The sequence below is a fragment of the Cyprinus carpio genome, unplaced genomic scaffold (assembly GCF_018340385.1).
Source record: "Cyprinus carpio isolate SPL01 unplaced genomic scaffold, ASM1834038v1 S000006585, whole genome shotgun sequence".
Taxonomy (NCBI): Eukaryota; Metazoa; Chordata; class Actinopteri; order Cypriniformes; family Cyprinidae; genus Cyprinus; species Cyprinus carpio.
In genome coordinates, this window is record NW_024879238.1 from 49,214 (window position 1) to 121,302 (window position 72,089).

Consider the following 72,089-nt stretch of genomic DNA (forward strand, 5'->3'; position numbering starts at 1 on the left):
ACTGATTTTATTTTATGTATTTTTATATCAAATTAAAAAAACAATTCAGTGTGGTAAAAAAAATTTCAAGGTGTCTATAACTTTTAATATTTTTGAGCATTATCAGATCGGGTTGATAAAAAGTAAAGCCCAAAGGGTCTTCTTTCCAAAGACACCAAAATGATGTGTGTAATCCGCCTATCTTTCACACTGAAGTAAGGAACTGTTACAATTTTAAATTAGGTAGGGCACTTTCAACTGTGAGTCCCATAATGGGGGGTGCTGGCTAACAGGTTAATAGGGAGCCAGTGCAGTGTTGACAGACCCGGGCTAATATGGCCATACTTCCTAGTTCTAGTAAGAACACTAGCTGCTGCATTTTGGGCCAGCTGGAGTTTGTTTATTTAGTGTGCAGAACAACCACCCAATAAAACATTACAATAATCTAACCTTGAGGTCATGAACGCGTGAATTAGTGTTTCTGCATTTGACATTGCGAGCATAGGTCACAATTTAGATATAATTTTGTGATGGAAAAAATGCAGTTTTATAAAATGCTAGAAATGTGGCTTTAAAATGAAAGATTGCTTTCAAATAGCACACCTAGATTCTTAACTGATGATGAAAAATTGACAGAGCAGCCATCAAGTGTTAGACTGTGTTCTAGGTTAATAAATGCAGAGGTTTTAGGTCTGATTATTAACACAATTTAGCGGTAAGAAATTACTCGTCATTATGTTGACTATGCATTCTGTTAGTTTTTCAAATTGGAATGTTTCGCCGGGCCGCAAAGAAATATAGAGCTGAGTGTTATCAGCGTAACAGTGAAAGCTAACACCGTGTTTCCTGATGATATCTCCCAAGGCTAACAATTAAAGTGTGTTACACCCTTGGTGGGGAATAACAAGTAAGGAGGGGAGGCAACAGGGGTAATGCTTCAAAGTCAATTTTATTTTAAGTTCTCAACTACAAAACAAACAAAAACAATTAATACAGCGGCCGTGACACCCTCCCCCTAAAGACAGGGAACTAAAAGTTTCTGTTAAGGTACCAACAAATCATAACATTAAAGGTCTTTAAAGAACTTGTATGCATACGTTATCTTAAATCTTTATACAAGTAGGTTGACATGACAAAGGAATGAAAAATACATACCCATGGACCTACAGTCCCAAACAAACCTTAATATGATGTTTTCTAGATAGGAGCTCTGGACAATGCATCAACTAATGAGTTTTCAGAGCTTTTAATGTGCTGTATTTCTAAGTGGTAAGAGAGAGCAACAACGTGAGTGGGTTGTGGTCACTTTATCACAGGTGAGCTATCTGCTCCCATGTACACTTTGAAATGCTGGAGAGCCCAAATCAAGGCAAGCACCACTTTCTCGATTACAGAATAGTTTCTTTGATAACTGTTAAACTTACGCGAGAAAAAAACTAAAGGGATGCTCTATTCCAGCATTATCCTCTTGGATCAACACGGCGCCTGCCCCCACTTTGCTGGCATCAAATTTCAAACACTTTCCCTAACCGGGGCGCTATCAGGACAGGTGCCGAAGTTAGCAGTGCTTTAACTGCATCGAATGCCTTCTGGCAAGATTCAGACCAAACAAACAGTGCTTTAGACTTAGGTAGATCCGTAACAGGGGCAATGACGGTGGAGAAATTTTTGCAGAAATAGCTGCAAAAACCCACTAGACCCAAAAACCGCATTAACTCCCTATTAGTGACAGGCACGGGATACTTGTCTATCGCCAGTGGTGTTAAGTAACGAATTACAAATACTCTCGTTACTGTAATTGAGTAGTTTTTCTTAGGAATTTTACTTTATTAAGTAGTTTAAAAACGGTGTACTTTTACTTGTAGTTGAGTACATTTTAAGTGCTGTATCAATACTTTTACTGTGCTATTTTCCCTCAACCTGCAGTCGCTATATTATATGTTTATTTTTCCTGTCAATGATGATTGGCTAAGGAGAATAATCAGTCCAGTGATTCCCGTCCAATCAAATCGCACATAGAAAACTTGCATCAGACAGACTTCAAAACACCTGGCGCCAATTTAATTTAATCATGGAGGAGGAGGAGGAAGGAAGTGTGGTGGATGCTTCAACATGCATTTTTTTTTTTTTTTAAATGATGCTAGCAAAAGTTTATCAGTGGTGTAAGATGTGAGTTACTTAATTTTGAAGTGTATTCTTTTTACAGAGAAAACATCCATCAAAAATAAAGCAATACAATGAATGCATCTTGAAAAGAAAGAACTCAGAAGAACAGAATGATTCAGCTGTGAAACAGATGAAAATTAAAGACTATTCCGTATCGTGTAGGCAGGTTACTCAGTCCACAATTGACAGGCTTGTAGTTGAATTTGTCTGCGAAAGCCTTCAGCCCTTTACCGTAGTTGAACTTCCAACATTTAAAAAATCTAATCCATACAATGCAACCTAGCTGTACAGTAATGTCCAGACCAACTGTGAAGCTGAGAATTGAGGAAGCAGCCGCAAAGGTTAAGAAGAACATCATTGCTGAGATGGCAAAAGTTAGCTATATAGGTACCACTACTGATTATTGGACAGCACGACAACGGAGTTACATCGGTGTAACCGCACACTGGATTGATGAATGTACACTGAAAAGAAGGTCTGCTTCCATTGCCTTTAGACATCTGAAAGGATCACATACATTTGATGTGCTCGCAGGAACCCTGGATGACATCCACTCGGAATATAGCATCTCAGAAAAAATTGTCAGAAAAACAACTGATAGTGGATCAAATTTTGTCAAAGCATTTAAGGTGTGTGGTGAACAGAAACAGCAAGAGTTGATTGGTGCTGACTCTGCTGAGGCTGTGACCCTTTAGAGTGCGGAAAATGCAGAAGGAGTTGAGGTTCAGGACACCTGTTCCATTTTAAACACTAACACTGGGTTGGAGTATCATCTACCTAAGCCTCAGCGTTGCACGTGTCATCTTCTTAATTTGGTGGCTACTGTGGATGCTTCAAAGGCAGAGGACCGCAGTGAGGTATATAAGAAGCTTTCCCGTTCAACGTTTGCGAAATGCCAGGCATTATACCATAAAACCAGCCGGTCTGCCATCAATGCTGAGATCGTCCAAGAAGAATGTAAGCTGCAGTTCATTCAGCCCAACCAAACAAGATGGAACTCAATGTACAGTGCTGCAGAGAGGGTAATGCGGATCCTAAAGGAGCAGGGGAAGCATCCCTTCGGAATGTATGTGCAGCATTCAAAATGAAAATGTAAGTCTGTTTGCTCAATCTCAGTGTGTTCTAATTGGAAAACTTAAGGTGTTTGTTTAGATTTGACATTGCTGGTGGTGGTGGTTGTAGTCTTTTAATTTTTAAATAGGCTAAATCCTGCTGAAGTTTCTTACCTCTCTGAATACTGCATTGTGATGAAGCCTATTTCCATGGCCTTGAACATCCTTCAGTCCGAAACAAACACTCAGATGGGGTGGCTGCTTCCCACCATCCACCTTCTTGATTCCAAGCTCAAAAAGATGGTTTCAATCAAGGTATGTCTTCCCCTTATTCATGCTCTGCAGAAGCATAAAATGTCATGGACTGACAAGGCCCACATCATAAAAGCAGGTAAGATATTTCTATTTTGTTCATGAATAAAGATTATCTGATGAAATTGATATTTTATGCCGGTTTTGTTCAAGATTAAAAAATGAAATAACAAAATTCTGCATGTTCTCAATGTCACTTCCAGTGGCCTGCAGCTCCAGTAGCTCAAACCAGCGCAGGCCCGCCTCCGCTTGCAGCTCAAGCCCACAGTTCTTCCTATAATCCTTCCTTTTCGTCATATCCTCCAACTAACTTTCCTTTTCAAGCCACAGCGGGTCATCTAAGCGTGAGGCTGCCGCCGACATTCACAGCCCCGGATTATACCCTTCCCAGCTCTCTCATACAAACTAAATCACCATATTCCCTCTTCACAGCAACTCCGATGCCCGTTCCGTCCAACGCAGTCACAATGGAACCACCACCAGTATCCCAAAGTATCCACGCACAGATCCTCTCAGGTGTGGATGTAGACCTTTCCTCTCTTCTCACTCTACTCCCAGCAGTGGAACCAGACCGCCGAATAGATTGCGGTGATTTCTCAGTTACCCTGAAAAACACAAACACTCACTTATCTCATGTTCTTTCATTTTCTGAATTTGCTATTGCTTTTTCCTGTTTCACTGAAATCATCTGTTCAGCTTTCCCCCACAGGTTAACCTTTCCTCTCTTCCCTACGCAGTAACAAACACCGCTAAATCCACCAGCTACGTGCCTCAGGCAGCAACCACCAACGCAAACCAGGACTCCCCTTTCGACAAAAGCAGACAGCCCTGTAATCATTTTAACAATGGTAAATGTAACAGAGCGCACTGCCGGTTTATGCATATCTGTAGCTTCTGTAAACTATGTCCAGTTTACAAATCTGTGAATAAAAAATTAAAAAATTATTTGGCGACTCCTGTAAATATTTCGCACATGCACTTCGAACTAGATCATCACCCGGACACTGAATTTACTCATTATCTGCTGTCAGGCCTGAAAAATGGCTTTAAACCCAACTTAGAATGCCCACTCTCCCAAAGCATCACATGTAATAATCTTCAATCTGCCCTCATAGAACCTGGAGTTGTAAACAAACTGATCAAAAAAGAAGTTGAGTCAGGCTTCATGATCGGCCCGTTTGACAATCCTCCATTTGATCTGTTTCGTATTAGCCCCATTGGAGTGGCTACAAGAAAATTCTCGGGTAAAAAAACGCCTAATAATCGACCTGTCAGCCCCGCACAGTTCCTCGTTCCCAAGCATAAACAGCTTGATCCCTCTCGATGAATTTTCGCTTAAATACCACGACATAGATCAGGCTATCGACATAATCAAAATCGTAGGTCGGGGTGCTTGGCTTGCAAAAATTGACATTTACATCTGCTTTCAAAGTAATGCCCATTCATCCAGATTCATGGCACCTATTTGGAGTTCGCTGGCTCGGGAAATATTATTTCGCAGTACATTTAACTTTCGGATGCAAAAGCAGCCCTACAATTTTCGACATGCTATCAGAAGCCGTCTGCTGGATTTTGGCGAACAACTATGCCATTCCCCACCTCATTCACCTGCTAGACGATTTTTTTATAATCTCGCCTCCCAATGCCATCCCGGCCGCGCACATCCTCACAGTCCAAAACGTTTTTTCTCAGCTAGGAATTACTATTGCAAAAAACCACTGGCCCTGCAACATCCATTGAGTTCCTAGGAATTAATTTGGATTCAGACAAATTCCAAGCGTCCCTACCCAAAGAGAAAATTGACCGAATAATTCTCGTCTCTTCTACTTTCCTTGAAAAATCAAATTTTTCAAAACGTGAACTTCTAGCCCTGCTCGGACATTTAAACTTCGCAATGTGCATCATTCCGCAGGGCCGCCCCTTCATAACGCAACTCCTGTCACTCGCCTCCTCCGTTCACTCGCTAGAGGGCCTCATTTCCATAACTCAAGCATGTCACGACAAACTCAGGCTATGATTAACATTTCTAAACCAGTGGAACAGCCTATCCTTTTTCTATAACAACTTGGTTTCATCCCCGACCGATATCCAACTGTACACAGACGCCGCCCCCTCAATCGGTTTCGGGGGATTTTTTTTCAAGGTCGTTGGTTCACGGCTCCGTGGCCACTGCAGCTCCAGGACATATCTCAATCTTCATCATAATTGCTAAATACATCCCTGGGTCAGAAAACCAAATCGGTGACTCCCTGTCTCGTTTTCTGTTTCAGAAATTCAGGACGCTGGCTCCAGAGGTGGATCAATTCCCAACTCCAGTACCTCGCTATTCAGAACTAATATTCACGTAACCCACCCGTTAAAACCCCTGCTTGACGTATCGCTCGACACTATCCTCCAAGCAGTTTCTCCCAGAACCCTCCAATCCTACGTGACTGCTTGGAGATGTTTTAAAACAACCCATGTCTCTTATAACATGCCTTTCCCTGATTTTTCTCTTCTTTCAGTCACCTCTTTTATTTCCTACCTTAATAGCATTAAGGGCCTTCAAGTCGGGTCCATCAAAGGTTACTTGAGCGGCATCCAGTTTTTCCATAAATTGATGTACGGCGCTCCTTCCCCTGAGATAAACAACTCACAAACCTCCCTCCTGATCAAAGGGATTCAAAGATCCCAGCCCGCCCGTCCCGACGCTAGACAACCCATTACGCTAGACATTCTCACCAAATGTATTCACGCCCTCCGCACAGGCTACCAGCCCATCAGTACCGCTCGCACACACTTTTTTGGTTTTCTCAGATGCTCGGAACTCGCCATCACTTCCAAATTCAACCCAAAAATCCACCCCACCATCTCAGACTTATCAATACTAGATGGTGAATCAATTTCATATTTTATTAAACAAAGACCGACCAAACCAAAAAAGGTCATTTCATCTACATTTTTAATCTCTCATCGCCAATCCAACCATACCAGTCAATTCTGGCATATTCGCAATGAAGAAGCTCTCAGGCTAAATCTCCTCTGGAACCCCTATTCATAGACGAATCCAAAAAACCTGACACGTTTTTGGTTCCAGAAACACCTCAAAGCTGTTCTCCAACAGTCAGGCATTCCAGTAAAGAATTTTTCAAGTCACTCATTCCATATTGGGGCAGCAACTTCAGCAGCCCAATAAGGCCTCTCCCAACAGCAGATCCAAGCCGTTGGGAGATGGTCCTCAGATGCTTTCCATAGCTATATCAGGACCAACCGATTCCACAGTAAAAAAGCTCCCCAAACCCCTTATTGAATGAGAAGGAAAGAAAAAAAAAACAGCATTTGGTCTCGCAGCAAGAACTTTCCCAGTAGAGCTCTTACGTTTTCTCTTTCGTCCAGTGAGCATCTGGTCTCAAAGCAGACGCAGTGTGAGAAAATCTCCCGGTCAAGCTCTCATTTTCCTCTTTCCTGTTTTCTCTTTTTGTCCAGCGAGCATTTGGTCTTACAGCGGACGCAGCGAGAACTTTCCCGGTAGAGCACTTATGTTTTCTCTTTCGTCCAGCGAGCTTTCACAGCGGAAGCAGTGTAAGAAAATCTCCTGGTCAAGCTTCATTTTTCTTCTTTTCTCTTTCGTCCAGCGAGCATTAGCTCTCAAGCAGACGCAGCAAGAACTTTCCCGGTAGAGCACTTACTTTTTCTCTTTCGTCCAGCGAGCATTGGGTTTCACAGCGGACGCAGTGTAAGAAAATCTCCTGGTCAAGCTCTCATTTTCCTCTTTCTGTCCATCGAGCATTGGTCTCACAGTGTTCATCGAGCATTGTGAGTGGTCTCACAAACTCGCCTGATCGGTTGCTCCAAATTACAACTGCTCCCCGTTGCAGGCCAGCAAGGCCCGTTGGTTCAGTGAGCCGCCATCACAGGCCCCCTGGCCAAACATCCAGACCCTTTCTCGAGATGCCAGCCTGCCAAACGCAGCACTCATTTGGGGGGTCTTTAGTTCAGCAGCTGTCCTCTGCTCTTTAGCTTTTTGTTTAAATGCGCATTAAACTTTACCCCCTCAATTGTATGTAAGTGTTAATAAAACCTCATTTCACAAGTTCACAAAGTTCAGGAGGAGCACGTGCAGATAATTAACAAAGGTGGAGAGCACTCAGCAATCAATGGTAAGATATATATAGCAATCCCACCTCAATTCATTTGACAGTCTCGCAGCATACCCCACCACCCCGTCTCCACACTTCTAGTCCTAAACCACTTACATAGGGGGAAGTTCTCTGGGTTCGGGCCGAACTCCAAGCTCGGAGCTCTCCCTCCGGACAGCACGCCAAATACTCATTAAACTTTACCCCCTCAATTGTATGTAAGTGTGAACTCGTGAAACTATTTTGGAAAAGACAAGGGTATTGAGGGGTTATAGGGTAGTAAATGCAACAGTGCTTATGTAGCAAGTAAACAGCTTTATTTAATTTCTAAAATAACCATGACAACCCCAATAATCCATTACACACTTTGTCTATCAGCGTTATCCGCAATTATTATTATTAATGTTTCGTGTCCTTTGGTGAAAAAGCTAAGCCTCAAACTGAACACACTGTTGCCTGCCTCTGCAGCATGCGAGTGCCTTTTTAGTTGTGCTGGGCAGCTGTTTACACCTAAATAAGCAAGGCTGGACAGTACAAATATTGAGAATCAGCTCATTGTAAAACTGAACAACAAATTCAAAATGTAGGATTGTTGTTGGCCCCTACATTAAAATCTCTGCAAGCCTTCATTCATGTTAAGAGACTTGTCGGTTAATGCATGTTAACTTTATCTTTTTAAGTTAAATTGTTAATGTACAATGCTTTGCAACTTTTTTTTTATTATTAACCTGCAAGAAGACCTCTACAGAGGTCATAAACGTTACCTGATTATTGGCTGCTTTTTCAAATATTACATGCCTGGATTTTTAGTCCTAGCAGTCAAAAATAAAACTCTTTGAGTAATTGTTTTTATTTTTTACTGAGAAACGTCTATAAAAGAGAACGACACTGATATAAAGCTACATTTTTAATTTGCAGGGTATAAGGTGGAATAACAGTCATAACATAATACTCAATACTCTTGAGTACTTTTAAAGGGGCTACTTTTTACTCATACTTTGAGTGGTATTTAGGACAGGTACTATTACTCTACTCACATTACTTTTTTTGGTAAGTAATAGTACTTTTACTTGAGTATGATTTTTCAGTACTCTTCCCACCACTGTCTATTGCACTTTACTTGTCCAACCACTTTGCCCAGGTAAGTAACAGTCGCCCCCGCAAATTCGCACTTAGCCAGATTTATTGTGAGATTAACCTGCACGAGGCAAACGAGGAGGAGCCGCAAACGTTCGAGATGTTCTTGCCAAGTTTCAATTACACTCACCTAAAGGATTATTAGGAACACCTGTTCAATTTCTCATTAATGCAATTATCTAATCAACCAATCACATGGCAGTTGTTGGTGCCAGACGGGCCGGTCTGAGTATTTCACAATCTGCTCAGTTAATGGGATTTTTACGCAAAGGGAAAAACATCCAGTATGCGGCAGTCCTGTGGGCGAAAATGCCTTGTTGATGCTAGAGGTCAGAGGAGAATGGGTCGACTGATTCAAGCTGATAGAAGAGCAACTTTGACTGAAATAACCACTCGTTACAACCGAGGTATGCAGCAAAGCATTTGTGAAGCCACAACATGCACAACCTTGAGGCGGATGGGCTACAACAGCAGAAGAGCCCACCGGGTACCACTCATCTCCACTACAAATAGGAAAAAGAGGCTACAATTTGCACGAGCTCACCAAAATTGGACAGTTGAAGACTGGAAAAATGTTGCGTGGTCTGATGGCACTCGATTTCTATTGAGACATTCAGATGGTAGAGTCAGAATTTGGCTGTGCAGGCTGGTGGAGGTGGTGTAATGGTGTGGGGGATGTTTTCTTGGCACACTTTAGGCCCCTTAGTGCCAATTGGGCATTGTTTAAATGCCACGGCCTATCTGAGCATTGTTTCTGACCATGTCCATCCCTTTATGGCTACTTTCAGCAGGATAATGCACCATGTCACAAAGCTCGAATCATTTCAAATTGGTTTCTTGAACATGACAATGAGTTCACTGTACTAAAATGGCCCCCACAGTCACCAGATCGCAACCCAATAGAGCATCTTTGGGATGTGGTGGAACGGGAGCTTCGTGCCCTGGATGTGCATCCCACAAATCTCCATCAACTGCAGGATGCTATCCTATCAATATGGGCCAACATTTCTAAAGAATGCTTTCAGCACCTTGTTGAATCAATGCCACATAGAATTAAGGCAGTTCTGAAGGCGAAAGGGGGTCAAACACAGTATTATTATGGTGTTCCTAATAATCCTTTAGGTGAGTGTATTATGACTGTATCATCCAGGTAAACAGTAACACCTTCTAGTCCAGCGACCACTTTATTCATTAATCTTTGAAACGTAGCAGGCGCATTTCGAAGACCAAACCTTTTAGTAGGTCCAGCTTAGTTATGAATTTTGTGGTACCAACCTGGTCAATACAATCCTCTATTCTTGGCAGAGGGAAGGAGTCGGGTTTCATAATCAAATTTAATTTTCTGTTCCTGAAGCCACGCCCACCCAGCGCAACGGCATTGTCAGCAGCGGCAATCCACCTGTCACTCACGTGGCCACGCCATTAATTATGCAGAACTTTAAGGCTTAATATAATTTAAACGGATGAGTTATAAAAAAATTCACCCCCTCACAGTTGTCATGTAGGACAAAATTAGCTATATAGGCCAAAATCATTTTTTGCACCAGGCTGTAAATATGTTTTTTTCTGCTGTAAAGTTGGGCATTTTAACAACCCTTTTGCAGCCAGCCTCAAGCAGCCAGTCGATGAATTACAGTTTTAGTCACTTCCTTATTAGCTTCACGAGAAAGAGCGCGAGGTTGCCGCTCGGTCGGCACATCAGAAAACAATTCTGTAAATTCGGACAACAAGTTAATTAGGTCTTGCCGTTGGTTGGTCTTCAAATGTTTTAGGTTAACTGGCAATTTTTCTAATGTTTTGGAGTTCTTTAATCACTGATCTGGTGTCAAAATTGTGTAATTATAATCACAACCACAATGTAACACCCTACACCGGGAAGAAGCACAATGACCTAAACACCAACCTATTATGGGAAGAAGCCCCACAACCTGATCACCCACACTGAACTGTTGATGTTCAGTACAATGGTCAAAAAATCTTTTCATTTTATCTTGTGAACTCCTGAGTCACACTTAAACCAGACCTGCGGCCAACGAAAGCCGGCGATGGAAGCATAACACATAATCTGCCAATTTCCCGGGAGGTTCTAAATCAGTTCACTGATCATGCAAGACTGCCAGTAACCCACAGACTTTGTGCGCAAAAACTAATTCATTAGGACTATAACTGATACTTTGTTGAGTAACCTTCCTGGCTGCCACTATCAGCCACGACAGGCCCTCCTCTCAGTCCTGATTCAATTTGACACAGTAAGCCCTGAGCATAGATTTTAATGTTGAATGAAAACACTCAAGAGCTCCCTGGCTCTGCGGGTGGTATGCTGTTGCCAGGTTGTGTCTAATCCCTAGTTGACGTAGCACTTCAGCAAACATGCTCGAAGTGAAATTACTCCCTTGGTCAGACTGTATAATTTTGGGTAATCCAAAAATAGAAATGAACTAAATGAGGGCTTTCATGACAGATTTTGTGGTAATGGAACGCAACAGGTAAGCTGCCAGATATCGGGTAACCTGGCAAATCACTGTCAACAAGTACTCACTCCCAGCTTTTGAGTGAGGAAGTGGGCTGACGCAATCAATGTTGAGATGCTGGAATGGTTGACATACTGCTGGAATTGGACGCAGGGGGGCTGGCTTTAAGGACTGATTAGGTTTGCCGGTGAGCTGACATGTATGGCACATTTGAACAAAACTGGCAACATCCCTTTTAATGCGAGGCCAGTAAAAATAATGGAGAATTCGATCATATGTTTTCTTTGTACCGGAATGACCCGCAAGACGGTTGTGGGCCGTTTCCAGAACTAATGGTCGAAACTTACTGGGCACTACGACCTGGACAATGGGATCCCCCACACAACTGCCATTATGAGGAGACCACTTTCTCAGTAACACACCATCCTTAATATAATAATCCTGTGCTCTGCTACGAATTTCGGCATTGTCAACCACTTGCTCATACTGTGCTTTTAACGTCTCATTACTCTGTTGTTCTTTTGATAGCTCGTCACGAGAAACGGTCAGTGGGAAATCAGACAGCGAAAAGAGCTGCTCAGCCGCCATGGGCTGCACTGCAGATCGAGCTTGGCTAACAGAGCAAGTTACAGCACAGACCACGAACACTTCAGGATACCGTAAAGCATTCTCATCAGCATGTCAGTAACCACCAGGGTAGGCGACTCATTAAGCCAACCCCTATAACTAATGTAGACCCAAGTCTTCAGTTGGCCCAAGACCGGGTATTTATGCACTTGATCCCGCAAGTTTGGGAAGACTACCAATTGACGACTAGTCCCCCAACCCTAACAAAAAAAAAAAAAAAAAAAAATAACAAACAACAAGCCAAAAAAAAAAAAAAAAAACCAAAAATGGACAGCTTATTTTCCTATAGAAAAAAAATATAACTTACCCCTACAAAACAAAAAAAGGTGCGAAAACAAGCAATGATAGATTTTGGTCAACGGCAATGTATATTTCCACTGGGCAATATAGCAAATCAATATAACTTAGCTATCCAATTCAAAATAGGTAGATACCAAATTTTACACCCCCAGTTAATCTACCCTCCTCATTCCCCCAACAAATAAAGTGTGAAGCACTTAACAAAAGTCTGAATTAATCCAAATATATATGAAAATATTATTTCACCTCAAGACAAATTGTTCTCACACCAAATATGGATTTTTAAGGACAAGCCCCCATTTGTTACGCCCTCGGTGGGAAATAACAAATAAGGAGGTAGGGCAACGGGCAAACGCTTCAAAGTCAATTTATTATAAGTTCACAATTACAAAACAAATGAAAACAGCAGATATGTGCCACGCGATTGCCAGTCTTAGCCTCCGCATCAGGTGTTGCAAATAGGGAGTCGCTCCGTCTCACTGAGTGTAACCAGAGCTGTGTCCCAAACTTAAGTGCATGGACTCCGAAGTGCGCATCTAAAGTGCGAATGCGTCACAGTGGCGCGACGAAGGGTGTCCCAAACTGAAGTGTGTGGACTCCGAAGTGCGGATGTGAAGTGCGATTGCGTCACAGCGTCACGACGTAAGCTGTCCCAAAGTCAGAATGCGCACTCCGAAGACCGCATTTGAAGTGCGAATGCGTCACCGTGGTGCGACGAAGGCTAACAATTTCATTCCCATGAAAATGAAGTGTACATCTTATGGACACTTTGCACCCTACCATATCCCAGAATCACTTGCGTGCATATAACGAAGGTGTTTATATTCACAGGCAGGTGAGAGTTCTGTGGAGGACTTCACAATGAAATGTAAGTATTGTGTTTTCATTAACTCAAATACCTAGCGAAAGTGTTTAAAGCCAGGTTTTTTTTTAACATAAAGCCCACAAAAAATAAGACAGCCAATATATAAGGCAATGGTCTTTCCCTTTGTTGTGTTTCTGTATTGCAGTCATGCAAGAGAGGTCTACAAATGTTTTAACCAAACTTTAGCACTTCATTATTTTGTATGCATGTCCTGCTGTGTCATATTTTCTAATATTAAGATTACAAACCTGTCCTTTTTCATAAGTGTTTCCATTTTCTTTTGATTTAATACTATTCTGGAGAAAGTGAGCATGTGTTTTTGTTTTAACAGGCATGGTTTATTTGTGAAGTGTCCTGAGACAGGTGAGGGAGCGAGTGGACAGGGAGGACATCAAACTCAAACAAATACATTCTTCATTAGCCAAGAGAAAACAGTGGGAAAAAATGAGTACATTACAGTTTTTCCAATATATTTTTAAATGTCATATTGTCAATGAAACAACCTAATTTCTGTAGTTTATTTTTGTGATGCAAGTTAAAAATGAAATGCATAAATTGTATACATTATTCATTTTTTTGTGTGTAATTTATTCGTAAATAAGCCTGAGTACTTTCTGTACATTTTGTATTTTTGTTTTGCATATTCACATGTGTAAATAAAAGAAAAGTGCTTATGTACATTAATTTTTTTAATGTAGCTTATATAAAAGAATGTTTTGTGAAAAAAATTGTTTATTTGTTTGTCCTGTAAATACTTTTTTACAAATTAAAACAAATTGTTCTATACATAATAGAAAGTACTTTTTACAACCATTTACAACATAGCTTAGGTTTAACATCAGAAAAACAACATCAGTTTGAGCCCGGCCCTGCCTCCATGTGTTCTGGGGTCTTCAGGAGGTCAATCTCTTCGTGAATTGCCAGCACCTCCTCATAGACTCGGAGGACAATGCGGTGACAGTGGAACGAGGCACATGTCAAACACTCTGTAGACCATCTGTATGATGTACCACTGGCAGACAGAAGAGAAACACCAGGGTCTGGATCGTGACACACCATCCATGTTGCCGTTCACTTCCCAGTAGATCCAGCAGCACAGTCAGGGTCTCCCTGCTCAGAACAAACCATTAAACACCTGTCCAGCGCTGCCACATTCAGCTTTATCCTGCACTACAGGTGTCTGGTCTGATTTAGGGAAAGAAGGAAAAGAGAAATTGTTTAGAGCTATGACAACGTAATTAGTACAAGAAATATTGACATACTTTAGTAAACTACTTTTAGTAACTACCAATACCATATTGGGGAAAAACTACTACTCATATTTAAAACCTTAGCTGAAGGGATAGTTCACCCAAAAATATAAATTACAAACCTGAAGGGTGAGTAAATGATTACAGGATTTTCATTTTTGGCTGAACTATCCTTTAAGTAAAAGTATTATCTTGCATACTCTAATATACTTAAGGTATTGAGAGTAAAAGTAAAGGTATGTGCAGTATTGTCTTGAAAAAAATAATTTGTCAGGATAGTTTTACATTAATAATACTGCTGCACTTCTGTGTATGTTGCAGTTTACTTCTAAATAAGTTCAAGGTTATTAAATATAAAGTTGCTGGACATTAAGCTGTACTATGCTCTATTTTTTTAAATACAGTTTTATTTTTATGGTTAACTGCCTAAAAAAATATGGGTTGCAAACCTGTCTACATATGGTCAAGACAATAAACTTCATAAAATTGTACCTTTGTAAGATAACAGTCAACATTTGAACTGCTATGTGTGTATTTTGTAGTTTTTCGTATGTATCATTACATTATTCAAGTAAGCTCCAAGCCAGTACCTGCATTTAATGTTGTAATCAGACAAAGGATGCAGCAAACCAGTGTAACTTGCCTGTGCACATGCGTGCCCAATTCACCTGATTACCCCCGTGAATGCCTGTAGCCTGAACACAAAACACGGCTGAAGGAGTGGTGAATACTGTGGCCGTGACAAGTGTGAAAAGTAACAACCCTAGTACTGAGCCTTGAGGTACTCCATACTGCGCTTGTGATCGATATGATACCTCTTCGTTCACTGCTACAAATTGATAGTGGTCAGATAAGTACAATTTGAACCATGCTATTACACTTCCATTATTGCCAACAAAGTCTTCTAGTCTATTCAAAAGAATGTTGTGGTCGATAGTGTTGAACACAATGCTAAGATCCAATAGCACTAATAAAGAGATACAACCACGATCAGATGATAAGAGCAAGTCTCTTGAATAGAAAGGGGAGATTTCAGATCGGTCTGTAATTAACTAGATCTTTGGGGACAAGTTGTGTTTTTTTAATGAGTGGCTTAATAGCCAGTTTAAAGGTTTTGGGGACATATCCGTATTGCAATGACAAATTAATATGCGAGTGTGCTCATTATACCGCGGTGTCAGACTGTTTTCCTTAATGCTCCTTTAGCGTAAAGGAGCAACCGTATCTAAAATGCTAGAAAAGAGAGTTCATAGTTTCTGTTACATCATCAAGTTTTTCTGAGCTATTGGATATGCTAAGGGATTCAGATAAATCAAGAAGATTACTTACAAAGCAGTCTTTTGTGGTAGAAGTGATGGTTCTACCATACTTGTAACAAGGTGTAGAATTTACAGTTTTAGCTATATGGAGTTTATACAAAACTAGACAATGATCTGAGATGTCATCACTTTACTGCAAAATTATAACACCGTTAACATCAATTCCATGTGACAGTATTAAATTTTAAGTATGATTTCAACAATGAGCAGGTCCTGACATGTGTTGTCTAACCCCAGTAGAGTTCAGAATGTCTATAAATGCTGATCCCAATGCATCATTTTCATTATCAACATGGATATTAATATCTCCAACAATTAAAACTTTATCTGCTGCCGGCACTAACTCGGATATAAAATCAGCTAATTCTTTAATAATGTCAAGTCAAGTCACCTTTATTTATATAGCTCTTTAAACAAAACAGATTGTGTCAAAGCAACTGAACAATATTATGAAAACAGTTTGTCAATAATGCAAAATGACAGTTTAGGGCAGTTCATCATTGAATTCAGTGATGTTATCATTCAGCTCATCATTCTGCAATCAAGTCAAAGATATCGCTGTAAATGAAGTGTCCACAACTAAGCAAGCCAGAGGCAACAGCAGCAAGGAACCAGAACTCCATCAGTGACAGAATGGAGAAAATACCTTGGGAGAAACCAGTGTAGGACCAAAGTAAACATGAACAGCTAATTTTACAATACAAGCCTCTGTTACTATGTCGCTCTTAATTGTATTCCAATTTAAGGCTTACCATGCATCATCTTGGAAATGAAGCTTCTTGTTTTTAAGTCTGTACCGTATATTGTCAGCGTTATTTCTCTGAATGATGTTATGATGTATTTATTTTGTTCTGATTGAGCAACATCTATTTCAGACGTGCAAATTCTATGGCATTTTACTAGCATTACAGTTTCCATAGGAGTGAAATGTTATGCATATATACTGAATTAATTATCAATGCAAGGCAAAGCCAAAGTTTATATAATGCATTTCATACACAATGGTAATTCAACATGCTTTACATCTATAAGGAATTAAAATAATCATGATAAAATCAAGGAATTTCAAAATTATAAATGATTCAAAACTTGATTTAAAATGAATTGAAACTGTTAAGAATAAAAATTATCATACATAAAATACAGTGCAATCTGATGTTCATCATGTCTATCTGATGTTTGCCACTGTAATGAATATACTTAATTTTATTTGATTTTTTTTATAGGCAGAGGAGATTCCCAACATTAAACAAATCTAAATAAAACCATTTACATGAAGCATGTTTGTGTTGTAAGAAAATACAGGGATACTTTAGATCTATAAAAAGCTGACAGATGCCATCCCTTCTTACAGAAAAAGCAAATAACGATCAGTTGTAAAGCTAAATAATATATAAGAAAACAAACTGATATACAAGAATAACACATTTTGACATTGTTCTTTGGGGAGGAACTGTATCTTTGAGTTGATCTGAATCTCACAGTTTAATCTGCTGGTTTTTAATATGAACTTTATTCACTGGGGAAAAAATTTAGATAATGTTTCTTTGTCATGTCACTTGTAATGACAGTTTTATCCAGATTATTTTTGCTTAATTCATTATTGTCACATTTGAAGAGAAGGCAGCATCAGAGCTGAAGTTGATCTACTCACAGTGAATGGTTTTTGTATGTCTGTTTAAAGCAGATGAATTATTGAAACACTTCTCACATGCAGTGCAGTGATATGGTTTCTCTCCAGTGTGAATCCTCTCATGTCTTTGTAGATTTGCTGAATCACTGAATCTCTTGTCACAGTGTGAACACTTGAAAGGTTTTTCTCCAGTGTGGATCCTCTCATGCCGTTTTAAACAGCTTGCTGTAGTAAAAGTTTTTTCACACTCAAAGCACATGTACTGTCTCACACCAGTGTGTATTTTATGGTGTACTTTCACATAATGCAGACATAGAAAGCTCTTTCCACACAAATGACATGAATATGGTTTCTCCTTTGTATGAACTCTCAGGTGCTGCCTCAGGACTGAAGCTCTCAGAAAATTCTTCCCGCACTGATCACATGTGTACAGTTTCGGTCTAGTGTGGATCTTTGTGTGTTTCTTAAGATATGCTGATTTTATGAAACTCATCCCACACTGATCACATGTGAATGGTTTCTCTCCAGTATGAACTCTCATATGCTCTGTAAGCTGTCGTTTTAGTGTGAAACTTTTTCCGCACAGATCACACGTGTACGATTTCTCTCCAGTGTGAATCCTCTCATGTTTTTTCAGGATTCTTGACCGACTGAATCTCCTTTCACAGTGTGAACAGTTGTACGGTCTCTCTCCAGTGTGGATCCTCTCATGTGTTTTCAGGTGTCCTGTCCGACTGAATCTCTTGTCACAGTGTGAACACTTGTAAGGTTTCTCTCCAGTGTGGATGTTTATGTGATCCTTAAGGTGTGATGATTGTGCGAAACTCTTCCCGCACTGGTCACAAGTGAACGGTTTCTCTCCAGTATGAACGCTCATGTGACGCTCAAGACTATATTTGCTTGTCAAACTCTTTCCACACTGAGTGCAGGCAAAATATTTCTTGGCTCTTATTTTCTTTAAATCTTTCTGTTTGGTTTGAGAGCAACTCAAAGGTTCTTCTCCAGTTTCAACATGATTTTTCTTCTCAACTTCACTCAATTCTCCATTCTCGTTTTTTTCAATCATCTCTGAAATAAAAGTAAGAATGGTTTATTTTCAGTAAAGTAAATGTAAATCAGCTTGTAGCTTTATAACTGTCAGCATTATTAAATGGATACTTCAACCAAAAATGAAAATTTGATGTTTATCTGCTTAACCCAGGGCAGATTTGCAAGGACACTGATAAATGGTACACCACAAACAGCTTTTGGTTTTATTTATCATCAGAACAAAACAACTTTATGCAGGGAATATTAAACATGAACGTATAGCTGGTATTAGTATCAGAAATTGATTAGAATATACAGCTAATTTTACAATACAAGCCTCTGCTACTATATGTTGCTCTTAATTGTATTCAAATTTAAGGCTTACCATGCATCATCTTGGAAATAAAGCTTCTTGTTTTTAAGTCTGTACCGTATCTTGTCAGCGTTATTTCTCTGAATCATGTTATGATGTATTTATTTTTGTTCTGATTGAGCAACATCTATTTCAGACGTGCAAATTCTATGGCATTTTACTAGCATTACAGTTTCCATAGGAGTGAAATGTTATGCATATATATTGAATTAACTATTAATGCAAGGCAAAGCCAAAGTTTATTTATATAATGCATTTCATACACAATGGTAATTCAACATGCTTTACATATATAAGGAATTAAAATAATCACGATAAAATAATTTCAAAATGATAAATGATTCAAAAGTTTATTTAAAATTAATTGAAACTGTTAAGAATAAAAATGATCATACATAAAATACAATACAGTAATTAATATAACATGTCTATCTGATGTTTGCCACTGTAATGAATATACTTAATTTTAATAAAAAAAAATTTATATGCAGAGGACATTCCCAACATTAAACAAATCTTAATAAAACCATTTGCATGAAGCATGTTTGTGTTGTATGAAAATACAGGGATACTTTAGATATATAAAAAGCTGACAGATACCCATCTCTTCTTACAGAAAAAAAAAGCAAATAACTGTCAGTTGCAAAGTTGCTTGGCATTATAAGAATAATATATAAGAAAGCAAACTGATATACAAGAATAACACTTTTTGACATTGTTCTTTGGGGAGGAACTGTATCTTTGAGTTGATCTGAATCTCACAGTTTAATCTGCTGGTTTTGAATATGAACTTTATTCACTGTAAAAACTTTAGACAATGTTTCTTTGTCGTCACTAGTAATGACATATTTATCCAGATTATTTTTGCTTAATTCATTATTGTCACATTTGAAGAGCAGGCAGAATCAGATCTGAAGATGATCTACTTACTGTGATTGTTTTTTGTATGTCTGTTTAAAGCAGATGAATTATTGAAACGCTTCCCACATGCAGTGCAGTGATATGGTTTCTCTCCAGTGTGAATCCTCTCATGTCTTTGCAGATTTGCTGAATCACTGAATCTCTTGTCACAGTGTGAACACTTGTAAGGTTTTTCTCCAGTGTGGATCCTCTCATGCCGTTTTAAACAGTTTGCTGTAGTAAAAGTTTTTTCACACTCAAAGCACATGTATTGTCTCACACCAGTGTGTATTTTATGGTGTACTTTCAAATATTTCAGACATAGAAAGCTCTTTCCACACAAATGACATGAATATGGTTTCTCCTTTGTATGAACTCTCAGGTGCTGCTTCAGGACTGAAGCTCTCAAAATAATTTTCCCGTACTGATCACATGTGTACAGTTTCGGTCTAGTGTGGATCTTCATGTGTTTTGTAAGATATGCTGATTTTATGAAACTCATCCCACACTGATCACATGTGAATGGTTTCTCTCCAGTATGAACTCTCATATGCTCTGTAAGCTGTCCTTTTAGTGTGAAACTCTTCCCGCACTGATCACAAGTGAACGGTTTCTCTCCAGTATGAACACTCATGTGACGCTCAAGACTATATTTGCTTGTCAAACTCTTTCCACACTGAGTGCAGGTTAAAGATTTCTTGGCTCTTATTTTCTTTAAATCTTTCTGTTTGGTTTGAGAGCAACTCAAGGGTTTTTCTCCAGTTTTAACATGATTTTTCTTCTCAACTTCACTCAATTCTTCACTCTCCTTGTTTCTTTCAATCATCTCTGAAATAAAAGTAAGAATGGTTTATTTTCAGTAAAGTAAATCTAAATCAGCTTGTAGCTTTATAACTGTCAGCATTATTAAATGGATAGTTCACCCAAGAATGAAAATTTGATGTTTATCTGCTTAACCCAGGGCAGATTTGCAAGGACACTGATAAATGGTACACCACAAACAGCTTTTGGTTTTATTTATCATCAGAACAAAACTACTTTATGCAGGGAATATTAAACATGAACGTATAGCTGGTATTAGTATCAGAAATTGATTAGAATATACAGATAATTTTATAATACAAGCCTCTGCTACTATATGTTGCTCTTAATTGTATTCAAATTTAAAGCTTACCATGCATCATCTTGGAAATAAAGCTTCTTGGTTTTAAGTCTGTATCGTATATTGTCCGCGATATTTCTCTGAATCTCATCAAAATCACACAAATTCTATTTCATATTAATAAAAATACATTTCACACTTGAAAAAAATATTATATTCTACAATAAAATTTTATCTCATAGGAGTGAAATGTTATGCATATATATTGAATTAATTATTAACGCAAGGCAAAGCCAAAGTTTATATAATGCATTTCATACAAAATGGTAATTCAACATGCTTTACATATATAAGGAATTAAAATAATCATGATAAAATCAAGGAATTTAAAAAATATAAATGATTCAAAAGTTTATTTAAAATGAATTGAAACTGTTAAGAATAAAAATGATCATACATAAAATACAGTGCAATTTGATGTTCATCATGTCTATCTGATGTTTGCCACTGTAATGAATATACTTAATTTTATTTGATTTTTTTATAGGCAGGGGAAATTCCCAACATTAAATAAATCTTAATAAAACCATTTACATGAAGCATGTTTGTGTTTTAAGAACATACAGGGATACTTTAGATATATAAAAAGCTGACTGGTTTTATCATAAAATTGTACAATTTACTGTTAATTCAACAGAATATATGGGAGCACTAGAGAATATCAGTATAACATTATCAGCAATCCAGTTCTGTTATAGATCAGTGGTGTAAACATAATAATGTATTACTACAGTCATGTGGACTTAACAGACACACAGACAGCAGCCATAAAGTCCTCAAGACACATCAGATTTTAGACCAAGGGCTTGTTTAACACCAGGTTCAGATACCCATCCCTTCTTACAAAAAAATGCAAATTGATATACAGAAATAACACTTTGTGACATTGTTCTTTGCGGAGGAACTGTATCTTTGAGATGATCTGAATCTCACAGTTTAATCTGCTGGTTTTGAAGATGAACTTTATTCACTGTGAAAACTTTCGATAATGTTTCTTTGCATTGTCACTAGTAATGACAAATTTATCAAGATTATTTTTGCTTAATTCATTATTGTGTCACATTTGGTGAGAAGGCAGCATCCGATCTGAAGATGATCTACTTACTGTGATTGTTTTTTTGTGTGACTGTTAAACCTGTTAACCAGCACCCCCCATTATGGGACTCACAGCTGAAAGTGCTCTACCTAATTTAAAATTGCAACAGTTCCTTACTTATGTTTGTTACACACATAATTTTGGTGTCTTTGGAAAGAATACCCTTTGGGCTTTTTATCAAGCAGAGTTGATAATAATCAAAAATATTAAAAGTTATAAACACTTAAGTGCCTTGAAAAAAATTGTACCACACTAAATTTTTTGTTTGATATAAAAATACATGAAATCAGTCCTGGAGCAATGTAGAAAAGTAATGGGTTGAAAGTCACATGCCTCATTAGTTCCTATTTCAAATCTGAAGAAGATACCATGAAAAATGAGATTCCTGCAACCATTTTTCTGAGACTATGTCTAGTACCCCCCACCCCCCCAAATATAAATTGAATTCTGGTCATATTATCAATTGTCACATGCTGATGTCCAGTTATAGAGATGGTAATCATAGAGATGTGCCATAAAGTCAATAATCACACTATATTCATATAGATGGCGTTCACATTGATAGCCGTGATTACACAGTAATAGTGAGCTGATTTGCACTCAAACAGATGGTAATCATGCAGACACAGGCACATTCAACATAAAACACACTCACACATATGAAAAATGTTGAAAAAGAAAACAAATAAAGAAAAAGCCGATCGTTAAGTTCCGCCTCCATCAGATGACAGGTGCGTCAGAGCGCGCGACGAGTCGTAACGAGAGAGCGCCAGAATTCAAATAAACAATCTTCAGCCTATCTTTCACTTTTTTTTTAGTGGATCGTCTCATTCTGTTTGTGATACTGTCCATTACAAAACCATGCTGTTTTTTAACAACCAAGACGCCGTTTCTGAGCGTGAGTTATTCCATAACGGACACAAACAATACTGTCCCCCAAGAACAGAAACATAAACAAAGGAATTATCATCCATATTCCAACGTTATTGCTTCATTGGACTAAACGTGCTCCATTAGATGTCATTCAGTGGACCCTTACCTTCCTAACTAAACCGGGATTTACAGCTGTGGATGTGTTTATGGCTCGTTATTACGATGAATCCAATATGTTTTGATGTGTACTGCTTTCACAAATGTAGCAAATACATTCTTTATAAGCTTTCCATTGAAAAAACAGCGATCTGTCGTCGGTGCTTGAGGCTTAGATCTTTATAATGATATATAGTTTGTCAAGATGAATTTTGTCCCGTTTCATTTAATCTATTCGTAAACATTGACACGTGCAAACAAAGACAGTTCAGTGCACCCGCGTTGAAGGTAGAGAAAATCTGAATGCGGGGCTGCACTTCGATGGTGAAGACTTACTCTCTGTTATTTTTTATTTTTGATTACTTATGAGTTATTGTCTATTAATAAAGCGAAACCATAACAAATCTTAATAAACTTAATAAACTTTATTAAAGTCTCTGAGTAATTCATTTATGAATAATAATACATTATAAACTGAATAATCCTACAAGCTTTAAGTAGACCGAACTCAGCTGAGCAGTCGCGGGTGCCGGGGAGGACTCCACATCTTCTCATCGCAGATCCGGACCTCAGTGGTAAGAGCAGATTAATCATCGGGATAAACTCAACACAGGTTAAAGTAGATGAATTATTGAAACACTTCCCACATGCAGTGCAGTGATATGGTTTCTCTCCAGTGTGGATCCTCTCATGTCTTTTCAGATTTGATGGATGACTGAAAGGTTTTTGTCCAGTGTGAATCCTCTTATGTCGTTTTAAACCGTTTGCTGTAGTAAAAGTCTTTTCACACTCGAAGCACATGTACTCTCTCACACCAGTGTGTATTTTATGATGTGCTTTCAAATATTTCAGACATGGAAAGCTCTTTCCACACAAATGACATGAATATGGTTTCTCCTTTGTATGAACTCTCAGGTGCTGCTTCAGGACTGAAGCTCTCAAAATAATTTTCCCGCACTGATCACATGTGTACAGATTCGGACTAGTGTGGATCTTCATGGGTTTCTTAAGATATGCTGATTTTATGAAACTCATCACACATTGATCATATGTGAATGGTTTCTCTCCAGTATGAACTCTCATATGCTCTGTAAGCTGTCCTTTTAGTGTGAAACTCTTCCCGCACTGATCACGTGTACGGTTTCTCTCCAGTGTGAATCCTCTCATGTTTTTTCAGGATTCCTGACCGACTGAATCTCCATTCACAGTGTGAACACTTGTACGGTCTCTCTCCAGTGTGGATCCTCTCATGTGTTTTCAGGTGTCCCAAAGTACTGAATCTCCTTTTACAGTGTGAACACTTGTATGTTTTTTCTCTAGTGTGTATCGTCTCATGTCTTTTAAGGTGTCCTGTCCGACTGAATCTCTTGTCACAGTGTGAACACTTGTAAGGTTTCTCTCCAGTGTGGATGTTTATGTGATCCTTAAGGTGTGATGATTGTGCGAAACTCTTCCCGCACTGATCACAAGTGAACGGTTTCTCTCCAGTATGAACTCTCATGTGACGCTCAAGACTATATTTGCTTGTCAAACTCTTTCCACACTGAGTGCAGGTAAAAGATTTCTTGGCTCTTATTTTCTTTAAATCTTTCTGTTTAGTTTGAGAGTAACTCAAGGGTTTTTCTCCAGTTTTAACATGATTTTTCTTCTCAACTCCAAACAATTCACTCTCCTCCTTTTTTTTCATCAATCATCTCTGAAATAAAAGTAAGAATGGTTTATTTTCAGTAAAAGTAAATCTAAATCAGCTTGTAGCTTTATAACTGTCAGCATTATTAAATGGATAGTTCACCCAAGAATGAAAATTTGATGTTTATCTGCTTACCCCAGGGCATCCAAGATGTAGGTGACTTTGTTTCTTCAGTAGAACACAACCCAAGATTTTTCATCTCAAACCGTTGCAGTCTGTCAGTCTTATAATGTAAGTGGATGGGAATCATGGCTAAAACATACAATAAAAAATAAAAAAAACACACTAGCAAAACCAAATTAAACCCTGCAGCTCGTGACGATACATTGATGTGTAAAGACAAAACGATCGGTCTGTGCAAGAAACTGAACAGTATTTATATAATTTTTAACATTCATGCAATGTGTAAAACTGTTAGAAATCTCCTGAGCAAGTCCTGTTGTGCGTCGTTACAACGTTTTTTTGTCTTTATCAATGTATCGTTGTGAGCCGCAGAGTTTAATTTGGTTTTGTTTGTGTATTTTTTTTTTTGTTTTATTGTATGTTTTAGCCATGATTCCCATTCAGATCCATTATAATTAGGGCTGCAACTAACAGTTATTTTGATAATCGATAAGTTGGCCGATTATTATTAATCAGATTAAAACCCCCTTTTTCTTTTTTAATTTTACTGACAAAAACACATTCTGCCCAATGTCCTTAAAACAAATGTGCCAGCTGAATGCTATGAAAACATACAGGTCCTTCTCAAAAAATTAGCATATTGTGAAAAAGTTCATTATTTTCCATAATGTAATGATAAAAATTAAACTTTCATATATTTTAGATTCATTGCACACCAACTGAAATATTTCAGGTCTTTTATTGTTTTAATACTGATGATTTTGGCATACAGCTCATGAAAACCCAAAATTCCTATCTCAAAAAAATTAGCATATCATGAAAAGGTTCTCTAAACGAGCTATTAACCTAATCATCTGAATCAACTAATTAACTCTAAACACCTGCAAAAGATTCCTGAGGCTTTTAAAAACTCCCAGCCTGGTTCATTACTCAAAAACCGCAATCATGGGTAAGACTGCCGACCTGACTGCTGTCCAGAAGGCCATCATTGACACCCTCAAGCGAGAAGGTAAGACACAGAAAGACATTTCTGAACGAATAGGCTGTTCCCAGAGTGCTGTATCAAGGCACCTCAGTGGGAAGTCTGTGGGAAGGAAAAAGTGTGGCAAAAAAACGCTGCACAACGAGAAGAGGTGACCGGACCCTGAGGAAGATTGTGGAGAAGGACCGATTCCAGACCTTGGGGGACCTGCGGAAGCAGTGGACTGAGTCTGGAGTAGAAACATCCAGAGCCACCGTGCACAGGCGTGTGTGCAGGAAATGGGCTACAGGTGCCGCATTCCCCACAGAGAAGCAGCACTGGACTGTTGCTCAGTGGTCCAAAGTACTTTTTTTTTTCGGATGAAAGCAAATTTTGCATGTCATTCGGAAATCAAGGTGCCAGAGTCTGGAGGAAGACTGGGGAGAAGGAAATGCCAAAATGCCTGAAGTCCAGTGTCAAGTACCCACAGTCAGTGATGGTCTGGGGTGCCATGTCAGCTGCTGGTGTTGGTCCACTGTGTTTTTATCAAGGGCAGGGTCAATGCAGCTAGCTATCAGGAGATTTTGGAGCACTTCATGCTTCCATCTGCTGAAAAGCTTTATGGAGATGAAGATTTCGTTTTTCAGCACGACCTGGCACCTGCTCACAGTGCCAAAAACCACTGGTAAATGGTTTACTGACCATGGTATTACTGTGCCTCAATTGGCCTGCCAACTCTCCTGACCTGAACCCCATAGAGAATCTGTGGGATATTGTGAAGAGAAAGTTGAGAGACTTAAGACCCAACACTCTGGATGAGCTTAAGGCCGCTATCGAAGCATCCTGGGCCTCCATAACACCTCAGCAGTGCCACAGGCTGATTGCCTCCATGCCACGCCGCATTGAAGCAGTCATTTCTGCAAAAGGATTCCCGACCAAGTATTGAGTGCATAACTGAACATAATTATTTGAAGGTTGACTTTTTTTTGTATTAAAAACACTTTTCTTTTATTGTTCGGATGAAATATGCTATTTTTTTTGAGATAGGAATTTTGGGTTTTCATGAGCTGTATGCCAAAATCATCAGTATTAAAACAATAAAAGACCTGAAATATTTCAGTTGGTGTGCAATGAATCTAAAAGATATGAAAGTTTAATTTTTATCATTACATTATGGAAAATAATGAACTTTTTCACAATATGCTAATTTTTTGAGAAGGACATGTACAGTGCTTAATTTATTAGACCACCTGTAATAAGACAAAAAATATTTTAGAAATCTGTCAAAAAAAATTTCAAAAAATGTTATTGTTATTTTTGGACAAATAAACTAAAACAACTAAATAGTATTTATTTACATAATAACAAAAATGGCCTCCTTTGCCGTTGATAATACTCACATGCTTGCTGGCATTGTTTATGTACTTCGACTAATTGGGTATCTGAATTAAAAAACACTATAAAGCAATTTTTTCTGTGTTTTTTTAACAGCAGAAATTATATTATAGCATTAAAAATAGCTTACTACTGTTACTAAAAAGCTTGCACATATTGGAGGACTAACCAATACAGAAAGCTAAAACATTATTTAGGTAATTACCAATACTGTTAGTTAAGAGCAGCAGTGGCACAAACCTTACAAAATTGGTTAAAACCTTAGAAATTATAAACATAAATTTGTTAATCACTGTAGGCTACATAGTGAATATAGTTTAAATCTGTAATCACAAATTAAAACAATAAAGACAAATAAAATCATGGTTATGCTCTGCAGGAACACGCGTCGCGTGCACTTTGATCACAGTCAGTCTCCTTTTACTAGGGGTGTGCCGGTACTAGAGGTGATCATCCCTATCCCTTTGGAGTGAGCAGGGCACGTGCTTGCCATTAAGTAGTGGTTAGTTCCTCCGGGAACATCCCAGCTGAAAATAACGAGGAAATTATGTCGCTCCTTTTGCCAAGTGCATTCCTAACGACTACATAATGGCACGCACGTGCCCTGTTCACTCCAAAGTCCCCACTCCAAGGGCATAAGGATGATCACTTCCATTTGTAATTTGCCCGGGAACCATTTGGTACCGATACTAGTACCAGCACTCCCCTACCTCTTATTGTCATTTCTTTATCCTGTAAAAGCGTCTGATATTTATATCCAGACAATGACATGCTGATGTTCCTTCACAGTTCCTACTCTCATAAATTACTCACACTGCATGTTGACTTTTAAACCTAAATATAAATATTAAACAACAGATATTTCAGCACAATGAATGCCTTGCCTCTCTCTTCCGTCTGTTTAACGCATGCACCAGCCGCTCTTTCAGTAAAGATTTCAACTTACCGCAGACTGTCAGGACGGGCCTTTATGCAAAAATTTTATATTTATTTTTACCTTTTGCTGTCATTTTTACCTTAAAGGTACAATAAGAGATCTTAGAAAATGCTAACATTAGCCCCCTGAATGCATTTATGCTCACAGACCAGAATACCAGTGTCAACATTACTACAATAGGCTACATTAGCGGTTCCTAATTCCAGTCCATGTTCCGAAGTGAAGTAAACCCCTGCTCAGGGAGTAGGGAGCAATGAACACGGTGTATTGATTGGAACAGTTCATTCTCGTAGCTTGAGTTGGTCATCTGAATCGGGTGTAACTAAGCGAGACATGTAAAATATGTGTGTGAGCACTGGAATTGGGAACCACTGGTCTACATCATGTGTCATTAACCAACGAGAAAACTTTAAAAATACTACAATACCAGGAATTAAGACCGGTTTGTTGTTGTTTGTCTGCCATTCTAGCTCTGTCTGCACAGCGTGAGTGAATGTGCTAATGACGTATTCTGTCTATGCGAACAGGGTGCACAGAGGTATGCAGAAACATACATTGACAGGCAGGTAGGAAAGCGATTTAAAACACTCAAACTGAACGTTTTGATTGGACGTACATTTCTTGGTCCTATACCTTCCACAAAATATATAAATACAGATAAATAAATTTAAACCACTTAACTTAATGACTGCTATCGGGATGTGAAGAGACTTTTAACCAGTATTACAAAAAATGTTTCTAAAGACAATCACCTATTGCACCTTTAAAGCCATTTTTTCTGAGAGTGTGCATTATCATTTGAGTCAAATTCTTATATTTAATTGGTCAGTTATAATAAGACATTTGGTCTGTTATCAAGCAAATGAAATTATCAATCAACAAAATTCATCTTTCCAATGCAGAGGAAACACAGAAGCTGCATCTGAAAGGGCATTTACACACTGATTATAATAAAGATAATAATGATACAAATTCTACTAATAAGAACCATAAAACACAGTAAGGATTAATGAGGTCCTGGATTCATGAATATTAATGAGGTTCTGTGCGTTCACTCAAACTGATTTGCTAAAATCAAAATAGGGACGATAATAGGTGAACGCCAGCCAATGAGATTGCCATTTGCGCATTAGCTCCTCCCACTACCGGAAAACCCGGCAGTTCTTAAAAGCTGAAGAATTCCAAAGGCTGGGCTGTTATTTTGAGAGGAAAATACAACAAAGAATATCGTTTATATGTAGCGCGTCAATTCTCTCTCTGTGTGTGTGAGACAAAGCGACAGTGATGTGTGCGCCTTCACACTAGAGTTTACAGTGCGTCAAATACAGGTGCGTTGCACTTCCATTCAGATGAACTCAAAAATATCACAGATTGCTTGACGGAGAGTGGAACTCTGAAGCCATCAGTCAGAGAGCATTCGGCGAGTGAACGTACATCCGTGCTAAACTTATACTTAGCCTCCAACTCACACACTGCCGAGTAAAATCTGAGAATTAATTAGCCATTGGCTAATATAAGACATCATTTAGTCACCCAGTGTGAAGATTTAGTTGCATATGCGAGTGATTTACTCTAATGCTAAAATATTGGTGTTCTACTGAAGAAACAAAGTCACTGAACGTTACATCTTGGATGTCATGGGGGTAAGCAGATAAACATCAAATTTTAATTTTTGGGTGAACTATCCCTTTAATGAAGATTCAGGGTTCATCATGATTCATTAGGGTTTCTTTGTTTTTAATTTTGGTCATTCTGATGCAGTTTTTAATATATAAATTATACATCCCTGAAACTTTTCATGAATGAGGAAAATTGGTCTTAATTTTATTTTTAAAACATTATAAATCACAAATCCCATGTTTCTATAAGGATAACCATCAAATGTTTGATCAACTACATAATTATCTAACATGCATATTACAGAAAAAATAACCATTACAACAAATCTTAAACTCAGGGGTTCTGCTGGATTTTTAAGCTCAAATTTAACACCTTTTTTAGACCTGCACAAAATTAATATCATATGAGCAGGGTTGGGCAATGTCTATAATACCATATAAAACTGTAAAGTGCATAATTTAGACTAATAATATAATCTCTAAACCATTTCTACTTTATCAAGGTACAGGTCAAGGTTGCCCTATTTCGCCGCTCCTTTTTACACTGGCAATTGAACCTTTAGCTATTGCAGTATGCAGAAATAATGATATATCAGGGATTACAATTGGCATTCTTGAAAATAAACTGGCATTATATGTTGACGACATTATATTATTTTTATCTAACTTAAGCCAAATTAAAACTTTTGGATTTTTTTCAAATTATAAAGTGAACGAGTCAAAATCCATGATCTTATTTCTTAAAGAATCAGAGCATCTTACTCCTCCCATCCAGTCCCCCTTTAAAAATGCTCAGGAAAGTTTTAGATATCTTGGTATTAATATTACCCCAGACCTAGACTATTTGGTTTCCTGTAATCGTAATTGTATAACTAATCATTGAATCACTCAATAAATGGTCATCTTTACCAATTTCTCAGATTGGACGCATCAATATATTAAAAATGAAAATTTTTATATTTATTCCAATGAATTCCCCTACCCCCTCCACATAATTTTTTCAGTAATATGAGGAAGATTTTCACAAATTTCATCTGGGCGAATCGGCATCCTAGGCTGAGGCTCTCTCTTTTGTAATTACCATATTAAAGTGGAGGGTTGCAGTTGCCTAATTGTAAGTGGTATTACTGGGCAGCTCAACTTAAAGCAGCAATGTTTTGGTTTACAAATGAAAATACTACCCCTTGGTTGCAGATTGAGGCGAATACAATGGCTCCTTTACCACTAAATTTGTATTTGTACTCCGCTTCCCTGCCCAAATTGAAAAAAGCCACTTCTAATCCTTTTGTTAAAAATACTATTGTGGTATGGGGTATGATGTTTTGAAACATATTTGAGAGATTCCACAACTATCACAGTTTACCCCTATTTGGGGAAATGTACTCGGTTACGAATGTAATCTCGGTTCCCTGAGATATGGAACGAGTTCCTCTGTATGGGGAGAAGCTCCTTTTTTCCTCGATACTGAAGCCTTTTTTCAATAATGCAGAGCAACTGCACTGCCATTGGTTTAATCTGTAAACTTTTTTTAAACCAATGACAGCACTGCGTAGCTGCGCGAGCCTGTGGCGATACAGCGCGCCAAACTGGGTGGGGGCGAATGGCTATATAAGCAGGCAAATCGCCAGAGGAAATCAGGTCATACGACTGAAACGACGACACTGAAGCCGCAGCCTTGTGGCACAGCATATAATGCAGTACTCGATCCGTATCTACGTTTGTAACCGAGTACGTTCCCTCTCGATACTTCTCATACTGCGTATGGGAAACAAATTCAACCGTGCCGTGCCACGGTTGGGAACAACAAGACTTATCTTGGACACCATGGGGTCCAGGGGACAAGTGAGAGGGCCAGAGCCGTAGAACCCTTTACGCTACACTGCTAAGAGGGAGCTAGCTCCCTGGAGGTGGCATGATGACGGAGTCTGATAGAGGCCGCCATTGTCTTACCGAAAGGACCCGAGCATGCAAGGTTGGGATGTCCAGGTTATAGAATCTGACAAAAGTGGACAGCGAGGACCAGCCGGCCGCCTCAAAGATGTCCTTGATAGAGACACCACTAGACCAGGGCCAAGAAGAGGCCATCCCTCTAGTGCAGTGGTTCCCAAAGTGGGGGTCGCGAGATGATTTCTATAAAAAAAAAAGTGGAAAAAATATATAGGCCCTATATATTTTTGTTGCAATTATTTTAACCCTTTCGCACGTACGATCACACCGGTGTGATCAGTCTAGGCTGGTCCCTGGAGTGTACAATCACACCGGTCAGTGCATGACGTGAAATTCAAATGTGCTCTCACGCGTTGGCTGGCCAGAGACAGGCGCGCTCAGAGCTGTCATCAGAACTTTTCAGTGTTTTCAACCACATAATGTTTATTTTAGGTTTCAGACATATAAGTACTAAAAAAAAAACAATACATTTAGAGTTTGTAAAATACACACTGATGTCAAAGGACGAGGCAATAATAATCCTTTCCATTATAATTAGACACGTTTTATGCATATCAGATACACATTGTGTAAGTAACTTTAAAGTTTACTCTATTATTCTCCCAGTTCACCATCCACTTACTTTTATGTATTTCGGGAGAAGTGGATGAATTCACGTGTTGCAAATCCAACAGATCCGATTCTCTGAACTGCGTCTGCGGCACAAACTAAGATGGAGGTGCCCATCGCGCATACAGCTCAACTAACGCGATCATTATAAAAGGCGTTTAAACAACAAAACACTTCCACTTGCATATATTTGAAAATCGGAATATCAGCTATTTCATGCCATATCTAACAAATTTGTGAATATTTTGAATAAAACAGGAAAAATAACATAAAAGCAGATCATCATTCATTCAGCTCTGTTGTTTCTGCGGTGTGTCACGTGACAAGCAATGACGCATCACCATGGAAACCATAAAGTGACACATCTAAATAACGATCGCCTTGAAAAACACGCTGGGGGGGTCAGCCAGAATATTTTAAACTTACGTGTGAAAGGGTTAATTCAATACTTGTTAAATGGTGTTTGCAGAAAAGTCTGATACAAATAAAAAAATATTATATATATATATATATAAGTTACGTACTTTTTTTTTTTTTTAATTCAATTTGTAATTTTGTCCCAGACATTACGAGATTACGTCAGCGTCAATCACAATCAAGTTACGTACGTACGTACATCACGCGCAGCAACACAACGTATCCCGCTGTTTGCTAAAGTTAAAGGTGTTTGGAGGCTCCAAAAAAAGGGGTTGTTGAGGTGGTGGGGGGGTGCGGGGTTGCGGGGCAGCAGCGCATTTATCATGGGGGTCGAGGGCTTAAAAGTTTGGGAACCCCTGCTCTAGTGGACTGGGCTCTTACTCCTATGGGGCACTCAAGGCCCATAGAGGAGTAACACAGAGCAATAGCGTTGACTATTCAACGCGAGTGGTGCTGCTTTGAGACTGAAGACCCCTTGGTGCGGCCACCAAAGCAGACAAAAAGCTGGTAAGATTGCCAGAACAGCTGTGACCGCTCAATGTATATCCTCAAAGCCCTCACTGGGCAGAGTAATTCCAGCTCTCGCTTGCCTGACAAAGGGGGCAGTGCCGAGAGGTAAATTTCCTGTGCTCTGAACAGGGTCGAGATCACTTTAGAGATGTAGCCATGCCTGGGTTTTAAAATGACCTTTGAGTCATTGGGCCCAAACTCAAGGCATGCAGGGCTCACCGAGAGGGCCTGCAGATCGCCAACACGCTAGACTGATGCTAGAGAAAGTAGCAGAGTGGTTTTGAGCATTAGGGACCGAAGGTCAGCTGACCGCAGCCGCTCAAAGGGAGGTCCTTTGAGTGCTCCGAGGACAGTGTGAAGGTCCCAAGTGGGAACAGTGAGAGGAGGCGGGGGGTTCAACCGCCTAGAACCTCTCAGAAAACGCACAATGAGGCTGTTTTGACCCACTGATTGGCCAGCGATAGGAGCATGAAATGCTGCGATGGCTGCTACGTACACCTTGAGCGTGGAAGGGGTGAGACCCTTTTCTAGACGCTCCTGGAGAAATGACAGTATCGGAGATACATCACACTCAACAGGGTCTTCGTTTCGTGCTGAGCACCAGTCAACAAAGACTGACCATTTCTGGGCATAGAGGCATCTTGTAGACGGGGCTCTCGCCTAAGCAATGGTGTGTAGCACGTCCCCGGGGAGGCTTAAAGGCTCCCATCGAGGGACCATAGGTGCAGAGCCCAGAGTTCTGGCTGTAGATGTTAGATTCTCCTGTTCGCCTGAGAGAGGAGGTTCCGCCTCAGGGGGATCGGCCATGGGGCTTTCGTGGAAAGCCTGAATAGCTCCAAGGACCAAACTTGGGGAAGTCGTGGCCTAATGGTTAGAGAGTCGGACTCCCAATCGAAGGGTTGTGAGTTCGAGTCTCGGGACGGCAGGAATTGTGGGTGGGGGAGTGCATGTACAGTTCTCTCTCCCACCTTCAATACCATGACTTAGGTGCCCTTGAGCAAGGCATCGAAAACCCCAACTGCTCCCCCGATGGGTTAAATGCAGAGCACGAATTCTGAGTATGGGTTGTGTGTGTTCACAGTGTGTGTGTGTGTTCACTGCTCTGTGTGTGTGCACTTCGGATGGGTTAAATGCAGAGCACGAATTCTGAGTATGGGTCGCTCTTAGCCCAGCAAAATCCCTGACCCTGCTCCCTAGCGCAAACTTGGCTTGGCGGGTCCAGCACAATCCTTGACCGGGGGCCCTGACGTTTCGGCAGTTTAGCGCTCTTAGCGGGGTGAGCTTGCTGATGCTGCTCCTTAGGGGGCACCGCCTGTGAGGTAGAAGGGGCAGGCTTGCTCTGATGCTGAGTTGGCGCAGTCCTGGGGCGACTCAAGGCAGAGGCAGAGCTGGAGCGTTTGGGCAGGCCTGGGACGACTTCTGTGCTGTAGTGAAACGCTCGGTGAATCCCTCTACAGCTGGCCCGAAGAGACCGGATGGAGAGACTGGGGCATCGAAAAAGGCCACCTTGTCGCTTTCTTTGATCTCAGTCAAGTTGAGCCAGAGGTGGCGCTCAAGCACAATCAGGTTGGCCATGGAACGTCCGATGGCCTGGGCCGTGGCTTACGTGGCACGTAGGGCCAAATCCGTGGAGCGTCAGAGCTAGACTCATCCAGGGAACGGAGAAGCTTTGCCTGGAACACTTGAAGAATGGCCATGGTATGCAACGCTGAAGCAGCTTGGCCCGCAGAAGTATAGGCTCTGCTAGCCATGGCAGAGGTAGTCCTGAAAGGCTTAGAAGGAAGGGCTCTCTTGCTTTTCCACCCCACAGTCGCGGGGGGGCAGAGGTGAGCAGCCAGGGCCTCGTCCAGGGGTGGCATTTGCTCATAGCCCTTCTCCTGAGAGCCATCCACTGAAGTGAGAGCTGCAGAGGAGGTAGTGCATAAGCGGGCCAAGAAGGGGGCGCGCCATGACTTAGTCAGCTCGTCGTGAGCTTCAGGGGAGAACGGGGCAGAGCGCTGGTGGGGGGCCTAGCGGCGTCCCGGCAGGTACCACTCGTCCAGTCTGCTGCGCATTGGCTCTTCAGGGGGAGCCCACTCTAAATCGAGTTCCTCGACAGCTTTGGAGAGGATGCAGAAAAGCTTGGCATCCATCCCAGCTCTGGCGTCAATGGGCTCAAGTGACAGTGTTAGAAACGCTCTTTTAGAGTGGTGAAAACCGCTGGAAATTGCTCTTTTAGAATCGCCGGATGGTGGCAGGAGATCCGCTGAGAAGCGGGTGGCTCGGGAACGGCGCTAGAGAGCGGCTGTCCGCAAGAGCGCCGGCACTGCAGGCGATCGGCGATCTCAGCTGGTCCGCTGCGGTGCCTCTTCGACGGCGAGAGCTTGTTCCTGGGCGAAGGCATTCAGTAGGGATCCAGCGAAGTCGTCGCTGAAGGAGTAAGATCTGATTTCCTCTGGCGATTTGCCTGCTTATATAGCCATTCACCCCATCCATTTTGGCGGGCTTTGGTGCATTGCATCGCCACAGGCTCGCACAGCTATGCAGCACTGTCATTGGTTTACAAATAAGTTTACAAATTAAACCAATGGCTGTGCAGTTGCACTGCGTTATTGAAAAAAGGCTTTAGTATCGAGGAAAAAAGGAGCTTTTCCCCATACGCAGTATGAGTGAAGTATCAAAAGGGAACACTTCTTTTACACCAGGAAAGCATGATGCTGGTTTTAAAATTTGGGCAGTAAAAGGATTGAAAAGGTGGTAGATTTATTCAACAATAAAATTATGCTCAGTTTTCAGGATTTAAGACAAAAGTTTGATTTACCTAAAATTCACTTTTTTAAATATCTTCAAATTAGGCATTTTATTAATAAAGCACAGAATCTCTCCTACCTTACCGGATTGGTCCCCTTTAGAAAAAATTACTTTAAACCACCTTAATTGTGGTAAACAAATTTCCATGTTTTATCTCCACTAACTGCAGGGAAAATACAGACAACAAACGTTTGGCTTGGTGCCAAAACATAAATGAGAATATAACTGAGGATGAATGGCAGAGTATCTGTCTAAAGGCCCAGACCCAGACAATTAATACAAGGTTTAAACTTATTCAATACAAATGGATTATGAGAGTGTACATAACTCCAGAATTACTACATAAATTTAATCCAGATATTCCAGATCAATGTATAAAATGCAACCTAGAGATAGGGACATTATACCATTGCTTATGGAAGTGTCCTCAAGTTCAAAATTTTTGGGAAAAGGTTTTAGACTTTTTAATCACTGGTTTTGAAACAAAATGTTCCTAAATGTCCTAAACTTTGTATACCAAATATTTTCCCTGTAACTTGCACTTTATCCAATGTTGATTTTCTGTTTATTACAAGCAAAACTCACAGTAGCACGTCATTGGAAAACTATAGAAAGCCCTAGTTTTAAACAATGGTTACAGGAATTGTCAAACTGTTTGGCTTTGGAAAAACTTATATTGTTAAGGGAAAACCTGAAAAGTTTTTCAACGTATGGAATCCTTTTATGGAATTTTTGAAGGAACCGATCCTAATTGTCTGTTTCCTGTGTAACCTGGCTTAAATTGCATCATGTGTTATGATATTAATGTACCATTACATTATTATTATTATTTTTTTTGGTGGTAATGTTACAAAATCAATAAAGACAGTGTTGAAAAAAAAAAGTGCATAATTAACAAGTTTTCACCAAAAAAAAAAAAAAACATTTTATAAGATGCTAACCTTAAAACTTCAACCTTTAAACAATTTTTAAGAACTTGGATGAGTCAAAAGTATTATTATATTAATTTTAACAATTATTATCAATAAAATATTATATCAATTAAATAATATAAATTAGGGGTATGCGATATTGACAAAAAATATCTCGATATTTTTCTGGGATTTTATCGATAACGGTAATTAGATAATATTTTGCTATAGAGTGTGTTGTTGTGTTGACATCTTATCTCTAATTGTGCTGACAGATGGCTCCTGAATTTTTACCACTTCTGTGTGTTAAGTTCACAGCAATAATAGAAATGAATAATTTCCAACTAGTTTTATGGCCATTTTTACTTTTAAGCCATTTTTTCTAAAAGTTTGCACCACCTTTTGAGTCAAATTCTTGCATTTGGGCTTTTACCAAGCAAATGAAATCAGTATCAACAAAATCGATCTTTGCAATGCAGAGGAAACACAGAAGTGACATTAAAAGTGTCATTTAGATGCATTTACACACCTAATCTAATACACACGTCTAATGCAGCTCTGAGGGACACGGAATACTTTAACTTTTAATACATAAATAATGTTTTGATCATTTAAACATAAAACATTGAAAACTGACGTTTGAAATTATTTAAAAAACGAAAAGTTACCTTAAATGTGAAATTAAAACTCCTAGTAACTTAAAACTGTTAAGTGAGTCATTGCATTTGAACTGAATCATTTACATGGGCGATTCATTCAGAAACAAAACACCGTTGTGTTGTTCAGAGACACAAAACAGCGCTGTGGCTGTGATTGGAATGGTTTTTGTTGAAGAAATAGAGCAAAAACAGGAAATACGGTGTCTAAAACGTAAGTCTCTCAATATTAACTCCTTGTTTACTGAACTGTTGTATAAAATCAATATCACATTTGTAATCATGCTGACTTTTAGAGAGAAAAAAAACGGCACTCTTCGTGTGATATTAACTATATGAAATTATATAAATAAATTTTCTGCCCCATATTTTGAAGTATGTGATAATTCTAAATGCATTTTAATAAACTGATTCATGCAGTGAAATAACGCACTATAAATGCACGCACACTAGTCTAACCTAGTAGACTTCACGTAACATATGTGCGCACTCTGTAGGCGTTTTGTTTGGTTTTCGTCAGCCATGTTAAAAAAGTTAACAGCTTAAGTCATTTGTGGATTAATGCTTATTGTTGACGCGAACCGTTTCAAACGATTCAGTTCGATTTGGTGAACTGGTTCAAGAAGATCCGGTAACATCGAGTGATTCGTTCACGAACCGGATATCACTAAACTGCAGTGTTGTGAACGCGCTGATAACAGACCCGGGAGAGAAGTCAATGCTAAATAAAGTCGTAGTTTTTGATATTTTTGGACCAAAATGTATTTTCGATGCTTCAAAAAAATTCTTACGGATCCTCTGATGTCACATGGACTACTTTGAAGATGTTTTTATTACCTTTCTGGACGTGGACAGTATACCGTACATACATTCTCAATGGAGGGACAGAAAGCTCTCGGACTAAATCTAAAATATCTTAAACTGTGTTCCGAAGATGAACGGAGGTCTCACGGGTTTGGAACGACATGAGGGTGAGTCATTAATGACATAATTTTCATTTTTGGGTGAACTATCCCTTTAAGGTAATACTGCTTTTTTTTTTTAATTGTCTTGTCTCAGTTATAAATTTGACTGGTAAATGATAAAGAATTATATTAAAACTTGTTTTGAACAATTACTTTGTCATCTGAATATTGATTTTAAGTTGGGGGTGGGGGGATTTCTTTTAGGCCATTTGAATTTAAAGAATGAGCTAACCTATAAAGGGACACTTTTTATGAGAGTTGAAAAATAGGACAAAGTGCAAGTGCTAGGATGCAATACTATACAGTAAAGTGCATTGAAAATGAATAGAGTGATAGTCAGGGTCACTCTGAATACATCTGAATTTAAAGAACGAGCTTACCTAAAAAAGGAACACTTTTTATGATATATATATATATACATATATATATACACACACACACACGAAAAAAAAACAATGAATAAAAACATTAATATTAACATTTATAAACATTACTAAACGATTTAAAATAATGTACTATACAAACGTTTATGTACAAAAATAATGTATTAAAAAAAGATAATAAATTAATAAAATAAGCAAAGCATTAAAGAAACGTGTTAATATGACAGCTTCTTTACATGCATTTTGACTGCTCTCAGTGCGGCTGGCTACGCAAAAAAAGATTAATGAACAATAAAGACCAACCTCCCTGTTCCTCGTGTTTTATTCTGCAGCTTTCTGGTTCAAGTTTTAGTCTCCAGGTTTCTGGTTCCTCGTGTTTTATTCTCCAGGGCTCTGGTTCCTCGTGATTTATTCTCCAGGTTTCTGGTTCAAGTTTTATTCTACAGGCTTCTGGTTCCTCGTGATTTATTCTCCAGGTTTCTGGTTCAAGTTTTATTCTACAGGCTTCTGGTTCCTCGTGTTTTATTCTCCAGGTTTCTGGTTCCTCGTGTTTTATTCTCCAGGTCTCTGGTTCAATCGTGTCCTCTTCTCTCTCCTCTTTCACAAACATCATCTTCACAGCAGCAGATCTCGGTTCAGATGATACTCCTCCAGATATTCCTGCTTGCTTCAAACCTCAGTCACGACTGTGAGGTTGGAAATATTATAGGTACTGAACTGATTCAAAACAATATGTTTACTATTTACAGAAACGACATTTCTAACCGTTTGTAATAAATCAGTATGAAGACAAAACAACAGAGAGCGCGGTGAAACGAATCTTCTTCATCTGAGGCTTACTGGTGTTTGGAGAACACATGTGTTTCAGCGCCTCCCGCTGGACTGGAGTCGAGAGGAGGAAAATAATACGGAGAAAATCACATGTGCGTCTATAAGGTGAGCTGATTTTTCTTTCTTTAAAAAACAGTCGATCTGCACAAATGACCAGTTGAAAAGGAAATTAAAATTATAGCCTCACAAGGTATATGATCAACATCCACAGTGAAGAGGATAGAGAATAAAAACAAGTGAATTATTAGTGAAATATTTCATTGAAAATCACACTTTGCAGCATTTCAATATGGAAATTAAGATCAACAAAAACACGTGATGATAATAAGATGTAGCCTAATTCAAAATAATAATAATAATAATTAAAATAGAACAGCATGAAAAACAACAACAATTTTGTCATTTGTCTTTCTAAATATCTGGGAATTAAGACATGGCCGACTGTGTTTAGAGGGATATTTTGATAGAGGATATTTCTGTGTGTATTTGTCCCTTCAAATTCAAAACAGAATAAATAAGTGATGAGAAAATTCAATTCTGAAAATGACTTTATTTAACAGTCATACACAAATACAGGTGCATCTCAATAAATTAGAATGTCGTGGAAAAGTTCATTTATTTCAGTAATTCAACTCAAACTGTGAAACTCGTGTATTAAAGGTGCAGTAGGAAATCTTGGAAAATGCTAACATTAGCCTGATAGCACTGAAAGCGAAAGCCCACCCTCCCTGCGATCGCCGTCCAAAGCCACGCCCCCTGAACGCACTTCTGCTCACAGACCAGGATACCAGAGACAACATCACTACAATAGGCTACATCAGCCTCAATCAAATCCAACCCAAATAAATAAATTAAACAACTGCTCAGGGAGTAGGGAGCAATGAACACGGTGTATTGATTGTAACAGTTCATTCACGTAGCTCGAGTTGGTCATCTGAATCGGGTGTGTTAACTAAGCGAGACCACTTAAAGAAAACTTTAATAGTACTACAATACCAGGCAGGAAGGTTGTTGATGTTTGTCTGCCATTCTAGCTCTGTCTGCACAGCGTGCATGAATGCGTTTATGACGTATTCTGTCTGCGCGAACAGGGTGTGCAGAGGTATGCAGATACATACGTTGACAGGCAGGTAGGAAAGCTATTTAAAGCGCTTGGACCGAGTTTTGATTAGACGTACATATCTTCAAAACAGGGACGATAATAGGTGAGCACCAGCCGTTTGCGCATTAGTTCCGCCCACTAATGGAAAACCCGGCAGTTCTTAAAAGCAGGAAAAATTACCGCTTAAAAATTAGGTAAAAAATGTTAGCCTGAATGTGCTGTAAGTCGCTTTGGATAAAAGCATATGCTAAATGCATAAATGTAAATGTAAAAATCCAAAGAAACTCCATTATTTTGTCAATTCTGCATTTATGTAAGACTCTCTTGCGCTCTCTGCTTTCACCAAAGTGATGATGAGTCGTGCGCCGTTACACTAAAGTTTACGGTACATCAAATACAGGTGCACTGCGCATCCATTAAGATGAACTGAAAATAGCACCTATCGTTTAATGGAGGGTGAAACTATGAAGCGCTCAGTAATATATTTGCACCAGGTGAAAATATATGTGACAAACTTATACTTGGCCTCCAACTCACACACTGGCGAGTAAAATCTGAGAATCTATTAGCCATCTATTAGCACTAAATGATTAGCCAGAGTTAAGATTAATCGCAAATGTGAGTGATTTACTCGCAATGTAGACGGTTGTTCAAATTACCCCAAGCTTTACTCGCCCTCAAGCCATTCTAGCTGTATATGACTTTCTTCTTTCTGATGAACACAATCGCAGCTTTATAATGGCAGTGAGTGGGACCAACGAGTATGAGCTGAAGAAAGTAAATCCATCCATCATAAACCTATTCCACACGGCTCGGGGGGTTAATAAAGGCCTTCTGAAGCAAAGTGATGCATTTGTGTAAAAAAAAAAAAACATTTAACAACTTATGAAGTAAAATATCTAGCTTCCGCCAGTCCACCTTCGGGATTTAGCTTACGAAAAAAACTGAACTAGCGTCGCATCAGTTAAGCTTTTCTTGTAAGGTGAATAGGGAAGGCATAGGACGTAGCACAAGCTTTTTGAACTGCAAGTTTTACTCTTTCTTTGTTAGTTGAATATGAAAGACGGTCTGCTAAAAGCACCAGAAGTTGGTTAAATGACCATGGTGTTGGTGAGCTTGACTGGCCAGCAAACTCACCAGACCTGAACCTCATAGAGGATCTATGGGGTATTGTCAAGAGGAAAATGAGAAACAAGAGACCAAACAATGCAGATGAGCTGAAGGCCACTGTCAAAGAAGCCTGGGCTTCCGTACCACCTCAGCAGTGCCACAAACTGATCACCTCCATGCCACGTCGAATTAAGGCAGTAATTTAAGCAAAAAGAGCCCCTACCAAGTATTGAGTACATGTACAGTAAATGAACATACTTTCCAGAAGGCCAACAATTCACTAAAAATGCTTTTGTTTTTTTTATTAGTCTTATAAAGTATTCTGATTTGTTGAGATTTGTTGAGAATTGGTGGGTTTTTGTTAAATGTAAGCCAAAATCACACTTAAAAGAACCAAAGACTTAAACTACTTCAGTCTGTGTGCATTGAATTTATTTAATACACAAGTTTCACAGTTTGAGTTGAATTACTGAAATGAACTATTCCACAACATTCTAATTTATTGAGATGCACCTGTATATACTAAGTGAAAATACACTCTAAATGTAGTTATTTCATGCTTTCATTAAGCACAAACTTAGTACACTCCAAATTAATTTGTAGAATAGGATACTTTTTACAAATGCACAAATGCATTTTGCACTAGAAATGGCTGCAGTTGTTTTTGCTTTGAGGGAGGTACCGCAGAGAACAGAGCGCATGGTAGAAGGGAGATGGTTTTTTTTCAACACATACTAATTTATTTGAAATGCCAGAAGAACACATTATCCGAACATATCATTTGCCAAGCCATGTTAATTTAATTTGCTTCAGGAAATAAAACGACTTGAAACCCTCAAACATAATTCACACAATACAATCTCTATAAAATCTACACCAAGCGCAGCGCAAATTAGCATAGTCACAAATATTGCGTTTGTCAAAAATTAAATTAGTTGATATGTAAATTAGATGTTTCTTAATTTGTGCGTTATATTGCGTTTGTTGATATGTAAATTAGATGTTCCTTAATTTGTGCGTTGTCTGGCCCATTGTTTAAGGTTTGGTTAAGATTAAGAGGTTAATCTTAAACCCAAGCTGTACCAATTCTTGATTCTTTTTTTTTCTTCTTCCCAAATTCTTCAGCAGGAAACCATGGCAATCTTCATCATCAGAGATGCACAAGCTGTACCCAAAGACATTGGCATCAAACTCAGAGGTTCTGAAGGAGTTGCTGTCTGTTGCAAATGCTGTTGCCATTCTCATGGGCCTCCTTTATGCCCTCAATCTGTAATATCCCAAGACACTGAAACTGACATTTGAATATATCCAGAAAGTCATCATGGAGCTGGATCCAAAAGGCATGACAAACAAAGTAAAGAGGCTCTATAACCAGCTCTACAATAGTGTTTAATTCAGGGTTCCCACACATCCCAGTTTACCCCGTAAATGATGTCATGTTTGAGTGACTGGCTGTGCTTTAGTATTTTATTAGTAGAAGCTGTCAAGTCTTGAAGCATGGGAAGTACAGTTCAGATGAAATTGCGATGAGATGAGTTGGAACCTGCAATTCCTTGCAATGCTACGATCTGCAGCATTCTGAAAACTGCCAGTTTATACCAGTTCACGGTGTATTATGACTGCTCATAGCAATAACTCTGTACTTCTGTTTTTTATCCAGTGCACCAATAATGTAATTTATCACTACAGTAGCAGCAGTAATGGTACTTTGGCCAAGAGTTTAAGATATTATTATCAATTAAAAACAGTTTTAACTGTACATTTACCTGGGATTCAAGGATCCTGGCAAAAACTGATAGTTTGGAGATCGGACTCCTTAAGTGCCCCCACCCAATTTAAATTGCCATTGGCTAGTAATTGTAATTAAACATATTTCCAAAAGAAAACCAATTAGAGCTTTATCAAAAAGTTGTAACATGTCTCTAGAACAAACTTAAGTCAAAATAATCACAAAGTAAAGGTGTGACAAAATGTCTAGGCATATGGCAAATAATAAAATAAAATAAAAATAAAACCTGTGTCCAGGGATTTTTTTTCTTCTTTTTTGCCATGGATTGGTCATAGAGCTCACTGTAGCGGTGCCTCAGGTGTTGAAATATATTTGTTTCCCAAGGTTCACGCGTACTCTGTCTGCAGTGCGTATACAGTATGTGTATGCGGTGCAGAAGCAGCAGCGAGAGGGCATTATTGTAATGTGAAAGCACATTAAAATAATGCTCGAGCACGAATCTCTCCGCTCGCACGCAGATTTCCTTTGCTATGTCACAAAACCAGAAGTGCGTGCTCCGATACACGCTGCTCTCGCCCCGGAGAGTGCACGCACTTAAAACGTGTCTCCTCTCGCTCAAACTGTGTCCTGTGCACTCAGAACTCTCTCTATGCTCATGCGCTAGATATTCATTCTTTTCGCACCTTTCTATTTCTAACCTTTTCTGTTCACATCTTTTACGCGTGCAATGTTAACGTTCTGATCCATTAACATGGGCTCGAAAAAAAATACGCATCACAGACAGAGTGTGTGAACCTGGAGTTAGGCATATGCCCAGTCTGTTCTGTTCTCGCACTCCATTTAGGCGCGCTTCATTCTGATTGGTTCGGATAGCATACTGCGGGAGGTCGGGGCCACGGAAAATTATGCCATAAAGCGATTTAGAAATCTCGCACGCTCAAAATTGTGATTTTATTACGATTTCAATTAATCGCACAGCCCTAATACATATTTTATTATACTGTGTATGTTTGTAAAATGGCACAGCTTTTTAATTGTCTGAGAGTACACGCTTAACATCAGACAGTCAAGCATTATAACATCATATCAAGTACATATAGTGTTATATTTTACCAATTTAATTTAATGTTTAATTAAAACTTGGTAACCATGTATGAATGCATAGACCTTTTAATTTAGTACTGGTGGTAGTGCATTTTTGGTCATTCAGTGTTTCTGTAAAAAAATTAAATAAAATAAAAAATTTGGGGAAAAAAAACAATAAAAAGAAAATAATGATACGAATTCTTCTAATAAGAACAGTGTAAAACTCACTGAGGATTAATGAACTGCTGGATTCATGAATATTAATCAGGTTGAGTGCGTTCGCTCGAACTGATTCGCTGAAATCAAAACAGGGACGATAATAGGTGAGCACCAGCCAATGAGATTGCCGTTTGTGCATTAGTTCCGCCCACTAATGGAAAACCCGGCAGTTCTTAAAAGCAGGAAAAATTACCGCTTAAAAATTAGGTAAAAAAATGTTAGCCTGAATGTGCTGTAAGTCGCTTTGGATAAAAGCATCTGTTAAATGCATAAATGTAAATGTAAAAATCCAAAGGAACTCCATTATTTTGACAGGAAAATACAACAAAAAATATAATTTCCATGTAGCGTGTCAATTCTGCATGTATGTAAGACTCTCTTGCGCTCTCTGCTTTCACCAAAGTGATGAGGAGTCCTGCGCCGTTACACTAAAGTTTACAGTACATCAAATACAGGTGCACTGCGCATCCATTAAGATGAACTGAAAATAGCACCTATCGTTTAATGGAGGGTGAAACTATGAAGCGCTCAGTCTGAGTGTTCACCAGGTGAAAATATATGTGACAAACTTATACTTGGCCTCCAACTCACACACTGGTAAAATCTGAGAATCTATTAGCCATTGGGCGACTAAATGATGTCTAATATTAGCCAGAATTAAGATTAGTCGCAAATGTGAGTGATTTACTCGCAATGTAGAGGGTTGTTCAAATGAAAATTACCCCAAGCTTTACTCGCCCTCAAGCCATTCTAGCTGTATATGACTTTCTTTTTTCTGATGAACACAATCGCAGCTATATAATGGCAGTGAGTGGGACCAACAAGTATGAGCTGAAGAAAGTAAATCCATCCATCATAAACCTATTCCACACCGCTTGGGGGGTTAATAAAGGCCTTCTGAAGTGAAGTGATGCATTTGTGTTAAAAAAAAAAAAAAAACATTTAACAACTTATGAAGTAAAATATCTAGCTTCCACCAGTCCACCTTCGGGATTTAGCTTACGAAAAAAACTGAACTAGCGTCGCATCAGTTAAGCTTTTCTTGTAAGGTGAATAGGGAATGCATAGGACGTAGCGCAACCTTTTTGAACTGCAAGTTTTACTCTTTCTTTGTTAGTTGAATATGAAAGGCGGTCTGGGGGAAGCTAGATATTTTACTTCAGAAGTTGTTAAACATGGATATTTTTCTAACACAAAATGCATCGCTTTGCTTCAGAAGACCTTTAATAACCCCCCCCACCCCCACCCGTGTGGAATATGTTTATGATGGATGGATGTGGATAGAGGTACTTTCTTCAGCTTCATACTTGTTTCTCTGGCTCACTTTAATTTGTCACGCATCTGTATGTGTAAACATGTTAAATTAATATAATTACATAATATTTGTAGTATTTATCTTTTTATTACATATTTAACTTTTTTACAGTAAGAACGAGGGAGAGCATCAACAACATGGAGGCAACAAAAATGGGTGTTTGGCATGCTAGGTGTGAGGGATAAATGCAGACACCCAATCTTGCGGCTTGTGAAAAGAAGATCAAGACCTCACCTCATCCCCATAGTTGTAAAACATGTGCGTCCAGGCACTACCATTATTTCAGATGAGTGGAGAGCCTACCGGGGGGCTTTGGCAAATATGGGCTACAAACATTTTACAGTGAACCATTCCAAGTGGTTTGTAGACCCACACAGTGGAAATCACTTACAACAGATTGAAAGAGCTTGGCTGACATACAAAACAAGGGTATGGAGACTAAGAGGGAACAGGACAGAGAACATGCTAAAAGAACACCTCTCTCTCATAGAGGGGACGCTTGGTGAAAAAAATAAAAGGGGGACCACTTGGGTGCCTAATAAAAGATATTCGCCATCAATTTCCTGTTTAGAGGATAACACTAAACGGAACATTTGATTGTGTTTTATGTAAGATTTAAGTAAAATACAGGTTAAAATACAAGTTAACTTGTTACCTTGATTCAAGGTGCACTGATATTTAAAAGCTTTGTTAAATAAAAGGTGTGTTTTACCTTTAATTTCTGTGCTTTTTTTAAGTGCTGGTCAATATGTATCTTGGATATACTGGTGCAAAATAAGAATCATCTTGGTAAATGTTAATGGAGATTAATTATTTAGATAATGACTTATGACTTCACATGACTACACATTATTACTAAATCATTAACAACTCAGACTTTGTCACTTTGTTACTCACTTGTTAATGTATCATTATGTGATGACTTTACTTGGGGGGGCACATTATTACTTACTCATCATTAATTATTTCTAAAGTAACATGAATTCATGACTTGTTGATGTATCATTATGTCATGACTTGTCTTGGAGGGGAATTTGGAAAATTGCATCTGCTTAATATGTTATTGTAGGATGGCAGCAGTGAAATCACTCAAAACCGAATAAGATGAAATTGTTTGTTAATTATGAATGCATCATTGTCTGTTGGATGAGTTAGGTTAAACATGAATATTGCAATAAAACCACTGTTGTTCACTGATGTTTGTGACAGAGCTGGTGGCAAATTTAAAAACAATTTTACATTGTGGCATTTTCATACATCTTGCTTCTAGAGCATGTTTGATTTAGTTTACCCCAAAGTGTTAATTATTACATTAACTAACATGCAGGAACTAACATTTAATTAAGGTAGTGTTATTTATGCAGTAGTTCATATGACTCACACATATCTTAACTCATTATTAGTTCATAGTCAAGTAATAATTAATTCAGGTATTAGTACATTGATGATTCATGTACTGTTATTTTAAAGTGTTACCAATTTTACTATATCAAATCTTTTAAGTTGTGCCTCAGGACAGACAAGTATTACATTCAAAGCGACTTACAGTGCATTCAGGATATACTAAGCAAAGGGCGACTTACGGAAGGAGGGGGAATGGGGGGAAGGGGGGGGAGGGAAGGCAGTGTGGATTCAGGATATACATTATTTACTAGTATGTATGCTGCACAACTCTCGGAGGGATTGGCATGGAAATGTACATGACAATGTTAACTTTTGCGCTGCTAACGCACACAGGAACAGAAATTCTTAGTCCTGTCATGACAACTCTCGGAGGGATTGGCATGGAAATGTACATGACAATGTTAATAAATCTGCCACACTCCTAATACATCAGATAAGCCGCCGCTGCTGCAGCAGAGCAAGTATAGAGACTTGCTACTGCCAATACATCCACAACATGCTGCTGTGAGCATGTAAGAAATATTGCTGCTGCAAATATAACATACATGAAATAACCCCAACAAAGCAGGCGACATAGAAGGAACTATACAAGCCAAAACAAGAACAAAACACCCCCCAACAAGCAGATATATCACCAAGACATACGTACTGCTGCTGCTCCGAAGCGCCATGTAAATCACATGCATTACTATCTATGTGGCATATGACTATGTGAGCCTTGTCTACCACGCCGACCGGCTTAACAATAGTGGGCTATGACTACTCTAATTAGATGCGCACTATGTGTAATGTTTAATTAACAAAATGGATATACGTTGCAATCAGATAGATAAGACCCCAGCACCTACCATAGCAAATATCATAATTTAGTAATTTGATAACATCATTTACACTCACAAATTCAACACCATTCATAACACATAACCCTGTCAATCATAAAAAAAACAAAATAACAAAACCTTTCTCGATTAATTAAAACAATTGTCACAATATTGGCCGGTTCGTTATTTATCCTAAAAAAGTTGTGCACGCGCTGGTGAGTTTCGAGAAAACCAACGTTTGTTAACAGGAGCAAAGGAAGCAAAATTTCCTTACTTTAGCAAAGGAAAACCAGTCTCCTCTTGGCTTATATCGAAATTCTCCAACATTCTTCTTTACAAATCCTTGTTTTGTACCTCTAATTAGTGACCATTGTTTTGTTTTGATCTCTCCATTGCGCTTCCATGTGCATCACTTCTGAGCAGTGCATGTGCAACGCCGACCTCATACATCATCCGCCCAGAGCTGCTTCCATTTACAACGAGCGCAAACTAGATTAAAGTGATTATTACGTTTTAAATATGGTTATTTTTCTTACAAATACACATTAATTCACTACAGGAGGACATTGTTAACCCCCTGGAGCTGTGTGAGACACTTTTTATTATACATATGAAAAGATCAAAATTCATAAATAATATTCGTAAAATTCAAAAAGACTAGACTCTCAAATCCAAAGAGATTAAGTTGCAAGGACTAATGTGACGAGTGGGGCGGGGCCGATGGAGCGAGGCCGGTGGAGTGATTGGTGGAGTGTGATTGGGAAAATGAGCGACACCTGCTCCACTCACCGGTCTCGAGTCCCACGGAGGAGATTGGGAGGTTACAAAAGAGGAGCGACGGACAGTGACGGACGACACAGTGAAGGACGAGAGAGGACCAGGCCTGGGCTTTATTTTGTGGTTGGGTTTTTTGTTTGTGCGTGGCAGTTATTTGACCGTGAGGGGCTGTCGCGCTGTTTTATGTTTATTTGGTCACTAAAGTTTTATTTGAGTGTTCGCCGGTTCCCGCCTCCTTCTTCCCGTGATTGTGAAGTTTTTATATTATTACAACTAAACTCTCAAATCCAAAGAGAATATACTTTATAAAAGTTAAGACTTGTCCATGCCCTCCTAAAACAGCTCATTTTAACACGCCCCAAGTCTATATCACTGTGTGGGAAGATTTGCATAATTCCGCCCAAATGTTCATGCAAAGAAAGAAGGCGTACCTTTTATTCTCGCTGTTGCTGTGGCACCATGTTGTGATGTTGCTGTGTTTGGCCTTCCAAAAGAGGATATCTTTTTCGTCATGCCTAAAGCTGATCCGTGCTGGTCGCTGACTATTTTCAGGTGCTGCACCCATGGTACGGCAGCGAAGATCCTTGATAATTATGCCGAAATGAGAGTATTGTTCCTAGCCATATCAGCCTAGAAAATCACAACTTTTCATTTTCTGTCGGTCTTAGTACACAATGTAACTACAGAAGAGTCAAATTTTAAATAAGAAATATATAAAAACTCTTTGGTCATTTTTGAGCAAGAAGCTTACGGTCTAATCAGATTCAATGATCTATGCTAAGCTAAGCTAAAAGTAAAACTCAACTGTTTAACTCTAGGGGAGTTGGAAAATGAGCCTATTTTCAAAAAAAAAAAAAAAAGTGGAGCCTTCCTTTAACTTAATTTTATAAGGTATTCAAATCTATTATATTATAGTAAAAAATAATAATAATATCGATCTGCAAAACAAAACTTTTTTTTGCATTCTATTATCACAGTTAAAAAAAGGGATTTTGTTTTAAGGAATGATACCCTTTAAAATCCAATATGAATTTATATTTTATATTAATTTTGTCAGCTCTCTTTGTCGAAGTTGCAAGGTGTCAGGTCCAGTTTTGGGAAGGTTACTTTGGAGATGTAACATCATACAAGTTCCAATATTTTAAATGTAATATGTAGTGTAACTGTTTCAGTTACTTTATTATTGTAACTGATTACATTATATTAATTTTCTAAATTTCTATTGTTTTCAAATTGTAATTATTTTGAAAAATTTTAAGCAGGCAGGGCTAACCCCTTAACTGTCACTCACATTTTTGAACATAGAATTGAAAGTGCACGATCCAAACTTATATTTTTAAAATTCATAAATAACATTTTGTAACATGATATTGATGTACCATTTTCATGGTAATGCAATGTCTGATTTTAAAATGGGTTTCAAAGGATGAATTTTGAGATTTTAAGTTTTCAGTGTTATATAACTCCTGATGATTTCTAAAGTGGGATAGACAAAAAACCAACGAATAATACTTTTTTTGACAAAGATCAGAACTCCTGTTATGATGTAGATTTTTGAGGCACACTCTTGTCATAAATTAATCTATTAGTTTTCCTACATAATTTTTTAGCAAAATCATTGGTAAAATATCTGTTTTTTTATTAAGTCTTAGACCTTTCCAATGATATATAGTTTGTCATGATTAGATTAGGATTTAATTGTAATATAGTGAAGTAAACTTAGACATCCCACGGGTGACAGTTTTAACATTAAAGTGGTACTCAACACTGATTACTGTCAGACTTTCAGGCCATGTCCACAAATACACTACACAGGTATTTTTCTAATCTGAATTTTTCCTTCTTCGGTTAGAAAAAAAAATCACCGTCCACATGAAACCGCACACTTTGATGCACTGTCAAAAGCATGCCAGACCAACAGGTGGTGATATAATCTCAATCGTAAAGCCATGTTGGCCAATCAGAAGCCTGAAAAAAGCTTGATATGTTCACGCAGACAGAGACAGCAGAAAGCACATCCGGGTTATTTTCTTTATTTTACAGAAGCACAACATTTATCCATTTTGCTCCTAGTATCACTATTTAACCCAAGGGCTACTGTAGCAAATATAAATATTAACTGATGATACTAAATATTTCAGTAATATGATTTAAAACATGTAAAAAATGAACTTACCAATGTATGAACAGGCAGAAATGGCGGACTCCGCAGTATGAAAAATGAACTTAAAAAATACAAAATAAAGAAAACACCTAGTTTATTTCACAAAATGATTCAAAAAGCAAACAATAATAATATATTAGGAAATATAAGTTTCATCATGTGCAAACTTGCATAAAAATCTAAAATCATACATTGACTAGATATTAATATTTGTTGACTCATTTTTGACTACAGCAGTCACTCAAATAGCTTTGTGAATGTGTTGTGTAGGCCTATAATTATTGTGTAATCTTTAGTTTACGCTTAAGTCATAAAACATCATGAAACCATTTTTTGGTTAAATGTTCTATTGGCTAAGTATACGCTGCAAAAAATGCTTTTTTTTAAACTTTTTTCCAGCCAAAAACCAAATAAAAACCTCAAAAAAAGGCTTTTCAAGCAAAGGTTTTTTTTGTTTGTTTTTTTTTTTGCTTTGTTTCCAGCCAAAAAAAAAAAAAAATCAAAAAAAAATAATCATAAAACAAGAAAAAGTAAAAATTGACGTCTTGTTTTCATAAAAAAAATAAAAATAATCAAAATTAAGTGAGTTAAACAAATGCTAAATAATCTGTCAATGGTGTAAGCAAAAGAATCTTATTTCAAACAGAAAACAAGATTATTTTGGCTTACAATGTTTACATTTGCCCTTTTATATAGCAATATTTTATGTTGGTCCTTTATTCAATAATTTAGACTTAAAGGTGTGGCTTGTTTTCTTGTTATAGTTTAATTATGTTGTGAGCCTTATATTGCTGCTACATTTTTAAACTTGTGAAAGTACAATGTTTACATTTTGCATTTTATTAAGCAATATTTTATGTTGGGCCTGTAATCATTAGTTTTTGAAAAGTGTTTTATATTTCATTATTATTTATTTTATATTTCTACATTCTTAATCAAACATTTGCCCAGAAGTTCTAAACAAAGTAAAAAATAATGAGTGAGTACATTTTTGAGTATATACTTTAAAATGTAAAAAAAGAAATAGTACTTTCCATGTGGTCAATATATATAAACTATTAATTGTTTGAATTTACAGAAAAGGAACTATATCGTGATATGAGATGACTTATATCACGATATGAGATTTTTGTCATATCACCCAGCCCTATATGTCAACCATTCCCACCAGTTTTCCTGAGAGTGCAGTGTAGTCCTCATCTCCTGAACACTCAGAAGAGCTCACCTCTGTCCTTGCTGCAGCGAGGTGGTGGGCAACAATGGAGATTTCTTCTCTTATATCTGAAGAGCCTGAATATGGGACCCTCACCTCAGTGCAGTGGTCGGGAACAATGGAGGCAGGTGAAGTTCCATGTCCCACATCCCTGGTCTTCACTGATGAATCTGAAAAAGCTGATCCCCCACACTCAGGATTCCCAGTTGCAACACTTAAGCCCAAGGAGCTGTCAGGCAGAGAAAGACATAGGGTGCACCCATGCCTTCCAGGTCCCAACAGTGAGCACTTGTGCCTGCCTGTACCAAGAAGAGGGACCGCACCTCATCCATGGTCTTAAATGATGCATCTAAGAAGGCAGAGTCTCTGCACTCAGGCTTCTCAGATACAGTTCTGAAGACCATGGAGCACCAGAGGAAGAGGAAGCAGAAGAAGCCTCAGAGCACCCTTTGCTTGCTGGGTCTGAGAAGGCAGAGTGTGGTGACTCATGAGTGGAGCTTTACTACAAGTGCCATTTTGATGAGTTTCCACAGTAACACAAAGACAACAGGATGATGGGGGATGGAGTGAATGCAGAAGAAGCCTCAGGTAGCACCTCAGCCTGCTAGGTCCCCATAGGGAGCACCTGTGCCTGCTGGCTCCCAACGAAAAGGAAATCCAGGATCCCTGAGCATCTGAGAAAGCATCTAAAAGGCCACTTCTGAATTAGGAGCAACTGTGCCTGCTTGGTCTCAACAAGTAGAACCAGTGCCCACACTGTCTCTAGACACAAGCTGTGCATGCCCCAAAGGTGCCAAAACTAAAGATCCCTGAGCCACTGAGGCAGGACCTACTGCAGCAGAAGCCTCAAGCCACGTCTGTTCAAGGAGCACCAACACCCATCAAGACCTCTTAGGGGCAAACACTCAAAATCCCTGAGCCACTGAAGAAGGAGCTGCTGCAGCTGTAAGCACGAGCCTCTTCTCACAATGGAGCACCTGTGCCTCAAAAGACCCTTAAGAGGCAAAGACTCAAGAGACTTTAACAGCTGAAGGAGGAGTTGCTGCAACAGATGCCTCAAGCCTCACCTGTATAGGGTGCTCCCATGCTTTCCAAGAACCCACAGGAAGCACTTTACCTCAACAGGAACCCTATGCATGCTGGGACCCCACAGGAAGCAGGAGTGCTTTGCCATGTTCCCACTGGCAGGGGCAGTGAGCCCCCAAAGGAAGCAGCAGTGCCGTCCAAAACCATGAACTCAAGAAAACAGAGCATTACTTAGCTTAAGAGCATGCTCGTCTCTGCCATCCAGGGATCACCCATGCCTTCTAGGACCTCAAAAGTAGCACCTGTGCATTCTGGGACACTACAGGGAGCACATGTGACAAAAAGTTACCCACAACAGGTAGCAAATCCCAGAATCACTGAGCAACAGAGGCATAAGTAAAGGGAGCAGTGGAGACAGCAGCAGAGACAGCAGAAAGCATCAGTAAGTCCCTTCCATCTCTAATTTTTACTTATTTTTAGATTAATTCTAAAAATTAAACACTGCCTTCACCTAAGCTACTATGTAGTCCTCGTCATCTATCCAAAATCTTGTTATATAATATTTCAAAATGATAGAAAGATATATCTTTAAATTTATGACTCCTTAAACCTGCCCAGCATTACACGATTATGTCTATTCCCTCAATAGGACTATGTCACCTCTAAAACTTGGTGTGGAAATTGAAAAGGTATAGCTTTTGTTTAAACTGGGGAGGCAGAACCATCAAGCCCCACAGTGCATGTCCCATTTCTCAAGGACAGAAGATGCCCAGAAAGCAACAGAGTGTGGGCCGAGTCTGGCTTACATTCGGCACTTCTGGCTTAATTCTGGCACTGTTTTGTTCACAGTCTGGTGTGAAACAGCATTTGGCTGAGCTCTGGCTGGAGTCTGGCCAACAAAAAGAAACTAAAAGCAAATTGTATCTGTCTGGCTGAGCCGTTACTGTTGTTTGGCCTGCCAGAAAAAAAATATATATATTTGGCGGATTTTGGGTGGATTTTGGTTAGCCGAAGAGTAAATAAAAGATCTCTGGCATGAATGTGCTTTACAGTAAAACAGACTTGTGTAAGATAATACACAGACTTGTGTCTTCCTAATTTTATAAATTCTTTACGATATTTATTCAAATACGAGACACTTTTGGAGATTATAATTAATTAAAGAAACGATTATGTACTGAAACATGTGGTCTTACAGAGAGTGAATTAACGTGAAAAAGGGCTGTTAAAAGAGTCAATAAGATGTTTGAATCTGGGGGAAAAGGAATTAATACACTGCAAAAAGGTATTTTTTTTTCTTGTTTCCAGCCAAAATATAAAAAAATTCTTAAATCAAGAAGGATTTTCTAGACAAGTAAAAATTGTTGTCTTTTCACAAAAAAGAAATCAAAATTAAGTGAGTCTTTGCTTGAAACAAGTAAAATAATCTTATTTCAAACAGAAAACAAGATTATTTTGCTCAACCAAAGACTCAAACTAGGGCTGGGCGATATATCGCATGCGATTGTCATGCAGTGCACATGCAGCATTTATTCTTATTTGTCTATGAAATAACTGAAAATTGTGGTGTCTCGGATACATGAGAAATATATCTACAGAAAGCTTGAAATGTCTTTTAAACGAATCAATTCAAAACGAAAGCATTATGTAATCTGTGAAGGTGCATCCCTGCTCACAACATTACGTAACTGTTACGTAACTGCAACGTAATCTGGTGACCAAAGTTTCGTCGTGGCAACCGGAAAAGTGAAAGGTGCCTATTCACCACTATTCACCTTATTCCGCCCCGCCCACTTTTAATACTTCGCATTTCCGCCTTTTGTCATCTGACTTCCGCTAAACTGATACGGCACGTCCGGTAACTAGTTCAGTAGTTGTATGATTGTTTATAGCTAGCTATAACTGTGGCGAAATGACAAAGAACGTTAATACCGTAAATGTAATAAATTAGAAGCATGATGAAAATTTCTTAAGACTATCAAATGGTCTCAAATTGTCCCATCCATCGTCGCTGTTAACGTGGGTGATGTTAGAACGAACGTGCACCCAGCCAGTCGAGCAGTATACACCTCTCAGCGTGGGTGCTGGACAGTTTTTATTGTGTTGTTAACATTCACTAAGTTATAAATGTTTAAAAGTATATTAACGTGTTTGTGACATACACAGCTGCTGATCTGATGACCATCATCAGACTAAGTATTTTGTCTAATCTCTTAATTGTACAGTGGAGTAAGGTGAGTGAACATTTATAAATTACACATTAGAAAAGCAGGAGGCTGAACCTTGGAAGTGAAAAACGCCTTATATTCAGGTGTACATTATTATTAGGCAGATTTTCTTTTACAGTTAAAATGAGCCAAAAAAGATTATATATCATTATATAAAAGATTACATACAAAATGAATAGTTATTAAGATTGATGTGGTTTGGAATTGGTAAAATATACCAAAAAATATGATCAGAAAATCAACTTGCCTAGTAATTCTGCATATTGTATATGCAAAATGTAAGGTAAAGGTAAGATTTGGTAGGTGTACATTAAGTGTAACATTAAGTCTAATCAATGAATAAGGTAATGTTAGGTAACCATCAAGTGTAATAATAATAATGAATGATTCTGAAATAAGACAACTGTGAAAGCTTTGAAATTTCTTTTAAGTTTGCCAAGTTCTGTACAGGGCTGAGGGCCTGTAAGCTGCTCATCTGGGTTCCATCACAGCAAGTTCTGCTTCATGTCCCATACAATGAGCAATTCTGTGCCAAGACTGTAGCTAGACTAAAAACCTTTTATTTTAAGTTTATGCTTCCTCATGTCCGATAAGTTTCAGGCAGGCTACCTGCTGCTTTCCACAAGATACTTGCAGCTTTGTGAATAAGCAGGAATAAGAATAATTAGAGTTAAGGATAGGATATTAGGTAATTGGGGTGGGATATAGAGGGTGTGGGTGAAGACTGGAACTATATTAAATAAGTTGTTTTAATTCAGTTGTGTTAAACAAGAGACAGACTTTGATTTGTGTTTTAGAAAGTGTATAATTTATTATAAGTTGTATAAAAAAATTTTGTGATTTGTTGATCAGTGTTTGTTGTTTTCAGGAAGCAAGAGACAACTTCTACTGACCATCCTGTAAAATTTCACCGTTTAATTTCCATATGTAATAAACCAAGATGGAATTAACTTGCAAACTTGACATGACTTATTCCTTCAAATCAGAGATTAAAGATAAAAAACAAAAAAAAAACCCAAACAACTATTCACAGCAGGTAATGTCAGGTGACATTGTAAAGGTTCATAAAAATAACTATTACATCAGGTAACTTCTGGTGACTTACACATACATATAAGATCTGATCACACTCACAGTTGTCCACTGCATCACTGGTGGTCATCCATACATCTGTGGAAATAATTAAACATTTTTACATTAGTACTTAAAATACATCATGTGAAATAATATATGATGGGACCCATACTTAGAACAGTGTGTGTGTGTGTGTGTGTGTGTGTGTGTGTGTGTGTGTGAGAGAGAGAGATGCATTAAAAACAAAACTGTATACACACTCTAACTGTAGTGTTAAAACATAGGTCAATATCTGAATGAGAAATGTAGCTAGCTGGCCTGCAATCTCTGTAATTTACACGAATAATGTGAGCTATTGTAATGTACCATAATATCTTGTACTACCATAAATATGAAATAAATAGGTGGACAATGGTAATCATGGAAAATTCGTTGTACTTCGTTAACTGCTCGTTAAATATCTTAAATCTATTCATAGAACGGACTTCATAAATATAAACGTTAGGCGAACAAGCACATAGCTAGTTAAGTTAAGGTTAGCTTACCCGAATCTGACAACCTTTTCAGCACCCGGCGTGACTTCTTTACCGGGACATCGTAACCGAGCCATTTCTCGGGGTAAGTGTGTTCGTCAGTCGGCTTCCCGTCCATGAAATGGTACGAACACACATAAGGGCGCTTGGGTGGGCGCTTCAAATTCAGCGCCTTCATCCATCGCCTCAGCTGCTCCTCTTCTTTAGGTGGTGGGTGTCAATTGTAAAGTGCAACACGACACTCCGACCGCTTCACATTGTGTTCGTAACATCATTGGTGCAATTGTTATTTTTAATACAATTGTTATGCAGCCCCTAACTGAGCATATAATACTTGATATATTTGCGTTCTGTTATCTAGCCATTAGCTTAGGTACGTCAGGCCCCTTAGCCGGAAGTAAGATGACAAAACGAACGCAATGGCGGTACTATTGTTAGCATGAAAAATAAGGTGAATACTGGTGCGTTCAAGTCCTCCTGGGAATTTCGTACGTACGAGGAGGGAAGTCGTGCTGACGACGTGAGGTGCGTTCAAGTCAGTTTTGTCGGAGCAAGATGGCGCTGTACCTTCTTTCAATGAATAGCAAGAAATTACAGCAAGGTTTAATAACTCTGCTTATAGAAAATGAAGAACAAAGAATGCGCATCAGGTGTTTTTCTTTTTATGTTTTTAATTATCTTATGAAGCCAATGTAAATTAACTGTATCATTATATAATTGTTATATTACAAGTAGGCTATATCATATTTTGTGCAGAGAGCTTACTTTGTTATAAATGAAAAAGCCTTCACTGCTAAATACCTGTAAGTATTGTGATATATTTTACTATCACTTTTCTCCCTCTGTCATGTTCCAGACATGCAATTCTACAGTGCTACTCACTGACAGCCCACAGAGTTCTGAAAAACTGGCTTACAATGGGAAATCCTCCTGAACATGGATCCCTGCAGTTTTTCAAAGTCACATGCGCCTCACTAGAGAGAGCAGTTTAACTGCTTTGTTGATCAGCTGAAAAGATCAGGGCTTTCAGATGATCAGCAGCCTGGAGGTCTAGCCCGACCTCCTGTAGTTCAGAAAGCCCTTATGTTTTTGTGGTACTTGGGTAATCAAAATTCCTTCAGAGAAATTTCTGACAAGTTCAATGTTTCCCGTGGAGCAGCTCATAATATTGTCCTTGAGATTTTGGATGTCACCTGCTCACTTGCTCACATGTACATAACATGGCCAACAGATTGTGAAAAAAAAGTCAGTTCAGCTGTGTTTTATCGCTTATGTGGCATTAGGGGCATCATTGGGGCAATAGATGGGTGCCACATACACATTCAAAGGCCAGTTGTCAGAGGAGGTGATTATCTGAATAGGAAAGGCTTCTATTCTCTTCTATTACAGGGCATTGTGAATGACCAAGGACGCTTTCTAGACATTTTTATAGGTGTCCCAGGCAAAGTACATTACTCGAGAATGTTACGAGCCTCTACATTTTTTGAAAAATGGAAGCAAAAGATGGGTACAAGTTACCTACTTGGTGATACAGCATATGTATCTGCTGACTATCCCTTCATCATTACGCCCAAGCGTGAAAATGGTGCACTTACTGATGATGACCTGCAAAGGAACATGAAAATCAGCCGTGGGAGGTTCGCAGTTGAGCAGGCCTTTGGGAGGATGAAATGCATGTGGAGAAGGCTGCGTGATCTTCAAAATACCAGGATAGACATTTTGGTCAAAATAATTGTGGCAGCATGCACACTGCACAACATTAGTTTAAACGAAGGAATGTCATATGAATGTGACGAACATCCCCAAGGATGCCCACGACTCCAAGATGAGAACATTTAATCTTGTATTGTATGCATTTCCAGAATATGTACATAAATCAGTAACTAGAAAAATATTTCTGTTTTAGTACTGGCTACCTTTTTATTTTCTTAAGATTTTTTGAATTATAACTTTTCCAGAAATTTGTCAATTTTGTAGCAGAGAATATTTATCACTTTTGTGATTTCAAAAGGTATAGAACATTCTTCTGCAATGGAAGAAACAATTATTACTTTTTTAAAAAAACGTTTGTTAACCTCCATTTATTGCACTTTAACAATGTAAACAGAAACATTGGAGACATTCTTAATTTTGAGTATAAAACTCAGTGACAATGTATAAAGTGTCTTAAAAACAACAAAAATTTTGTTCAGTTACAAAACATTAAAACAGTATGATCTGACATTCTAAAACTTGTTTTTTTTTAAAGGAAATGAAAGTAAAACATTTTCAATAGAATTTACAATACAATTGTCATTACACAAGCAAGAACAGGACAATTTTAAAATTGTCAAAAAAGAAAAACAATTTCTTTCAGTTTCTAAGAAGTGCCTAAGAAGAAAAAGAAAAAAAAATCAACTTCGGTCTGCTCAACACTTAACACTGCTCACATCTTAAATGTGAAAATTTTGTCATTGAACGCACCAATACACTAGTGTGTCCGATTATGCTGAATGCAAACACACTACCTCTGTTCAGTCTTCAACAAGCATGACCTTGCTAGGTCGAGCTCTTTCTTGCAGCAGGTTAAGTCAGTCTGATGTGCTTCAGTCGCAGAAATCTCTCAGCCAGAGCACCACGGGTCAGAGCAGGAGGTTCTCCAGCAGCTCGGAGTCTCCCAATCACAGCCCAAATGTCAATGCTTACTCACCCTTGTGTTGTTCCAAACCTTTATGAAGTTTATTTTTTCTGTTCAACACAAAGGAAGATATTTTGAAGAATGCTGGTAATTAGACAGTTGAGAGCACCCACTGACTTTCTTATAAGGAAAAAATATATACTATGGAAGCCAATGGCTACCGTCAACTGTCTGATTACCAACATTCTTCTATATAGTGTTATACTGTGGTTATACAGAAGAAAGAAACTCAAAGGTTGGGAATAACATGACAGTGAGTAGGCAAAAGACAACATTTTTATATTTTGGTTGAACTTTAAATTTAGCATGAACTAGGTACATTTTTTAGAACATTTAGAATGAATTCGGAACACAAAGACTAAGCATTTTTAAAATGCATTAAAAATTATTAGAATTTTGTTAGATGCACATTCTGCTGCTTTTCCAGAAATGCCTGTATAAGTGTATCTAAAGATTTCTGTGAAGAAATCATCTGTAACATGATTTCATCATGCCGTCTCTGGGTAGCTTCCTCAGATGCCTGGAGGAAATTCAGGAGTTCGTGGTGACCACTGCTCCTTTTCTTCCTACGAATACTGGCATAATTGATGGCTGAAGCCTCAGAAGATTGGGGTTCAGCTTCAGGAGATGGTGTCCTACTACTGAAGGAGGACTGTTCTGGAGACCCTTGAGTCTGCCAGGGAGAAGGGCCTTGAGGAATCTTTTCGGAGTGCCTCGGGTTTCTTTATTTGAACACCCATTGAATCGCCAATAACAGGAAAGTCAACATCATGATTAGTTCCGATCAGTTCTTCCATCTCACTATAAAACTCAAATTTAATGACACCTCGTCCAGTGGGTTTATTGTTGTCTTTAATTTTTTTAAAGGCATCCACCAGGGTTGCCCACTTTCTTGCAACCTTTGCCTGATCAAATTTTAAATCAAACTGCTCAGTCAGTTTCTGGGCTATTTCTGACCAGAACAGATTCTTTTGTCCACGAGCCATCCGTACCCTAGCACCCAGCTCAGCCAGTGATTTTGGAAGCTCACCTTCAGTGTTAGTAAGATGTGCACGCATCAAATCTATGAGGTACAGAGTTTGTTCTCGAGTGAAATTGTGATGAGGGGGATAGGTGGACAAAGGTACTGATTTTGAAGGTACTGAAGTAGAAGGAGGAATTGTAGTAGATGTGGTGAGGCCAGAGGGTTCATGGTCGGAGCAGGTAGTGTAGGATGGCAATGTGTTAGAGTGAAAAGCTGGGAAACTGCAGGAATCTGTGGAAACAACAGAAATGTACAAGATTCTTTGATAAATATAAAGTTCTAAAGTTTTTTTTAAATTCATTAAAGCATCATCTTTTCACATTATAAATTTGGCCTGTCACATTTGATCAATGTAATAAAAGTATAACAGTATAATGAAGTAATCTCTTTTTTTAATCCGATTACAAATGTATGAATGGTACCATTGTAAGGATGCTGAAAATGAAGCTTTGCATCACAGGAATAAATTACACTTATTATACATTTACATAAAATATTAAAGTTTAAAACAACTCTATTCTACTATCACAATATTACAGATTGTTCTTTATTTTTCAGAAATGTGTTGAGCAAATTAGTTTCAAAACAAATGATGTTTTCAGACCGACCAACCAATTCAGGTTTCTATGACCAGTTTTAATAATTTTGACAAAATTGAATTTGTGAATGGATGTGTTTCACAGACAGAGAGAAACTGTGAACTGATGCAATTAAGAAATAGTCGTTACCTGTGTTGATTATATTTAGTCGCAGTGTCATTGCCTCGTCAAGGTAAATGAAAGGGGAACTCTCGGTTTGATACAGCACCTGGGTCCAATGGTATTGTCATACCACGATCCCAGTACAACTGGTTATCATGGAAAAATGCTAAACGGAGAGATAAAAAAAATGTTAAAGCCATGTGCAATGTTGCGAATCAAACCATTTCTCGTCTAAAGGTGCACAAATGTTAGGATTTTTAGTTGTAATTCATTAACTTGCGTGCTTATAACGTCAACTACAGACGTTGCATCAAAAAATACAGCTTATAGACTAGTAAACATTGAAATTCAGTTAAAATTTACCGTCAACTACAGACGTTGCATCCATTGATTCCGCCATGTTAATCACTGACACGCCCCCAACTCGTACAGATCAGGGCCTAAAGAAAATCCCGAGCTCCCCACTGGTATTTACGATATTGTGGTGGCGTTCATGTGCATTCAACTCGTACGCACCATACGTCGCCACAACGTAACTTTATGAGTTGGTAACTGCGACGTCGTGGATCTATAGTCGTGTGTTGGTAACTAGTTCGTCATTTTAATTCTTAATCTATATGGGCGGACGTGGCTAATTTAACTTGTCCTCATTTGCCCAAAAACTATTTATGAAAGACACGAATTTGATTAATTCATGTTGTTTATTACAGATAAATCACAAATAACAAAACGGTAAACAGGTTTTAAAACATGTAAATGAACAAAGAAGTTTTTCTACAGAAGCTTGAACACTGAACCATTTACTCCTCCACATCTACTCCTCCGACCACTCCTGTACATGTCCCTAAAACAAGAAAAATGAAATGAAAGAAAGAAAGGGTGAGTGTTTACCCATTTTAACATTAAAATACACAAGGCAATTAGCACTGAAAAAGCAGAAATCAGTATTAAGCAGATCGTTTTGTGTAAAAAATCGCCCACTTTTAAACACCGTCACAAAAGTTAATTTGTGGCAAGGAATAAAGGAAACTTTGTGTGTGTGTGTGTGTGTGTGTGTGTGTGTGTCACAACGTAACCGTTTAATCAGTTCACGACGAATAGTTCTTTTCACGATTTGGTATGTATGTTTCACTTATGTTGTGGGGTATTTAAAAAAAACCCCCCCCCCCAGAATTATGTTTCGAACAAACTAGTATTTTTTTTATATTATTTTTATTAAATATAGATTCCATATGGCAAAATAGAATTGCAAAAAGTAGACTTATGTGCATGAGTATGGCAAAAATAATAATAATGTATATTCTATATACATAATTGGCTGAAAGAATTCCAATGTCAAAAATTTACATTTTTAATTTCAGTTTTACAAAAAAAAAAGTCAAAGAAAAGTTGTAGAAAAATGTGGAAAAAGGACTTGTAGAAAGTCAAAGAAAATCTGTAGCTTTATAATTAAATTTTCAAATTTGTATACATTTGTCTCTGTTCATTAGATCATTTTGACTTCACGTGCTTGATGCTTTGCATATTGTTTATTAATTAGAGGCCAGCTTCTTTTGGCGCTTCCATACGATCTGTAGAGTGGCTCCATACATACATTGTTATTGGCTACTGTGCGCATTACCCTCCTTACACACACTCCTGGACTGGCCCCACACCTAATAAGGCTGAGATGGTGTGTCTAGAAAACACCATTTGTTGGCATGCAGGTAACCAAAGGAAATAGTATATCCATTATGCTGTAAGATGTTATACCAGTTTTCATTATAGGAAGCGTATTTGGGCCAATTTGCAAAATTATGGAAAATGGATTACCAAAAATTTGTCCTATCATTTTACTCACCCTCAAGTTGTTGTAAACGCTTCATTAATTTTTTTTTCCTCTGATGGATCTAAGGGAGAGAAGATATTTTGAAAAATGTTGGTAATGAATCAGTTGCTGTTCCGTGTTGACTTCCATAAGAAGAAAAAAATACTGGGAAGTCGGTGGGGGCTCAAGAAACTGTTTGGTTACCAACATTCTTTAAAAATCCTGTTTTAATGTTCAGCACAAAGAAAGAAACTCATACAGGTTTCACTGAACAAAGTTGATGGGTAGGCAGTGATGACATACTTTTATTGTTGTGAAGCTACACTTAAGAGGGTACAGATATGGAAAATTTATTCATGATAGTTTTGCCTATCCTAAAAAAAAAATGATATAGTACTTGATATAAACTCTGCAAAGGCAAGAAAAAGAAAAAATTTGTATCATTTTATTTTTATTGTTTTTCTGATTTAAGTTGGCACCCACCACTTTCTTTCTAATTAGGGTCCTTAAGGTGTTTTCTCAAGTCCTCCAATTCCTCCTTGCACTGAGCTGTCTTGGGTCCAATAAAGCACCTCCCTTTGACCGGACCCTGGTTTCCTCCACAGTAAAAGTAGAATTTCCCCAAGCCTTTTATACTTGCTGCAGAAGCACCTGCAGTGTTTCTGCCAATACAAGGTTTGTTTCTCTTAAAATATTTGAAGTATTGAAAAAAGGGGTAACGTTTCATTTATATTTTAAATAAGTAACAAGAATAATTTACCAACAAAAAAAAAAATTAATTAACCTAATGGTTATAGGTAGAGGTCCCCCGTAACCACCACGGACGGGACCCGCAAAGATTTCTTGCGATGCGAGATTAAATGCCTTATTCCAAGTAAATCGCGGCAGCAGGTCGATAACTTTGGTGTAATTTGAAGAGCGGGGATTGGTCTAAAACAAGTCCTTTTTTCCCTCGACATCCTTTTCAGAACACTCATAGCTGCCTCGTTTATTCTTGTTTGACCACAGGTACAGCCTGCACTCAGGACTGTTAGGCATGCGCTGCAGACGCATGAACCGTTGCTTTCTTCGACACATTTTCATTGGACAGCATTTGCATAAGTGGATACTGTTCAGTGGACAGAGCGGTACAAGGATGGAGCAAAGTGTTGATGTGCTGTCATGAATAATGTTTAACATGTTTTTAGAGCGGATCCTCGTATAAGGATGGAGCAAAGGGTGATGTGCTGGCCTATATATATATGTATATAGTATCTATAATATATATAGACAGGCGATACTATGTGACAGCTGTTTGTATTTATTTATTTATTTTCTGTGTACACTTTACTACTAACCACATTTAGTCTTTGCCAAGATGACTAAAACTAGGCTAATAAGGCTCTATTTTACTAGGACCATTTTATTTAAATTTTTTTCTCTGCCACACTTTTTCCTATTGGTGTAGACAGTCAAACTGTGTCAAGGAATTGTATCCTGACAAGATTAACAAAAATAATCAATACACATTTTGTACAGAACCTTTTTACCCCTTTTTTCGGCTACTGTGTTAGAACAACAAATTGTTTAAAACATTCTGAGTTAGTCGGTAAACGCATTTGTGTACTTGTGTATTTTGTTTATCACATAATGTACACACTTTGCTATCTGGTTGTATCTTTTTCCTTTGAGGTATTTTTTGGCACTGAAAAATCTTGTGGAGGTGGGCTTGTTCCATGTCTGTCTCTCTGCTGAAAAGGTAGCATCACAATTGTGGTAGAACAACCTATGCAGACATAATCCAGTGCAAGTTTTTTTTTTTTTTTTTTCCTTAAGTTTTTCGCTTATAGTATTGAAAGTTCGTGAATTAATTTAATTTAGGCTGAAAAACAGCAATGTTCTTCGGCAAGTTTGAACCCTTTCCAATAGTGACATATATACTGGAGAGCCATATCCGGTTCACTGTGAATGTACTCCTACACAATCTTTTGCGCAGAAAATGAAAAAATGGTTGAGCAATAAAGGCAAAATGATACATTACACGTTTGTTTTCTGCGAAGCCTCCGCATTTTATGATAGCTTACGAAGAACATAACTCTTGAACAAATGCGATTTAAAGGGATAGTTCACCTATAATGCAATTAATGCCCCTGATTTACGTACGCCTTAGCCATCCTAGGTGTATATTGACTTTCTCCTTTTGAACAAACACCGTCAAGAGTTTTATTAAAAATAATATATATATGGTATGAAATGGGGTGTTGGTTTTGTAGCCCTTCCCTCATAAGGTAGCTACCAACGTGGCTTCAGGGGGGTTTATAAAATCCGTCTGAAAGGTGAAGCATTAAGTTTTTGTAAGCAAATATCCATATTTACAACTTAAATAAAAATCTTCTAATGAAGCTTTCACAGCACAACCAATATGCAAGTGAGTTACGGCGTAAGAGTAAACTTTGAACCTGATGGTATGATTGAGTAGTGTAAAGGCTCCAATTTTGATATTTGGCTACAAAAGAAGTCCGTATACACCTCGAATCTCATGCGGGTGATAACATTTTGTGTCATTTTTTGCAATTTTTTGGGTGAACGATCCCTTTATGTTAACTTTCCATATTGGCTTCCAAAGTATACAACCCCTTGCGATTAATGCAGCAGGTTGCCTTATTTGATCATCATTGAATAGTTTTCACCTTCTTGTAATTGGGCTGTGTACAAGTCCCTGAAAACGGTAGGGTTAGAGATCGCAAACCACCAAAATTTCAACCAAATCGTTTTTGAGGCAAACGGACAAATCAAATGGATGTAAAAAACGTCACCCTTCCTCCTTTTCTCTTGTTCTCAAATTGAAGGTCACTTTAGTAAGGCTGCGATTGTTGTAGAATTTTTTCTTTTCCTGTTCAAATGAGTGCTGAGGGTTTTTGAAGCCAGTAGTCCTTTTATTGCTCACAAACAACAAAGTCGAGTTACCAGGTGTTTGCCCAAGGTAATTCCATAATGTCTGTTTTATAACACTGAAATATTATAAGCCTGTAGCAGTTACACAGAATTCCATACATGGGGGTAAACAACAAAAAAAAAACTGGGGCGTCTTTTATTGTATTTTTATTGGTTTCGCTTTACCATATGATAGTTCTTAAAGAATGATCATTAGCCTGTCAATGGATGTAATTTCTATCTCCTGAACAAGGTCTTCTCCAAAATGTCGAACATGTTTTAAATAGTTTATTTCTGTTCTAAGCTACTGTACACCACAGTCAATAATAATAGGTAGGCATTTCTTCTTATAGGCATATGTCTGGTGTAGTATTCAGGATTATAAACTTTGCTACACATCCCTTGCTAACTTTTCTTCCCAATTCCCTCTTTTGTCCTCCACTTTATGGATTGAGGTGGACTGCACAGGTTACATGAAATTGCACTGAGCACTCATGAGCCTCATTAAAAAAAAAAAGTTGTAATTAAGCTGTCTGTTGTGACGTCACAACAAAATCACAGATTGCTTTGGACAAAAACTGTAGGCCTTGCAGCAATGGACGGGAACCCTTAGCACCTGTTGACTTGGCATCTTAAGCAAGTCAATACTTTTTTTTAAATGGGCTTTTTTAAACAGTAAAAAATGTAAATTATGCTAATTAATAGTACATTAAATAATTAACAATAACTCCCACTCTTTAATTTTGTTAAAATTAACATCTTGCATGTTCTGCACTGCTTGAAATGAACTGTACCCAATGCCCTTATTGATTTGTAAAAAGTTGTGGTGCATTACAGTAGTTTGAACTTGCATGTCTCTCATGTAGTATAAACCATACACATTAATATATGCCCATCTGTTGTTTGCTCTGAACTGATTCTTGACAAACTTATCTACAGATTTCTTTGTTTTTTGTTACATTTGAATATTCTGTTGCTGCCATTGAGGATGGTCTGAGGAGGCTCTTCAACATCTGCAAGCAGATGAATACACAGTTGTTAAGCTTCAGTTGGGAGGCCACGCATATTCTTCAGGCACATCAATTTTAACATTCGACCTTCAGGTACCTTCATGAGTAGGAGGCCGATCTTGTGATGAGGGAACTGAAGGGTCACAGGTGGGATGGTGGGGTGAAGATCTGTGAAGGCTTTAGATTATTTCAGTTTTAGAGTAAATTTTCTAGTATTTGCATACAGAAGGGGTGTGTGATTAGGGTGCTGTTGGATTGTGTTTGTCTATGACAATATCCATAATTGTTGGCCGGTTACACGTGAAATGCAGAGACTAGTGAAAAAGCAGATGTGGCAATTTAATATTGCTATTTAAATATACAATCTGACTCGAATAAAATAGATTGGAAAATATAGTTGCGAATGGACTTTGCTTTTTTCATTTGACATTTGGCAGTCACTGTGCAACGGTTATTGCAAGATATGCAATTGTGTTTGGGATTGTTTATAATTTATATGCATCCACATATGGAAAATACAATTTGCAATTCCTTGTCCGGACTATCCTTCCTATAATATACCGTCGTAAATAATTACATATTTAAATTTTTACCTGCCTTGCACACTTTAATGCCGTTTGAATGGGACCATGTACATTCACTTCAGTCTGGACATCATGGCAGAATATCCTGTTGAAGTCTACTTTACAGAGCACTTACGGTCAATATAGACAAACCTCTGAAGTGATAAGCAATACATTCAAAATATGCAGAGTATGTGAAGGGGTCATGAATAAGAACAGGATTAAGAACCGCGTATTCCGATTTAAATTTTTTGCACATTTAGGCACTTTTAAACACTAAGATACGACCAAAATTAAATTGAATGCCATTGTTTTTACTGTGTAACAGAATATGAAGACTATCAAAAGTGAAGTGTTACTTCGCACAAAACACAAACTATAAAATACCGTCTTTATCAACAAAATCCCATGAAATTAGAATGGTATATCAAGCTGTATAAAGTGTACTTTCTTTTTCCTATGAGCTTTATTTGCTGTGGTTATTTTTGAAATAGTAAAAAGTAAGGTAAAAAAATTACTTGGGTTGCAGCTTGGGTGGAAAGCTGGAAGTTTAGCTGCTTCTGCTGTTGAAATATAAAATGATTTCTTTTTTTTATTAGATGAAATTTAACATCAGCAATTTTATATTTTCTTATCAGATATTACTTTGAAGCACATTTTTCCAGTTCTAACTTTATTAGTCTTTATTGATATTAGGATTGTAGGATGTGTAAACTATTTGTATTTCTTATATATGGTGGTTTTGAAGGTAACATTGGCAAAAAAAAAAAAAAAAAGTTTTTTACCTAGTCAAAAGTAATTTGACTATAGATAATGGTCAAATTAGCCCTGTAAAATCTGACATATGAAATAATAGTCAGGAAAATCTTAATTATTAAAAATTAAACTTTTTTAATTTTTAATTTAACTTTTTAAACGGTTTTTGTAGTGTAGGCTTTTATGGCTCATAGTATAAAATAGGAAACCTTTTATAATATAAAATTGGTCCAAACTGAGGAAAAATTTTCAATATTGCGCATTTGCTGATAATGACATGGCTAAAATGTAAGATGAAAACTCTGAGCTTGTAATGCAAATCTGTAAGATTGTGTAAAATTAAATATATTGAGTGTTATAAGTGTTTTACTGCCCCCCCCCATTTAAGCTATACATTAAAAAGTAGTATCCAAACTTTGTAGTTGTAATTCAGGAATATTTATTCTTTTTTTTTTTTTAATAAAGCAGATGTATCACATTCTGCAGAGAAGGGTGGTTTGAAAAATATAGGGAGAAAACATGACAGGATAACATGGCGGATATATCGCATTTTTTCATAAAATAAAAAATTTTACTTTTCAGTACGCGCCAGATACCAGATACTGGTGGTTTTGGCAAGGAAACTCAATTTAAAAAAAAAAAATGGCATTTGCGTGTATGGAACCAAACTCTTCACAATGTACAATGATATTTGCGTAGAGGCAAGTATTGAAAAATATTATATATTATATATTATATAATATTTTCTTACAGCTGTTGCCTTGAGGCGAGGAAAGGGTTCATCTGAATGGTAAGCACAATATTGATTACTTTAATGCTGAAGTTGAATTTACTAATTTGAAATTTGCAGATGTACCTTGACACTCTCTCTTTAAGTTAGGCATCCAGGTGTCTCTTCCCCACTCATCTAAAAAAATAATAATAATAATAATAATAATTAATTAATAAGGAATCATTTATTCACTAATAACAAAAGGTGTAGTTCTCACAAAAATAAAAATTCTGTCATAGTTTTCTCACCTTCAAGTTGTTACAACCAGTGTTTCTTTGTTCTGCTGAATACAAAAGAAGATATTTTGAAAAATGTTGGCAACAGTTTGTGGTCCCCATTGAAAGTGAAAAAAGTCGTGACATTTGTCAAGTATGGTGACCCATACTCGAAACTGGTGCTCTGCATTTAACCCATCCAAGTGCACACACACAGCAGTGAGAAGTGAACACACCGTGAACACACACCCGGAGCAGTGGGCAGCTATATCCAGCGCCCGGGGAGCAACTGGGGTTTCAGTGGCCTTGCTCAAGGGCACTTCAGCCATGGTAATTGATGGTGGAAGAGAGCGCTGTTCATTCACTCCCACCCACCTACAACTCCTGCCAGCACCGAGACTCGAACCTGCGACCTTCTGGTTACAAGTCCAAATCTCTAACCATTAGGCCACAGCTGCCCCCATTGACTCCCATAGTATGTTTTTTTTTTCTTCATACTTTGAAAGTCAGTGAAGTCCAGCAAATGTTTAATTACCAACATTCTCTAAAATATCATATTCTGTGTTCACCAGAACAAAGTAACTCATACAGGTTTAGAACAACTTTAAGGTAAATGATGACAGACTTTTCATTTTTGGGTGAATTGTCCCTTTCATGTGACATGTTTTTCATTTTTAGCCATTTTTCTGAGCTTATAATGTTCTCATACCATCGCTGCTGTCTTCGAATGTGCTTGGTTTTCTGGTTGTCCTCTTGAAGTTATTGCCAGTGTTGCTTTCTACAGAGGAATTCAATTCAGCATTTTTACTCCACCTTAATGCCCTCTCGAAATCATCTAGGGGGTGAATGTTAATGGAATTAGGAAATGTCATTGCAATTTATTTCAGTAATAATCTGAAAATATTCTGCAGTATATTGAACTTTACCAGTTTGGGCAAAAACACGGATTTTTCGTGTGCTCCAGGTCTTTTCGTCAGGACTTTTCTTCTTTTTTTGGCCCGTTTTGTCTGATTGTTTGTAGGCCAGTAACTATATTGTTGCTGAAATTCGTAAAGTTTAAACTTTCAAGATAATATTATTTATGTGGGTTGGACTTGTGGAAAGTTGTACCCCATTATCTTCGAATGTCCAGCATTCTGCTACAATTCCAACCAATGATTCTTCTAAAAATTCTACAATATAGTACATGCTAAGGAAAAGAAAAAGCAAAGTTAATTTATTGAAAATGTCACCTATTCCACATTTCTTCTAGAATATATGTGTCCTTGGAGCACAAAACAAGTCTTAAGTAGCATAGTATATTTGTAGCAATAGCCAAAAATATGAGTGTAATAAACGAAGCTGCGCTTCTGGGCCATTCATTAACAGAGACTGCAGAACATGCAGGATTCATATTTAAATAGACTTTTTCGACTTAATATTTACAGATACTAGTCCATATCGTGATTTGATTTAAGTGAAATGAACTACTTTTGATTTATTCATTCAAAATTTGACAAATTCCATCCCATTCCGGGTTAAACCGTGAATTCTGTTTTTATGACTGGAAGATGATTTAAAGATGATTTTCTCAATATTTAGATTTTGTTGCAACCTCAGTTGTAATTATTGTATCTCGGCCAATCAATGGAAAGCTTATTTATTCAGGTTTCAGGTAACGTATTAATCTCAATTTCGAAAATTTTACCCTTATGACTAGTTTTGTGGTCCAGGGTCACATATGTATGTATGTGCATTTTGTGTATATTCAGTTCATTTGCAAAAACTGATAACTCCATTTTTATATATATATATATACTGTACAGACCAAAAGTTTGGAAACATTACTATTTTTAATGTTTTTGAAAGAAGTTTCTTCTGCTCATCAAGCCTGCATTTATTTGATCAAAAATACAGAAAAAAAAATATGTAATATTGTGAAATATTATTACAACTAAAATAATAGTTTTTCTATTTGAATATACTTTAAAAAAAATAATTTATTCCTGTGATTCAAGCTGAATTTACAGCATCATTACTCCAGCCTTCAGTGTCACATGTAACATCCAGTCTATCACATGATCATTTAGAAATCATTCTAATATTCTGATTTATTATGAGTGTTGGAAACAGTTCTGCTGTCTAATATATTTGATGAATAAAAGTATTGATTTTATTTAAAAAAAAGAAAGAAAAAAAAACAGTAGTGTATATTGTTATTACAAAATATTTATATTTTAAAAACATAGCTTCTTTTCTTTTTTTTTTCTTTTTTTTCATCAAAGTATCCTAAAAAAGTATCACATGTT

At 38.0% G+C, this 72,089-nt stretch overlaps 1 protein-coding gene and 1 pseudogene across 2 annotated transcripts; one reads left to right on the forward strand and one right to left on the reverse strand.

The window, feature by feature from the left end:
• Positions 1–2,438: 2,438 nt before the first annotated feature.
• LOC122144047 lies at positions 2,439–6,798 on the forward strand (annotated as a pseudogene).
• Positions 6,799–15,991: 9,193 nt separating this feature from the next.
• LOC109078995 (zinc finger protein 420-like) lies at positions 15,992–39,588 on the reverse strand. Of its 2 annotated transcripts, none has more exons than XM_019094177.2 (3): positions 39,035–39,588; positions 19,562–20,359; positions 15,992–18,297 (listed from the first exon to the last, which is right to left on the reverse strand). In XM_019094177.2, exons 1-3 carry the CDS (start codon positions 39,342–39,344, stop codon positions 17,243–17,245), a joined length of 2,163 nt encoding a protein of 720 aa, XP_018949722.2. In that variant the 5' UTR covers positions 39,345–39,588; the 3' UTR covers positions 15,992–17,242. The 2 variants fall into 2 exon arrangements, with proteins under 2 accessions (XP_018949722.2, XP_042610631.1); XM_042754697.1 differs by lacking the exon at positions 39,035–39,588 and adding an exon at positions 24,644–24,679.
• Positions 39,589–72,089: the final 32,501 nt, after the last annotated feature.

What these genes read in the sequence shown, in the direction of transcription:
- LOC109078995 (XM_019094177.2), bottom strand. Translation starts at nt 39,344, where the DNA reads ATGATGTTTGTGAAAGAGGAGAGAGAAGAGGACACGATTGAACCAGAG. An exon ending in AAAACACGAGGAACAGGGAG is followed by an intron (nt 20,360 to 39,034) that starts GTTGGTCTTTAT and finishes CTTTTATTTCAG; the next exon opens with AGATGATTGAAAGAAACAAG. An exon ending in ACATACAAAAAACAATCACA is followed by an intron (nt 18,298 to 19,561) that starts GTAAGTAGATCA and finishes CTTTTATTTCAG; the next exon opens with AGATGATTGAAAAAAACGAG.